This window comes from Oryctolagus cuniculus, chromosome 1, assembly GCF_051225735.1.
Source record: "Oryctolagus cuniculus isolate XC-2025 breed Fujian yellow rabbit chromosome 1, ASM5122573v1, whole genome shotgun sequence".
Taxonomy (NCBI): Eukaryota; Metazoa; Chordata; class Mammalia; order Lagomorpha; family Leporidae; genus Oryctolagus; species Oryctolagus cuniculus.
Genome location: NC_142867.1, coordinates 232,772,966 through 232,836,442, shown reverse-complemented (window position 1 = coordinate 232,836,442; position 63,477 = coordinate 232,772,966). Strand labels below are relative to the sequence as shown.

Sequence of the window (63,477 nt, the reverse complement as noted above, 5' to 3'; positions counted from 1 at the left end):
GCCCTCCTGAACCTGCCCCGGGTTCAGAACCTGACCGGGCCAGGTTGCCGTGGCTGGGGGCACCTGGGGGTCCCCTCCCGAGTTCTGTCCTGGAAGCTGGCCAGCTGGGGTCCCTGGGCTGGGGGCGCCTCTCTGGGACCCTGCAGGAGTGCAGGCCCACTGGGCAGCCAGAGCTGGGGCAGGCGCGGGCCTCCCGGGCCCCATCCCCGACCTGCTGGGCTCAGGGAGACCCCGAGAGGGCGCACTGGGCCACCGCATCCTGTTCTGCTGGCTGAGGGGAGGCGGTTTCCAGGGGGTTCCCGCTGTGTGAGGCGGACCGTCCCCCGGGCTCCAGGTGAGGCGGGAGCCCACCCTTCTCGTCCAGATGGACAGATGATGAGGTGGAGCCTGGCCAGGCCCAACCAGGCCCCCGACGCTCTCCCATGTCGGGGTGCGGAGGGACTGAGGGGCTCCAAGCTCTCGCCCTGGTCTCCTGGACCCTGGGGGCTCTGCGGACTCAGCTCACCTGGGCGAGGCTGGTCAGGCACGGCCTCCGTGTGGGCACATGAGGGCAGAGGGACAGGGCTCCCACGGCGTGCCCTCTGAGCTGAGCTGCCCCCCAGGGGCTCCTCCGGGGCCTGGGCCGGCCCGTGAGCGGCTCATGCAGCCGCCGCCTGAGCAGGTGCCGGGAACCACGCCCCTGATTACCACGGCGGGGGGGGGACTCTGGGTGCGCATCAATGGGGGTCCTGATTCTCCAGTGCAAGGGCAGGGTCAGGGTGTGGGGCAAAGAAGGGGGCTGGGCCAGGAGCAGGCCAGGGACCTGCGGGGGTGAGGCCTGAGGACGTGTGTCCTGTGCGGGGGTGAGGCCTGGCGGACGAGTGTCCTGTGCGGGGGTGAGGCCTGGGGGAGCTCTGGCGGGGAGTGGGCAGGGGGCTGCGTGCAGGGGAGCAGGTCACGCGACAGAGCTGGGAGGAAGACGGAGACTGTGGACGGAACGCCTCCCGCTGTTCACGGCCTGACTCAACCCCACCTGCGGGGGCTCTGCCGCCCGCTCAGCTCAGGTGAGACGCGCCCGGCTCGGGTGGGCTCGGGTGGGCTCAGGTGAGACACGCCTGGCTCAGGTGGGCTCAGGTGAGACGCGCCCGACTCGGGTGGGCTCGGGTGAGACGCGCCCGGCTCGGGTGGGCTCAGGTGGGCTCGGGTGGGCTCGGGTGGGCTCAGGTGAGACACGCCTGGCTTGGGTGGGCTCAGGTGGGCTCAGGTGAGACACGCCTGGCTCGGGTGGGCTCAGGTGGGCTCAGGTGAGACGTGCCCAGCTCGGGTGGGCTCAGGTGGGCTCAGGTGAGACGTGCCCAGCTCGGGTGGGCTCAGGTGGGCTCGGGTGGGCTCGGGTGGGCTCAGGTGAGATGCGCCCGGCTTGGGTGGGCTCGGGTGGGCTCAGGTGAGACACGCCTGGCTCGGGTGGGCTCAGGTGGGCTCGGGTGGGACGCGCACCCGGGAAGGGCAGAAAGGGCCCAGAGGCACAAAGATCAAAGTCCCCAGCCCCAGTGCCCAGGGACAGCTCTGTGTGGGGCCTCCCAGGAGGTTCCCTGGCCACGCACGCTCACACACGCGCACATACGTGTACTCTGCCTGTGTGGGCTCACACGGTACCCACTCTGCTGTGCTGCTATGGGGCGGGGTCTCCGGCACGCACCTGCTGCCAGTGGTTAAGGTACAGGCCGGACTTCCCCTCGTGTTTGCGGGTGGCTTTTCATCCCCGTGAGTCACGGCGCGTGCCTTGGCCCGTCTTCCTGCTGGTGTTTCTGCCTGCTTGTTGATTCCCGATGGTTCTTTATATATCGAGGTATTTTCCCGGGTGCACTGGGTAGTCACGGCGAGCCCCAAACTCCCCCGGGAGCGGCAGGCAGGCACTGACCCGCCAGGAGCCTGTCCCCAAGGCCCCTCCCCACCTCTGCGGGGCAAGTCTGGAGTGGGGTGGCAGGAAGGGGCCGGGCCGCCAGGCAGGGAGAGAGAAAGAGAGCAGTGTGAGGGCTGAGACCAGGGCCCCGGCGACCGAACCGTCATGGGAGCAGATGGAGGAAGCAGGACAGCCGACCGCGGTGGGGGCCACGGAGCCCGCTACAGACCGGAGCCAGGCAGCCAGCGGGCCGCAGGGCCCGGCTCCACCGCGCGGTGGCCACGGGCTGCGACAGGGCAGGGGCCGGCTCCTCCCTCCTGCCCAGAGCCCCAGGAGCTGCGAGGACCCTGGGGTCCCCGGTGCCGAGCGGAGAGACAGGGTGCCCAGCAGGGCTGTGCACCCCCCGGCCGAGCCTCAGCTTCCCTGTCTGGCAAGGGTGGGGCCCGGGGTCGGCCGGCCCTGCGAGCGTCCCCTCGCCCATCCGTGACGCGGGAGCTCTCCCGCTGCCCACGAGGCCGCCAGAGCTGCCCGGGCCCCCAGCTGACAGGTGAGACCAGGGCGCCGGCCCAGCACAGTGCGGTTAACCCCACCTGGAACGCGGCCTCCCGGGAGGGAGACGAGGCCATCCGGGTTAGGGCGGGCAGGGGGCGGCCGGTGCGGGCAGAGGTGGGCGGAGCCGGGGGCTCCAGGAGCGGGCAGGGGCAGGCAAGAGCCCTGACCCCTGGGAGCACGCGGGAGCGCGCGTGGCTACCCGCGCACGGCTTTGTCCTGGGGAACTCAGCACCCCCGAATTCCTCATCCCAGGGGCCCCTGGGCCCTCACGTGCTCTGGGGTCCCCAGCAGACACATGGGGCTCAGACTGGGGGGCCCGGGCCTCTCCCCTGGACCCTGGGCCTCTCCCCTGTGTGCCGGAGCCTGCCCCCCGCCCCAGGTGCCCGTGAGGGGCGGCACCAGCCAGGGTCTTGTTGCGGGGAGGAGCCTGGACCCTCCCTCAAAGAGGGGGCAGGGCACACGTTTCCGACTCCCAAGACAATGCCTGGTTGGGGTGGGGGGGCTGAGGGGTTTTTTTTCCTCCCGACGTCTGCACCGTCCGCATCAGCAGAGCGCCGGACCCGGGGCCTCAGGAGGCTGCCCTATCCCCATTTCTCAGATGAGGAAAATCAAGTCCGCAGCGTCCACCGCGGCAGGAAGGAGCAGCCGGCCCCGGACGGAGGGTGAGGACTCGGCCGGGCGCCCCTGACCGGCCCACTCAGAGGCCCGCGTGCGGCCAGAGGGGGCCGCAGCCACTCCCGGGGGGAGGAGCTGCGGGACGGTCAGCGGCCAGCCCCGCGCGCAGCTTCGACGGCGCCCAGCGGCCGCGCGCGGGATCGCGGGTGGAGCGGGGCCGGGCTGGGGGCGCGCGGGGGCGGGTCCGCGCCGGGACTCAGGGGGCGGGGCCCCCCGCGGGGTGGTGCGCGCGCACACACACGTGCGCGCTTCGGTCCTCCGACCGGCAGGGGGCGCTCGCGCCGCGCGAGCACGGGTCTCTGCGCGGCGCGGGCCGGAAGTGGGAGGCTCACTTCCGGCGCGGGGCCGCGGCTTGGGCGGCGGACGGGGTGGGAGCTGGGGCTGGAGCGGCCGAGCCCGCCGCGGGACCTGCAGCCGCCGCAGCGCGCCCGGGCTCCGCGTCGGCCTCGGCGGGGAGGCGCGGCCGCCGCCATGCCGTTCCTGCACGGGTTCCGCAGGATCATCTTCGAGTACCAGCCTCTGGTGGACGCGATCCTCGGCGCCCTGGGCATCCAGGACCCCGAGCGGCAGGAGCCCCTGGACGGGTAACTCGCCCCTGCGGGCTGGCGGGCGGGGGCTGCGTCGCGCGTGGTCGCTCGCCGCTTGGCGAGGCCGGGGCAGCCGTGTGCCCCGCTGTGCGCGTGGAGAGGCCGAGGCCAGCGCCCCGGGCCGCCCTTTGCGGGGCGCTCCTGGTCGGCGCTGGCAGCGGGTGGGGAGAGCCGGACAGCGCGGCGTCGGCCCGGGCCCCGCCCTGCGGTCTCCCCCGGGAACCAGTCGTGGTCACCGAGTTTGCGTCTTGTCCCGCGCACAGGGCAGGCCCCAGCCTGCTGGTGCCGATGCCGCGGGAGAGGCTGCTTAGGGTCGCGGTGTCCGAGGGAAGCGGTGCAGGCGCGGGGGGATTGTCAGCGGGGCTCAGCCACGGGGGTGCTCGGGGTCTTTGCAGAGACGGGTGAAGCTGCGGCGCGGTGCGGGATGCCCGTCGAGGGAGAGGGCAGGGCGGGCCCAGCCGCCGTGCGCGCGCCGCTCCGGATGGGCGCTCAGGGCGGGGCGGGTGCAGGATAAGCGGGAGCCCTGCCCTTGAGCCCGCGGGGGAGGGGAGCAGCCCTGGAGCGGGGGCGTCGCCAGGGCGGTGCTGGGGCCTGCAGGCTCCGCGTGCGCTCACCTGCCCCAGGGCGAGTCCCGCACTTGGACGGACGTGGGCCTCGCGGGAGGCCGCCCTGGGCAGGTCGCTCTGGCCGGAGCGGCGCCCAGGCGCTGCCCGCTGCGTCCCGCCCTCCATCCCTGGTCACTGCCCTCACCGGGGGCGCTGCACCTCCCAGGCTGTGAGCCGAGTGCATCGTTCCCGGCCCCCTCAGGTGCTTGGTGGCAGCGCAGAGGGGACAGGTGCACGGGGTTCCCTGCAGTGCTGGGAGCCGCCCCTGCCCGGGGCCGCCGCAGCGGGGCGCGGCTGCTGCCTCACAGGGTCCCCCCCGCCCCAGGCCCGGCTACGTGGCCAGCGAGGAGGGCCGGCTGCGCGTCCTCACAGAGCTGCTGGAGCGGAAGACCCACTCCCCGTTCTACCAGGAGGGCGTGAGCAACGCGCTGCTCAAGATGGCCGAGCTGGGGCTGACGCGGGCGGCCGATGTCCTGCTGCGGCACGGGGCCAACCTCAACTTCGAAGGTCAGCCGGGGCCCCTGGGGGCGGCGGGCGGCCATTCCCTGGGGAGCTCGCTGGTGGCCCTGAGCGGCGGGCAGAGCGTGCCGGCTGCTGACTCAGCAGAGCGGCCGGCCCTCAGCTCCCACGCGTGTGCAGACGCGGCAGCTGGCCCTGCGCCCGGAGCCAGCCAGCTCCTCCGAGCCGCGGTGCAGGGGCGGGGGCAGGGCCGGCAGAGGGGTTCTGATGCCCCAGATTTCAGCCCAGCCCGTCTCCCTCCCCCTCTGAGCCCCTGGCGCCCGAGGCTCGGGGGCCCAGGTTGTGCTGCTGCCAGGTCTCCAGGGGCGAGGCCCCAGCTGGCCCTGTTTCAGCAGGAGCTAAAGCCAAGGGGGTCAGGTGCTCTGTCCTGTCCCTCCGGCTCCGTCCTGACCCCCGTGGGGACGGGCAGCGCAGCCCTGGCCATGGCTCCTGCCTGGAGCAGACAGGAGAGCCGGGCCTGGGCGCTGAGCTGCCCCGGGCTGTGCCTGCAGACCCGGTGACCTACTACACGGCGCTGCACATCGCCGTGCTGCGGAACCAGCCCGACATGGTGGAGCTGCTGGTGCGCCACGGGGCCAACATCAATCGCAGGGACCGGGTACGCGCCGGGCCAGCCTGCTTCCCGGGGTGAGGGGCTGGGGGCCCCTGGCAGGCCTCCAGGCCAACCTGCCCCACGCTCTCGGTCCAGATCCATGAGAGCAGCCCCCTGGACCTGGCCAGCGAGGAGCCCGAGCGCCTGCCCTGCCTGCAGCGGCTCCTGGACCTCGGCGCAGACGTCAACGCGGCCGACAAGCACGGTGGGTGCCTCCCGCATGACGGCAGGCGGCCTGGGCCCCGGCCCCATCTGGTCACTGCACGGTGGGTGCACAGGTGGACTCTGCCAACTTCTGGCAGTCGAGGGGCTTTAGACAGGCCACGTGGTCGCCGTGCCCGTGCCAGCCCCACGGGCGCCATCGGGGCGAGCCGTGGCTTCCTGTCGGGACAGACCCAACCCAGGCCTCAGGGAGCATCTTGGGGCCAGAGGACCCCTTCCTCTCCCACCTGTGTGGGGGCAGGAGAGCCGGGAGCCACCCCTCACCCCGTCCCTGGTGCGCTCGGGCCCTGCACCTGTGGGGTGGTCCTGACCGGCTCCCTGGCCGCCCGCACCCCTTCCAGGGAAGACGGCTCTGCTCCACGCGCTGGCCAGCAGCGACGGGGTGCAGATCCACAACACGGAGAACATCCGGCTCTTACTGGAAGGAGGTGAGGCCCCGCCCCGCCCCGCCCGCGGCGCCCCGCCCCCGCCCCCGGGCCGCGCCCCCACCCTCTGTTGTCCGTCCAGGGGCGGACGTGACGGCCACCACCAAGGACGGGGACACGGTGTTCACCTGCATCATCTTCCTGCTGGAGGAGACCGTGTGCGGGGACATCGAGGAGTCGCCCATGATCCGCCGCTTCTGCTTCCAAGTCACGCAGCTGCTGCTGGCCCACGGCGCCGACCCCAGCCGCTGCCCCGCCCACGAGTCCCTCACCTACGTCTGCCTCAAGAGCTTCAAGCTGCACTTCCCCCTGCTGCGCTTCCTGCTGGAGTCGGGGGCTGCCTACAACTGCTCCCTGCACGGCGCCTCCTGCTGGTCCGGCTTCCACATCGTCTTCGAGAGGCTCTGCTCGCACCCGGACTGCCCCGAGGACAAGAGCCACGCGGACCTGCTGCGCAAGGCCGAGACCGTCCTGGACCTCATGGTGACCAACTCCCGCAAGCTCCAGCTGCCCGAGAACTTCGACATCCACCCGGAGGGCAGCCTGGCAGGCAGGGTCCAGGCCCTGCACGGCTCCCTGCGGCAGCTGGAGCGCTGCCCCCCGCCCCTCAAGCACCTGTGCCGCGTGTGCATCCGGCTGCACCTGCAGCCGTGGCCGGTGGACGCCAAGGTGCAGGCCCTGCCCCTCCCGGACCGGCTCAAGTGGTACCTCCTCAGCGAGCACGGCGCGGCCGAAGAGGACGTCTCGGCGTCCCCGACCGCGGAGCAGGGCCCCGGCGGCTTCGGGCCACTCGGGACAGCCGTGGGACGGGCACTCTGACCTGGTCCTTGCCGGCAGGGAGAGGTGTGCCTTCCCTCTCCCTCTGCAGCAGCCGCAGTAGAGACAGGGGTGGGGTGTCCACACCAGGGCACCGCAGGGACACGGTGACCTGTGCTGCGGGAAGGGCCCCGCCCTGCCCTCGCAGATCCCGTCTCCAGGCAGCCCGGTGAGCTGGGAAAGGCGCCCTGGCCACCGCGGGCTCGGGCTGGTGCTGGGCTGACCCTCGTGGCCTCATCTCTGGGCCGAGGTACCCGGCTGTGCTCCCGCGGCAGCTCCACTGGTGCCAGACCTGGTTGGGGACCACGCCGTCTGCTGAGAAGCGCCCACAAGCGCAGCATGGGGAGAGGCTCCCCAAGGGGGCCTGATGGAACAGGCGGGCCCACAAGTGGACGGTCCCATCCCGAGCCGGGTTCCTGCGGGCCACTTCCGAGTCACGTGGGTCACTGAAGTGTGTGAATCCTTCGGGAGTGGGCTGAAGTGACGATGCTTTATTTATATCATAAGATTAAACCAAGTCTCTTGGCCTTAAGGGTTCCTGTATAACATTTCTGGCCTTCCCCACGCAAGTTCAAGGTGAAAAATCCCACAGCAGCCAGTGGGGAGCGAGGGGGTGCTGCGTGTCCCCTAGAACGCCGCTCTACACCAGGGACTCCCAGTGCCGCCACGGCGGAGCCCCCACCACGGCCAGGAGGGAAGCCACACGCAGGCTGCGGAGACCCTGTCTGCAAACAGGACGTGGGACACACTTGCCCGTGAGGCACCCTCTGACGGGGCCACCCAGCCCGGTGCCCCACCCTCGAGGTGACCTCAACAACCAAGTGACAGTCATTCCCCTCTGCCTAAGGCACGACTTTGGTAGGGTCACCCGACTCCCACGCGGGAGCACTGGCCCCCGTGGGCCGCGCTGCCCGGCCCCCCAGCGCCTGTTGGAAGAAGAGCCTGCACCGTGCGGACACACACGCGTGTATTTGGCAGCCCGACGCCCGCCCTGGGCCGGCCCGGCGCCCTCATCTCAGGGCCAGGCTGTAGACGTGGTAGATCTCGTCAGGCAGGTTCTCCTGCCGCTCCTCGGCCAGGAGGCTGAGGCCCGCGCTGCGGATGAGCGCGCGCACCACGGCCAGCGCGCGGCACACGCTGCTGTCCACGTCGTCCAGGATCACGCCCTCCTGGGCCATGTTGTCCTTGATGACGATGATGCCGTTGGGGCGCAGGCCCCGCCTGCAGCGCCGCAGGAACTCGGCCAGGTGCTCGTCCGTCAGGTGTCCTGTGGGGCCGGAGGGCACGGTGAGCCCGGCGCCGGCTCCCACCCGGGGAGGAACCCGGCACAGGAGTCAGCCGGCCGGAAGCAGATCCTGGCCGCGGTCCCGCCAGCCCCAGGCAGCACGCCCGGTCTGAGTGTCAGACCCTCCCTCCCACCCCGTGTCCACGAGGCTTCCTGCGACCGCGGGGCAGGGCTCCAGGGTGGCCGGCTGCTGCCACAGGCGCCTGCCCTGGGGTCGGCAGCCGGGGCACGGCCCAGCTGCTGGGGAGGCGGGGGGCGGCACAGCCAAGCGCCGGGACCACTCAGCCACAGCCTAGCCCTTTCATCTCCATTTCACAAGCCCTTAGAAAACTCATGTTTCTGTCCCAATAGTTAAGCTGTTGGTCACTTAAACATTTCCCAACAACTGGCCTGGCCTGGCCTGGCCTGGCCCAGGTAAAGCCACTGCTTGCCACGCCAGCGTTCCCCAGTCTGAGCGCTGGTTCTAGTCCCGGCTGCTCCACTTCCCATCCAGCTCCCTGCTGGTGCACCTGGCAAAGCAGCAGAGGATGACCCAGTGCTTGGGCCCCTGTGCCCACGTGGGAGACCCGATGGAGCCCCTGGCTCCAGCCTGGCCCAGCCCCGGCCGGTGTGGCCATGTGGGCAGGGAGCCAGCAGACAGCTCTCCTTGCTTCTCTGTCCCTCTGCCTTTCAAATAAATCTTGAATTGTGTTCAACAAGAACTACCCGCAGTGGGCAGCGACAGGCATTCCGCAGGGCCCGGGCAGGGCCACAGGAGCAGGACCCAGCTCCCAAGGCCCGCGGGGAGCCTGAGCGGTGGGCGGGGCCTCACCTATCACCCACTGGATCCAGATGACATCGTAGGAGCCGGGCGCGGGGCTGAAGTCCTGCAGGCCGCAGCAGAAGTAGTTGCGCACCCTCTTGCCCTCCTCGCCCAGGTAGGTCTTGGCTTCAGCCAGGAAGCCCTCCGTCACGTCCACCATGTCCACCACTCGGAAGAGCGGCAGGAGCAGCCGCTTGGTGATCCTCCCGATGCCGGCGCCGCAGTCCAGCGCGTAGGATGTCCCCGTCTTGTTCGGGCCGTCCTGCAGAGCACAGCGGGCAGCCTCCTAGCAAGGGGCCTCCCTCGTGGGCTCGGCAGGGGCCACGGCTCACCTGTGGGGAGGGCGGGGGCTCCCTCCCACACCAGTGGGACAACTCGGTGCACTGGTCTCCTCACTCCTGGGACCCCAGCGAGGGGACAGAGGCTGGGAAGGGGGAGAGGGGAGGGGAGGGAGGGAAGGGGGAGAGGGGAGGGGGGAGGGAGGGCAGGGGGAGAGGGGAGGGGGGAGGGAGGGCAGGGGGAGAGGGGAGGGGAGGGGAGGGAGGGCAGGGCAAGCAGCAGCCTCCGGTGCTCCCCGAAGACCACAGAGGGAGGAGGGGCGGGCAGCACCGTGCAGCAGAGGACGGCCACCGCTCCACCTGGGAACCTGACGGCCAGCACCACAGGCGGCGCTGGCCACGGCCCTGTGGCGGAGGCGCCCAGAGGTGCCGGCGGCCCGCGCGGAGCCAGCACAGCTGCCTACCCTGAGGAACCGCTGCAGGAACTTGCGGGAGCTGGTGATGTCGATGCTGGAGATGTGGCCGTACCCGCCCAGCATGCCGTCCACCGTGGGCGGGACCTGCCTCCAGTACGTCTCGGCCCTGGAGTAGAACTGCTTCTCATCTTCGATCACTTCGCTCGTCATGCTGGCGCCAGCCCCGCCTCAGCGCCCCTCCTGAGGGGGGGGAGGGGTGAGCCGCCCCGCCAGGCGCCCCACACCGGCAGCGCAGGCTCCCTCCCGCGTATCAGAGCGAGGCCCAGTGTCCGGCCTCTGCCGCCATCCTCGGCGTGACCCCGACTCCGTGGCTTCTGGCCCCGGAGAGCAGAGAACCCGGGATTAAGGGAGAGGAGGAGGCCGGCGCCGCGGCTCACTAGGCTAATCCTCCGCCTAGCGGCGCCGGCACACCAGGTTCTAGTCCCGGTCGGGGCGCCGGATTCTGTCCCGGTCGCCCCTCTTCCAGGCCAGCCCTCTGCTGTGGCCAGGGAGTGCAGTGGAGGATGGCCCAGGTGCTTGGGCCCTGCACCCCATGGGAGACCAGGAAAAGCACCTGGCTCCTGGCTCCTGCCATCGGATCAGCGCGGTGCGCCGGCCGCGGCGGCCATTGGAGGGTGAACCAACGGCAAAGGAAGACCTTTCTCTCTGTCTCTCTCTCTCTCACTGTCCACTCTGCCTGTCAAAAAAAAAAAAAAAAAAAAAAGGGAGAGGAGGACGCGGCAGGAAGCTTCGGCCCGGCTGTGGACACTCCTGCTGACCCGGGAAGCCCTTGGCCCTCCCACCCCTCAGTCATGAGCGGGAGGCCAGGCAGAAAAGCAGCCACACCTGGGACCCACACAAGTGAGGTGCGGGAAGGGCGCCCCCTAGCGGTGGCTGGCCAGGCAGAGGGGCTGCAGCTCCCAGAGGACAGGGCGGGCGGAGCGCGCAGCCCAGTGCCAGCTGGAGCCAGCTTCCTAATGCACCCAGGAGACGGTGCGTGGGCCCTGGACCCACGTGGGAGACAGGGTGGAGCTGCTGGCTCAGACCTGGTTGCTAGTGTCATTTGGGGAGTGAACTAGCAGATAGAAGCTTTCTCTCTAACTCTGGCTTTCAAAAAAGAAAGAAAAAAAAAAATAGACCCCCCCCCCCCCCCGAGGACCACTGTGGGTCTAGTTTAGAATTTAGACTTTACCTTTAACGAGCAATGAACTTGGGGCTGGTGCTGTGGCGTTGCGGGTAAAGTCGCCACCTGCGGCACTAGCATCCCATATAGGCACTGGTTCAAGACCCGGCTGCTCCTCTTCTGATCCAGTTCTCTGCTATGGCCTGGGAAAGCAGTGGAAGATGGCCCAAGTCCTTGGGCCCCTGCACCTGTGTGGGAGACCCAGAAGAAGCTCCTGGTTCCCGGCTTCAGATCAGCCCAGTCTTGGCCGTTGTGGCCATTTGGGAAGTGAACCAGCGGATGGAAGACCTCTCTCTCTGTCTCTCCCTCTCTCGAGACAGATCTGTGCTTCTGCAGCCTGCAGGGGTGGACGCTGATGCGTGAGGGAGACCAGCCACGTGGCCAGGCAGGGGGCGACGGCAGGATGGCAGCTGGCCCCACCAGCCCCTCCCACCGGCCAGTGGGAAGACGGCGTCTTTCCCAGGACACTGGCAAGGTCAGGGCACCATTCTGGGTGCGGTGGTGGGCTCACGGGCCCCCTCTGCTTGCAGTCCGCACTAAGGAAGAAAATCGGAACCAACTGGAACCCACGGCAGGAAGACGAGGGTTCCCGGGGTTGGAGAGCCCAAGGACGGAGGGGCCCTTTCTGAACGGTGGGCGGGGGTGGGGGCACGGCAGCGGCAGAGGAGTGTGGCTGAGCCTACGGAGGACAAGACGGGCCAGAGGCTGGGCCCCCGCGCCCGGGTGCACAGCTGGCGGCACACGGAGACGGAGCACCTCAGCGCCTCCCCAGGCGCCGGCGGCCACGACACCCGTCACAGGGACAGGGCAGGCAGCGTGCGAGTGCTGCTGACACTGATGCCCCCCCCCCCCCCCCCCCGTGCAGCCAGCGCGCCCTGAGGCAGGGGGCGCGCCCACCCAGGTCCAGGGGCCTTGTACCCAGAGGGCAGCACCTGCAGCGAGTCCGCCACTCGCCGAGCGGCCGTTAAACGCGGGAGACCATGAGCTCCGCGCAGCTCTGGCCGCTCCCCACACCTAAGAAAATCCCCAGCACCCAGGACGGGGACGCCGAAGGCCCTCCCGACAGCGATTTTTTTGCTTTACCTAAAGCCTCACATGACGGGATGACTAGACGTACAGGAAATCCACTCACGCAGACGCTAGGAGTGCGCCAGGGCGGCCGCTCACACGCCTGCCCCGAGGGCTCGGGCGCAGGGTCTCTAACCCGCGCCCCAAGCCTGTGGGCTGGAGACGACCGCGGGCGGGGCCTGATCAGAGGCGGGCAGGGGCCCACCTGCCAGGGCCCCGCAGGGTGGGAGAGGCCAGGTCTGCCAGCCTCGCTCGGACCCCGGGCGTCACTCTCCCTCGGCTACATGGCTCCGGGAAGGCTGAAATGAGCACAGGGCCGGTGCTATGGCCTAGCGGGCAAAGCCGCCGCCTGCAGCGCCGGCATCCTGTATGGGCGCCGGTTCTGGTCCCGGCTGCTCCACTTCCCATCCAGCTCTCTGCTGTGGCCTGGGAAAGCAGAAGATGGCCCGAGTCCTTGGGCCCCTGCACCCGCGTGGGAGACCCTGAAGAAGCTCCTGGCTCCTGGCTTCGGATCGGCCCAGCTCCCGCCATTGCGGCCATCTGGGGAGTGAACCCGCGGACGGAAGATCTCTCTCTCTCTGTCCCTGTCTCTACCTCTCTCTCTCTCTGTCCCTGTCTCTACCTCTCTCTCTGACTTTCAAATAAATAAATTTTTAAAAAGTGAGCACGAAGAAGCTGAAAGGCCGAGGCCAAATTCCCCGCAGCTGAGATTCCCCGCAAACCGCGAGCGCCGGGCACCGCTAAGACGGCGTGGCCGGGGCGGCCTGGGGCCCCTCGCAGGGCCGGAGCGCCAGGGCAGCCCCCGAAGGGAGCCACGGGCGCCCAGGTCCCTCCCGGGGCTCGGCCCGCCCCCCTGGGTCATCATCCCACGCTCCCCACCCGCCGCCACTCCGCCACGCCCGGCCTGTGCGGACCGAGAGAAAGGGTCACACGGCCGCTGGGCAGCGCGGCCTGGGCTCCCGGACACGGCCGCCTCCCCGAAAGCACGCTGACCTTGGCCCCGGCCGGGCCCGGGGTCAAACACGACAGCAGCCGCGCTGCCCACGCCCACGCCGGGGAGCGGCCCTCCGGAGCCCCACTGCCCGGAGGGGCTCCGCCGCGGCCCCGGCCCCCTCTGCCCCGGCCCTGCCCAGGTCAGCCCCGCCGCCTCCCGGGGACGCGCACGTGGGGCCCGCGCCGGGGTCACGTGACGAGCCGGGCCTCGCCGCCCCGCACCGCACCGCGCTACTCACCCCGGGCGGGGGCTCCCGGGGCGCAGGAGGAGAGGGCGGGGACGAGGACAGGAGGGCGGCGGCGGCGAAGACCCCCTCCCCGACCCCACGGACCCGCCGCAGCTCCGGCACGCCACGACCAGCCGCAACGGCGGGCGGCGCGCGCTGCCTTTGTCCGCCGACGTCACTTCCGGGCGCGGGGCGGGGCCGCAGCTGGCTCCGCCCCGCGGCCGGCTCGCCCCGCCCCGCGGGCTCCGGGTGCGCTTCGGGCCGTGGGAGGCTCGCGCGGTGTGGCCGTCTTTCCGCGCCCGTCTGGACTTGTGAGGACGAGAATTCTGTGGGCTCTCCTTTGAGGAGAAAGGGAGAGAAGCCATTGTCTTCGGTGCAGCCCATCCCCACTGGCACCTTAAAGTGATATGCGATGAGAGAGAGAGAGAGAGAGAGAGAGAGAGAGAGAAGGAAGGAATTCCCTTGGCGGAGCTAAGGGGTTTCCAGCCCAAATAAGCATTTCCAGGGCGTAAAGTTGGCGGTGCGAGGCTGGCCTTGGCGCACCCGCGTCCCCCATCGGAGCTCCTGGGTCTGAGCCCTTGTCCACTCCGGGCTCCCCCTCCGCGCTGATGTGCAGCCCTGGGAGGCAGCAGCTGGTGGCCCAAGTGGCTGGGCCCCTACCGCCCCCGTGGGAGACCCGGATGGGTGGCGTTCAGGGCTCCTGGCTTCAGCCTGGCCCGGCCCTGGCTGTGGGGGAGGCGTTTGGGAATGAGCCAGCGACAGGTCTGTGGGTCCGGGTCTGTCTCTGCCTTTGCAGCAGATAACTGGCATTTTTGTTTAAAGTCGCCCATTTCTGACATTCTGGACCGGTCCCAAGGCAGCGGGCTTGCAGGGCCCTGCTCTGCCGTGAGCGGTGCTGATACCCTCAGGGTGCAGCCTTGACATCACGCCTGGCAAAGCCCAGAACTCGGGAAAGGAAAGCTGTGGTCACGCCACATCCACCTTAGGTGGACACACACCCTGGGGTCACGCCACATCCACCTTAGGTGGACACACACCCTGGGGTCACGGCCGCACAGCCTCCTCTGGCGAAGCACACAGGAGGTGCCTGTAGTGGGAGCCAGGGCGCGGGGGAGCTGACCATCGGCTGACGAACACCCGCGGGGACCTCCCCTCTGGCTGTCCCAGGGCACACGCGGGTCCCAGGATCTGAGCCTCCCTCCCCAGCGTCCTCTTCCCCGTCTCTAGGAAAAGGGCGTAGACCCTGGGCAACTTCTTGGGCTGGCGCCTGCATCCTCCTGGGAAGGGTTCTGCTCCCAGCCCTCCTGCGCCCAAAGGCCCAGCCGTGCCTGGTTACCTGGCGGGGGGCAGGACCCCCCACCACACGCGCGCGCACGCTCAGTGCAGGATGCCTCCAGGCCAGGCAGACCCCTGGCCGCGGAGCCTCTCCCAAGCCTCGCACATAGTAAGCACTCAGTAAATGCAGAACATGAGGGCTGTGGGGCTCCCTAGACAGCACCTGTGACAGCAGCATCCCACTGAGCGCCGGTTCCGGTCCCGGCTGCTCCACTTCTCATCCGTCCCTGCTAACGCATAGGGGAAAGCAGCAGGGGGGGCCCCACATGGCTCCTGGTTTTGGCCTGGCCCAGCCTTGGCCATTGTAGCCATTTGGGAAGTGAACCAGCCAATGAAATCTCTCTCTCTCTCTCTCTCGCTCTCTCACTCTAGCTCTGCCTATCAAATAAAATAAATAAATCTTTAAAAAAAAAAGGAGAGAGACCATCTGATTTGTCTGATTTTCCTCACCCATCTAGAAACCTCACCCTTTAAATGCAAAGTTCTGAGTCCCGAGGAACGCACTGGCGGCCGGCTGGGAAGCAGTTCTAGAACACGGAGCCCAGCTCCTGCGAGGGCCTCATCCCGAAACTTGAACTACGAAGTCATTTTTTTCATTTTCAGATTATGAACTTTTTAAAAATGTTTATTTATTTATTATTTGAGAGGCAGAGTTATAGACAGAGAGGGAGAGACACTCCCCCACAGCCAGGAGCTGGGCCAATCCAAAGCCAGGAGCTTCTTCCAGGTCTCCCAGCCCTTGGTGCAGGGCCCAAGCACTTGGGCCATCTTCCACTGCTTTCCCAGGCCACAGCAGAGAGCTGGATCGGAAGTGGAGCAGCCGGGACTAGAACCAGCGCCCATGTGGGAGGCTAGCGCGCAGGTGGTGGTTTTACCCGCTACGTCACAGTGCTGGCCCCAGATTATGAACTTGGACAATGCCAGTGACATACTTGTCCACCCCACCCTTGCCTCTCTACCCGCTGAGTTCCCCCACGGAGCCCTGGGGCGGGAGAAACCTGTGCATCATGACACAGCCGAGAAGCAGAGCAGGGACTTGGGGTTGGTTCTTGGCCTCCAGGCCCACTGGGCGGAAGTCCTACTTGCATAGCTACCCAGACAGGACCCACCGGAGCTCCCAGATCTGGCCCTGCCCCTGGCTAGACCTCAGGGGCCCTCTGTGACCAAGCCCCGCCCTCCACCCCAGGCTTGGGGGCTCTGTTCCTCAGATGGCTGTGGGTGGGGCGCGGATCACAATGACCCTGCAGAGGTGCAGGGGGCACTGGCGAGGGGCTGGCAGAGAGACCTGGCAGGGGAGATGGGCTCTCCTGGGGCTGGCCCACCTGTTAGGGGGCTCTAAACTCACAAGACCTGCCCTGACCCCAACCAGAAGCCCCGGCAAGGTGAGAGTGACCCCTTGCAGCTGACAACAATCTGGGCTTTTGGGGGTGGGGGCGGTGTGGTGGGGACAAAGCAGCCTCTGAGACTCCCGTGTCAGAGCTGGGGGAGGGGATAGGACTAGGGCAGACAGTTTCAGGATTCCTAGTTCCCAGGGGAGCGCTAGCAGCCGTAGCAAGCCCCCCCCCCCCATCTTCCGCGTGCTGTGCGCGCTCCGATGGCACTGGACTCCCGCCAAGGGGCAGGCGCACGGACCGGGGGACCCGAACACCGGGCCCTGGCTGCGGGGCGGGAGCGCCCAGCCGAGCAAACGCGTAGCCCCGGGCCTTAAGGCTGAGGTTGAGACCAAACTCTACCCCGCGGGGTTTTGAAGTAATGAGAAGGGCGCACGTGGCCCGCGTGCCGGTCCTCTTCTGGGCGATTGATGCGTGCTCCCTCACCTACACGTCACAGCAACCCCAAAAGGTGGGTGCTGCCGCCGTCACCATTTTCAGCTGAGTTGAGAGAGGCTCAGCGACTCCAGCCTGAAGCCACTCGCTGTCGGCGGCGCCGGCAGCGGCGACCCCCTGCTAGCCACACCACCCACGCCACCAGGCTCTGGGCGCGATGGCCCGGGGCTCGGCTCCGCAGCCGCTGCGCCGCGCGCGGCCCCCGCCGCCCCCGCCGGCGTGAGGATGCCCTGAGCCCAGCGCAGCGCGGGCCGCAGCATGTTCCGCCGCCACCCCAACGCGGGGGCGCCGCACGGGTGCCCCGGCGACGGCCGTGTCCGACGGAGAGACCCGCGGCTGCTGCCCACGCTGACCACGTTCGAGCCCTGGGCGAGCCGCGGCGGCGCCAAGAGCTCGCGGGTCCTGGGGGACGGCGCCGCGTGGTGGCAGGACCGGGACTCCGAGCCCGCGGTGCGCGCCCGGAGCCCTGCGCCGCGCCTGCCGGCCGTGGCCGCCGCGACCCCGCGGCCGCAGAAGAGCCGCTCGGTGCTGGAGTCGCTGCTGCTGCTGCCGCCCCTGCGCTCGGCCCGCGCGCCCCGGGCGTCTTCCCCGCGACGTCTCGGGCGCCGCGAGGGCGAGGGCCCCCGCAGGGGCGTGGCCGGGGAGGCCCCAGATTCCCTGGGCTCGCTCCTAGGGGAGCTCCTGCCCAACAGGTTCCGCGAATTCCTGTGCCAGCTGCGGGACAAGTGCGCGGAGCAGCTGGAGCCGCTGAGTGAGGCCCCGCGGGGTCCCCCGGGGTGGGGGGCGCAGTACTTCCCCTTGGCGGGGTTGGTGTCCCGGGGTCCGGCCCTCCCGCACCGCGAACCACCCTCTGAAGGCTGGCCCACCGTCCCCAAGGCCATGTAACTAGGAAGACCCCCGCGAGGACGGTCTGTCCCCCGCGAAGGCCCCCCAGCGTCCCCTCCACCTCCTGCTGGGTCCCAGCACCCTCGACGGCGCGGCACCAAAGGGGCGCGTCCGAGCACTGCCAGGGCTCTGCCCAGTGTCCCGGCTGCCCGTTCCTCCCACGCCTGCGGTGAGTGTGGCCAGCCTGGCGCCCGGGGTCGGGCTGCGCTGGGTGCGCCCAGGCTGGGGGAGCGGGTGGCGCTGACCACTCACGCTGGGTGTGGCTCGTCTGTCCACAAGGGGCCAGCCGTCGTGCCTCCAGGACAGCCTGAGGAAGATCCTGCTGCGGCAGCTCACGGCCCTGGGGCCGCCGAGGGGCGACCGCCCGCCCTTCCCCGGGGTCAGGAGGTGAGTTGGGGCGGCCTTTACTCTGCTCCCCTGTGTGCTCTGTCCCCATGAATTCATCCATGTACCCGTCCGGGTGTCCGGCCGTTTGTCTATCCATGTATCCGTCCGCTGATCACATCCTGCCTCGACTCCTTCAAGGACCATTGGTCACCTCTCACAGGAACGCGTCTAGGAATCAGGTCTGCTGCCAGCGCATTCAGAGCTCAGCCAGGAATCTGTACACGTGTTCATTCTCCCACTCACCCATCCGTCCCTACATGGACATTATCAGTGAACCAGGTCTTCTACACCCTGGTCATGAATTTCTCCACCCATCCCTCCACCCACCCACCCACCCACCCCTCCCTCCATCCACCCACCCCTCCCTCCATCCACCCATCCATCCACCCACTCACCTGTCCCTCCATCCATCCCCCACTCATTCACCCACCCATCCCTCCATCTACCCACTCATCCACTCACCCACCCACCCATTCACCCATCCATCCCTACATGGACATTATCCATGAACTAGGTCGTCTACACCCTGGTCATGAATTTCTCCACCCATCCCTCCACCCATCCACCCACCCCTCCCTCCATCCACCCACCCCTCCCTCCATCCATCCCCCACTCATTCACCACCCATCCCTCCATCCACCCACTCATCCACTCACCCACCCACACATCTATCCATCCACCCACCCATTCACCCATCCATCCCTACATGGACATTATCCATGAACTAGGTCATCTACACCCTGGTTATGAATTTCTCCACCCATCCCCCACTCATCCACCCACCCATTCACCCATCCGCCCATTCACCCTCCCACCTGTCCACCCACCCATCTAATCATCTATCATGAATCGAGGACTCCATCCATCCACTACCCATGTAACCAGTCATTCGATTAATTGCAAATTTCTGCCACTCTGTCCATTCATTAGTGAACCCAGTGATTCACCATCTATGAATCCTTCCGGGACAGCATTCATTCTTAATCTAATCATGAGACAACCCACAAATCTGTACACCCGTCTGGACCTTAGCCAGCCACCCAGCCACTCACGTCCACTCCTCCTGTCCAGACTCCATGTACTCACCCATCAGTCCTAGATCTGTCAGCCCACCCTCCCAGTCTGCCATCCTCGTACCCCTCCCACCATCATTCACTCATTTCTTCTCACTTCTGTTGGGTTTTACTATATGTCAAATATTGAAGCAACTAAAATAGGGTAGAGGTAAGAGAAAGGCCTGGGCTTTGTCTGGAGCTCTAGTGGAGTGGGGAAAGAAAGCAGAAAAAAATTTCTGAATTTTAAACAGGCTCACGCAGGGGTGAAGGGTGAGAGAGAGCTAAGAGCACACTACCAGTGAGTCTAAAGACCAGGGAGAACAAACACACAGCCTACAGACCCTTCCTTCTCAGCCTGTGCCCATGGCAGGCAGTACTAATGGATCACAGATGCCTCCCTACTGAGCTCTGACACAATTCCTCAGGCAGACATCACTGATGGATCAGAGGAGGAGCTAGAAATGAAACATTTTCCAACCAGGGGCTTTCCACCCGTGAGGCCCCCCAGTCACAGATTTCTCCCAGGACACAGTAAATGCCAAGTGTGGGTCTCATTCTCACGTGGGAACAAGAGTGGGGACAGACGCAGCCACAGGCTCTCGCGTCAAGGGTGCACACTGCGGTCCACTGAGGGGCGTGTCCTCTGAGAGACACAGGGGTGCTCTGAGCAGCCCCCGCAGTGAAGAAGCACCCCAGCATCTCAGTCAGCAGGCAGGGCTGGGGCTAGCAGAGAGCAGACAAGCGGCGAAGCCCCGGCTCCCCCCGCCTGCAGCCAGGCGCTGGGCGGACCACCTCCCAGCTGCCTGCTTCCTTGGGGAGGCATCCACAGGGCGAAAGGTGTGTTCGGATCAGAACAGGGCACTTGTGCATTGCACAGCTGGGGTGAGGTGGGGGCCGTAGGAGGCTGACATTCAGGGCCCTGCACACACTGGCAACACTGTAGCAGGGCTGTAGCAGGTGCCTGGTAAGTTACTCCTGGGAGGAGGGCTTTGCGCAGAGCCCATGCAGCTGCAGGCAGTTCTAAGAACTCGCCAGCCAAGGTCAGGGTCACACAGCTCCCAGTTGGAGATGTCCACTCCGGACCACGCGGCCCCTGGGCTGGACGCTGCTGCCGCCCACCTCGTGTCTTCCCAGATCCATTTTACAGCTGAGAGAACGGAGGCTCCGAGTCGGGACTGCTCAGCTCCTGGGCGTGCGTCTTCCCTCTGCTAACTGGCGTGCCGACTTGGCAACCAGGTGGCAAACCTGGGCCCCGCCCTCCAGCGGCCGAGTGACCCTGCAGGGGGTTGTGAAAGCCCTGCCCTCAGTGTTCTCATCTGGGGAATGGGGACGATGGCAGCTTCCCTGGGATCCCTCACCTGGCGGGGCCGGAAGTGGCCGGGACGGGGTGGGAGGCCCTGTCTGGGGATGCGTGAGGCAGGGGCTTTGGGCTCAGGCCCCGGCCTCCCCTGGCCCTCTGGCCTCTCTCAGCAGGCACCACAGTCCACAGCCCCCCAAGCTCAAGGCCGCGCTCGCCCACAGCTCCCAGAGGGACAGCTCGGGGCCGCGCCGGCGCTGCTGCCCGTTCCGGGTGCGATTCGCAGACGAGACGCTGCGGGAGTCTGCCCTGCGCTACTGGGAGCGCACCTGCGCAGGTGAGCAGGCCGGAAGGGGCACCTGGCCTCTAGAACATTCCAGCCCGCAGCGGGCAGGCAGGGGCTGTGGCTCCCGGCCCGCGCAGTGAAGCCCGATGTAGGGACCTGGACTGAACCCGCCGGCCTGGGGGGGCAGGTGACCTTCTGGTCCCACGGGTAGCACCAGGGGGCGGCCGCAGCTGGGGCCTAGGAGATGGTGCTGCCCGGGCCTGGCCACCACTGGGGGACTCTGGCAGCCCGTCCCCTGCCCCCCGCCATGCTGCCTCTGCACCCACAGCGCCCCCACTGTGGCTCCTTGCCCCATGGCCTTCCCGGGGCTGCAGAAGGCACAGAAACCCCTGGAAGCCCCCCGAAGCCCCTCCTGTCACATCCAGAGTGTGGAGGCCAAGCAGGTGCCCGGATAGAGCCAGGAGATAGAATCGTCTCCCCCGCCACCGGCACCCGGCACCGCCCTGTTTAGCACAGAAGCTCTGGACGCAGGCCTGGGGTCCCGGGCAGAAGCTGGGTCTCGGGACACAGATGGCCTGGGGTGGCTTTGGGCCCAGGCCCCAGCAAGTGCTGTGAATGGGAGAGGCCCTAGGAGCAGCCCGGGACCTGCCCGGGTGGCCCTTCCTGCGCCCCTCCCCCATCCAAGGCCCCGCCCCTTCTCAGGACCTAGCAGCCCCCAGGGCTCCAACACGCAGTGTCCTGCAGCCGTGCCTGTATTAATGTTTAGGAAAGATTTATTTATTTACTTGAAAGGCAGTTGAGACAGAGACACAGAGAGCATCGTCTTCCATCCGCTGGTTCACTCTCCAGATGGCCCCAACAGCCAGGGCTAGAGCAAGCCGAAGCCAGGAGCCTGGAGCTCGCCCGGTTCTCCCTCATGGGTGCAGGGGCCCAAGCACTTGGGCTATCCTCTGGTACTTCCCAGGCTATCCCCAGGCGCATTAGCAGGGAGCGGGAGCGGGAGTGGAGCAGCCGGGACTTGAACCGGCGCCCGTGTGGGATGCCTGCTATGTGACTAAATGCCGGTTCTATGTATTTTTTAAAAAAATACTATGACATAGAAGGCGACACGCACACAGATCTTCCAGCTGCTGGTTCACTCCCCAAACGGCTGCAACAGCCAGAGCTGAAGCCAGGCAGGAGCCGGAGCTGCATCCTGGTGGAGCTGCGTCCTGGTGGAGCTGCGTCCTGGTGGTTGGCAGGGGCATGAGCCGCCTCCCCGGCGCATTGGCAGGGAGCTGGGCTGGAAGCGGAGCTCCGGGCGCGGCACAGCGCCAGCCCCTGCACTGTGTCCTGAGCTCGGACCCTGCTGTGGGGGAAGCCCTGCGCCCCGGGGCCTTGCCTGCCGTGGGAGGGACCCGGAAGCCGGAAGGTGCGGTGCCTTGTCGGGTTGTTTAATGGAGAAACCAAGGCAGAGCACAAAGGGGAAGCCAGCGTGCCCTGCTCGGGAGCCCGAGGACGACCCGAGCCCAGGAGAGGCGGCCAGCGAGCGGCACAGGCTCCCATGGGAGACACCGGCGCCAGGGCCCACTGGGGACACGGAGCTCGGAGCCTGCTCCTGAGGCAGCCCCGGGGAGGCCCCACTCCCCCGTCCCCCAGGTTCCCGGGAAAAGGGTCCATCTCCGGCTGCGGCAGAAGCAGGGGCACAGCTTGGGCCAGAACAGCACAAACAGTTGTTGGTGCAAGAGTTAGGAACACCCAGCCTGGGGTTGCCAGGGAGATGGGGCCGGGGGTGGGGCCAGAGGCACCTGTCCCCCCCCCCCCCAGCACACGCACACGGAGCTCACCTGTGCCTCGTCTTCTGCCAGTCCAGCAGAGCTTCGTGGACAGCAAGACGCCCACCTTGCCGGACGTGTCGGAGCAGGTGTCCCAGAGCATCGAGTCATGGCTGGACCACCTGCCCAGAAGCCTGAGCTGCCTGGCCAGGGAGCAGGCCAGGGCCAGCCTCTCCCGCTGGGACTGCCCTGACCCGTGAGGCTTCGGGGGAGGGCGGGGATGGAGGAGCAGGCCAGGCGGGCCCCCTCCTTGCCCCTGCAGGCGTCCCCAGGGGGCCCACCCGGCTCACCAGCTCGGCTCCTGTCTCCCCCAGGCCCGCCCAGGAGCTGCAGGACCATCTCCCGGAGGACGCCCCCGTGAGCCGCAGGCTGCCTTTCCTCACTAGGGTCAGCACCCCGAGGCAGCCAAGGGCCCCCCAGGCCTCTCTGGACACCCACAACATCCAGGGGCAGGTGGACAAAGCGCCCAGCTCCTGCAGTCAGAAGCTGGTGAGGGCGCCCCCTCCAGGCTGTGTGCCGTGTGCTGTGTGTCCCTCGGGGCGGCCCCTCGCTGGCCTGTCCACGGGGGAGGGGGGTGTTGTGTGGGCCGCCGCGGGGCCCACCTGGTGGTCTCTCTCCCCCTAGGAGTCCTTCCTGCCCGGCCTGGTCCTGCAGTCCGTCTTGAGACGGGGCCGCCCCAAGGGCTACCAGCTCCTCCTGCCGTCTGCAGCTGCCGAGCTGGCTCAGAGGTGAACCGGGCCACGAGGAGCGCGCCCCCCCCCCCCCCCCGCCAATAAAGTGCATCGCATCCCTGGTGGCCGGGATCTGCCACCAGGTCTCAGTGCCCGCCTCCCCCGGAGCCTGATTGCCTGCCCGCTAGGGGCTTCAGTCTCGGGGTTCAGGGCCTGTTCCAAGTGGCGGGGACCCCAGCCGCTCAGCTCAGTCACGGGGACCGAGCGGCCGTGCCCTGGGGCGGGCACCTGCCCTGACCCGCGCTGGGCACTGGAAGACTGCCCCGCTCCCACCGGCTCTGCTGACCTGGCAGTGGGGGTGTGGGCCCTGCACGTGCCCACAAGTCCCGGGAGTGCCGGTGGCCGCTCCGCGGCGCGGCCTCCCAGCGTGGGCACCGCCTGGAGTCACCTGAATCCACCCCCCACCCTCCACCCCCGCCCTGCCGCTCCCCGCTGCCCAGGAGCCAGGTCTGCATCGCCCCCTCCTGGCCAGCGCGGGAACAGCAGGGAGTCCTGCTGGGTGGGTGGTCCGGGGTGGGCATGGGGCCGCACAGGGGTCGGCGGGTGCAGGGCGGGCTGTGTATGCGGGAGGCTTTTTCTGAAAAAGCGCGGTGGCTCCAGACGCCAGGCGAGGACACAGCTGGGCGCAGTCGGGGGCAGCCCCGCGGTGTGGGGGCGGGGAACGGGCAAGGCCCACCCACGGCGTCCCTGGGGTGTCCTCTCCTCCCCTGCCTCCCTCTACGACCTGCACGCCCCGCAGCTCCCGGCCCGGGGGTCCCCCAACCCACCCACACTATTTCTCGGTGAGCTGCGGGCTGGACGCGGGGCCCGTTCCCCGCGCGGGGCCGCAGTGCCGCGCCGCGCCCACGCGGGGGCAGTGTTGGCCTGGCTTTGGCGCCGCCCGGCGCGGCCGAAACTTCTCCGCCTGGCGCCCCCTGCTCGGAAACTTTTCCCTGCGCGCGGCGCTCGCGTCCCCGCCTCGTCCCCGGGCCCGCGCGGCGCTGCGGGCGGCCAGCCCGGCCCCGAGGGCGCGCCCGCTGCGCGCCAGCTCCTCTCGTTCTCGCTCCGATGCCTTCACCCCCGAGTCGCGGGGCTCACCCCGCGCCGTCAGCAGCCCGCAGGGATTGCCCCCTCGGCGCGGGGGCGCGCACGGCACGCGCACGACGGACAGACGCGCAGGCACACGCGCCCCCAGCCCCGCACCTGGCCCCTGTACGGCACAGACCGACCCCCGGCACACACACCCGCCCCAGTGGGGTCTCCTAGGGACGTCAGTCCCCACCCAGCGGTCACAGATGCCTCCCCCTCTGGGCCTGCCCCCCCAGACTTGAACTTGGGGAGACCGAGGATGGGGCCCTGCGATCAGACGATGGCTGCCCCCAGCTCTCAGTCTCCACCCCTCCCCCTAACAGGGCAGGTGGGCGCGACAGCTGGCAGGCTCCTGCGCCCCAACCCCGGCCCCACCCGAGGTGCTGGGCGAGGCAGGTGGCCCCCCATGCCACACCCCTCCGCGAGCCGGGTCCGCCCCCTCAATCCCAGCAAGCCCCGCCCCCCAGCCGGGCAGAGCCTTGCCACACCGGCGGCTGGGGGGGGGGGAGCGTGGAGGGGCGGAAACAGGAAAGTCACCGCCCCCCCCAGGGCCTCTGCACCCCGCTAGGCTGCTCCTGTCCTGCTAGGCAGATAAGGAAGAGAGCCAGGGCCCCCCTCCCAGGCCGCGGGGAGCTGGGACCAAGGCTGCGTGTCCGCATGTCCTTGGCCAGCTGAGCCCTCAGGTGCACCACGCGCACGCGCACGGGGCTCCCTCCAAGCCGCTCATCGCGTAGCCATTTGTGGCTGGGCAGCCCAAGGCCGGGGTGGCGAGGGTCTGGTTCAAGGTCACGGGGTGGGCACAGGGGTCGCACACAGCAGGGGGATTCCAGGAAGGGGTCCACCCCCCCCCCGGCTGGAGGCCGCGTGGGAGCCCCCCCCTCCCGCGGCCGGGAGAGTCGGGGCAGGGCTGGAGGGGGCGGGAGTCGGCTGGGGAAGGAATTGGGGGCGGGAGCCCAGGTGCTGGGCGGTGGCAGCCGGGGTGCCCAGGGAGTGCGTTAGTGGGGGACCTCCGGGGAAGCCAGGCCCAGGCGCGGCTCCCGTGGGCTCTGTGGGTCACTCCACAGGCAGCTCACCCAGCACTGATGGGGCCTGAGCGTCTGCGCCCCCGAGTTCTCTGGAGGGAGCCCTAGCCCTGGTGCGCCCCGTTTGGAGGCGTGGCCTCTGCAGGCGAGCCCCCTCCCCCGGGAATGGGGTTCCCTATAGAAGAGGCCAGAGCCCGCCCCACCTGCTCCCACTTCTGAGGACCAGGCAGGACCTGTGACCCCACGGAGCCCTCCCCAGGGCCTGCGCGCGCCCGGGACGGGGAGGCACACACTAGGACTAGGACAAGGCCCACTGTGTGCCGGCCATGGGCTGGGCCCCGCGCTCCAGCCGGAGGTTACAGACACAGTGCTGGGGGCCCTGATGGAGGCCAGGGGCTGGGAGCACAGAGCAGCCCCTCCCCCCCAAACACACGCACACACGCGTGTGCACACACACACACACACGCGTGCGCACACACACACACACTGCAAGGCGGGGGGCGGGCCCTGGACCTGTCGGGGCAGCAGGTGGGGGCGTGGCCCGGGGCCGGAGGCCATGGCTGGTGTTGGATTCTGAGCGTGGGGTGTAGGGGCACAGGGACGAAAGATGGGATGAAAGGTTAGTGTTCCCCTGGCCAAGACAGACAGACAGACACAGAGATGAGACAGACACACAGACAGACAGACAGACACACAGACAGAGACAGAGACAGACAGACACAGAGACAGACACACAGATACAGACACAGAGATGAGACAGACAGAGACGGACACACAGACACCCCCGCCCTTGCTTCTTCCTCTCTGGGCCCTGCTGTTACCCTGCCCCCACCCCCACCCCTAAGCGACACGTGGTCTGCCCCTTCCACGGAGACGTGCATGCCGCCACCTCCAGGCAGCCCGCGAGCCTCCAGGTTCCCCCGTCAACAGCTCCAGGAAAGGGGAAGGCCAGGCACACGCACCCGACCACTGGGGCCGTGGGAGCCAGCTTTGGGGGCTGGGCACATGCAAGCCACAGCAGAGCTTAGAGCCCCCAGCTGGGCCCGGTGTCTCCGGGGCGCGGGAGCTCTCGGGAAGTTAAATCGGGCCTCAGGGGCAGCTCATCTACTGAGCCAGGCGCCAGGGACCGCCTGGCTTATTGCCTGCACCTGGCTGCCGTGGGGTCTTCGGCCACGTCCCCAGCTCCCCGGAGCCGGCAGACTTCGTGGCTGCAGAGCCGAGGGAGCCCCAGGGGAGTGCCCTCCAGGGGCTGTGCCCCAGCACGTGCAGGCTCCGGGGAAGGCAGCTCCCAGGCCGGCTCGGAGCGCCCGCACACACGGCAGCGCCAGGCGAAGCAACCAGAAATCGGTGCGGGTGACAGGAACCCGTGCTTGCGGAGCTGAGTCCAGCAGGATCCGGGGCATCCCGGGCCGGGCTGCTGACCACGCTGCAGCTCCCGCGGCCGCCGCCACCCCGGCCAGGGCACAGAAACGTGGGGTACCTCGGCCAGGGCCATGCAGCTGGGCTCCCGGTGAGCTGGGTGGGGGTGGGGGAGGGGCCGGGCAGCTGTGTGTCCTGGGCTCTGTGCTAGGGAGACGGGCAGGTGCCTTGGTGGGGGGGGAGACCCAGTGGGGGGCGGTTGCATGGGCCCTCCCCATTTAGAAGGCTCTGCGCTGGTCCTGGCCCCGCCAATCCGTCAGGAGCCAGGGGCCCTGGGCCCTGCGAATGGGGGAGCAGCCTGGGCCCAGACGCTAGGCAGCGTAGATGCTGGCAGGAGGACTTGGAGAGACGGGGGTCGGGGGGAACACAGCAGAGAACGGGCCTGGTCTGGACCGACCCCAGAAGCCTGTCGCGGGTCCCGGGGTCCCCAGGTCCCCCAGGGCATCGGGCAGGAGTCAGGACCGGCCGAACTCCCAAAGGCCTTGCAAAACACCCCTAGGTCCAGTGGTGGGCTGGACGACGTGGGCACGTGACGCGGCGTCCCGAGCCGTGAACGAGAGCCCCCTAGCCGGCCCCCTGGCGCTGGGCCTCCCCGAGCTAACCTGCGTGCCAGGAAGGGTGTGCGCACGTGGATTGACACTCGGATCGATTTTATATGAATTCTACATTGTGCCCACTCGGCGGCTCAGGCTCTGCACCTCACAATGGAGCCGGCTCCTCACAGGCTTGTTCAAGGTCAGGGACTGTGCCGACGGAGAAGCCGCAGCCCAAGTGTCACCCGGCAAGTGTGGCTGTTCCGGGAGCCCAGGCGTGGGGCTTGGCCTTGGCACGGCGCGGGCTGGTGGCCCCTCCCCCACAGCCTCCCCTGGCCTGGTTGCCGGGGCTGCGATGGTCCCCACGCGCACAGGGGTGCAGAGGGGCGCAGCCACTGTCCTGAGGGCACCCAGCTGAGCCAAGACCGGAGCCCCCGCAGGTTCAGGCCCCTGGGCCGGCCCTGCCTCTCCCCAGCTCCCAGCCCGCCAGAGCCCCTGGGATGGGGCCGGAGTCCCCGCCAGGCCCGGAGGTGTGGGTGCGAAAGAAGCGTGCAGCCGGGACCCCCACATCCTGGGGGTGCGGGAGACCCAGCCTTGGCGGGGGAGGGGCCTGAGACCCCCCACGTGAAGCCGAGGCCCTCTGTCCAGAGACATCCCTGCCCACAACTCCTGCTGTCAATCCCAGGAGCTTCTAGCAGCTTCTGAGCCCACCCACAGGCTGCCCCTTCCTAAAGGAATCCACCGTCCGCCTTTGGGACTAACGACCAGGGCGCTAAAACGAAGCCCGCTGTTTCAGGCACTGTGCTGTGAGATTTCCCTGGGCAAACTCATTCACTGTGCCTCCGAGGCACAGAGAGGTTGTGTCACTCAGCCAAGGTCACACAGCGGGGAAGCAGCTCAGTCGGCACTGCTAGCCTCACACACACATGTGACACACGCGTGAACACACACAGGCACATGCATGGCGCCAGGCCCCTGGGTGAAGCTGTGGGTTAGACCCACGGACAGCCCCAGCCTACGTGGCCGGGCCTGGGGGTTGGCTGAGGGGGGGCGGGCGGCAGCTCCCACCCCTGCGAGGAACAGGTGAGGCCCACCTGGGCGCCCCTTGGCACAGAGCACGCAGGAGGGAGGGGATGGGGGACACCCTGCCCTGGGCCCCTCCCTCTTCAGCCCCTCCCTCTCCGCCTCCCCTCCCCCCGGCCCTCCCTCCCTTCCCCCCACTCCTTCCTCTTCCTCCCCTTCTCTCCCTTTGCTCCCCCTTCTGACTCCCTCCCTCCCCTTCTCTTCCTCTCTCCCCCTCCCCATTCCTCCCACCCCCAGAAGCCACCGGCCCTCCCGTGGGGAAACTGCCCAGTCACCCACACAGCTCACGTCTGAGCCCTTCCCACCCGTGTCGGGGGCACCGGTGCTATCCGGGAAGCCCTGGCTGCCCACGGAGGAGAGGGGCTTTCGGCTGAGACCCCAGACTGGGCCACGCCCCCACGTAGCCACAGACTGGGCCACGCCCCCAGGTAGCCCACAGACTGGCCACGCCCCCACGTGAGGCCCCTTTTCCTCTCCCCCACTCTGAGCGGGGAGGACAGGGAGCCCCACCGCCCACCCCATCCTGCCCTGGAGTAGGACCCTAACTTCTTCCCGCCAGCCTAGCAGAACCCAGGGGCTCGCCCCTGCAATTTTCCCTTTTGCTCTCCCCCCTTCTCTGTCCTGGCTCAGCGCATCAGGGTGGACTGCTCCCGGCTCCCTCTTGAGCCTGGTCACTGCCAGCACAGCCCGTGGGCTCCTCCAGCCACCTGCCACCTCAGGGCCACGCCCTCTGCCTCCTCCCTCCTTCACTCTCTGGAGCCAACCCCCCCCCCCCATGCCCCGGGGCCTTTGCACATGCCTCCTCCCCGCGTCCCAGCTAACACCAAGCCTCACATGAAGCCGCGGCCCCACGGTCCTCCCTGCCCTGCACTGGACACAGCCAGGGCTGGGCGCCGGCGGCATGGCTCGGGCACAGCTGCACCGCGGCTGCCACACGGGGGCCCTGGCGAATGCCGCGCCTCGGCATCGGCCAAGCTCCCGCAGGACGCGGGGGTGGGTGCCGTGCCGGCACTTCCCACCCCCGTTTCTCCCAGGCTCCCTCCGGGTTCCTGGCAGGGACCACACTCATTTCACGGTGTTTGGCTTCCCTGATTATCTGATTTTCCAGGGAGGAATTTTAAATCTCCGGGCTGGGGTGGCGTCTGCTGGGTACCTGGGCACCCGTCCCATCCCACCAGCCTGGGTGCACCTGCTGCCCCTCGGGGGAGGCCGGGAGCACTGCCCCCTGGTGGCAGATCAGGGGTAGCACAAAGCGGCCCTGCGGGAGCTCAGCCGTGGGGGTGGGGAGCACAGCGCTCTCTGTCCCAGCGTGGGGCGGGGGAGTCAGGAGTGGACAGCCTGGGGTCCCAGGTGCAGATTCTGACCAGGGGGGCGTGGTGTTGGGCACAGCAGGTTAAAGCCGCCCCCATATCCGAGCGCCAGCCTGAGTCCTGGCTACTCCAGTTCCCACCCAGCTCCCTGCTAAGGTGCCTGCAGAAACAGGGGAAGATGGCCCAGAAACCTGGGCCCCCGCGCTCCTGGGGGGGACCCGGATGGAGGAGCGGGCTCCTGGCTTCCGCCTGGCCCAGCCCTGGCTGCTGCAGGCATTTGGGGAGCACAGACACCCGAGGAGCGCACTTCTGCTGCTCTGCCTGGCAAACAAACAAATCTCATTTTAAAGAAAACATCCTGACTCAGCCATTCCCAGGGAACCTGGCCCCGCCCTCGGGCCCTGTCCTGGGTCTCCTGGTGTGGAGCTGGGTCCCTGCCTGGGCCTGGCGCCCAGGGAGCGCCCTAGAGGGAGGGGCCCGGCTCCGCCTCCATCTGGAGGCAGCCGCCCAGGGCCTTCGTGCCCCCATCTGTAAATGGGGGTGTGTCAGCGTGGTGGCCGTGCCCAGCCGGGTCTCCCCCCTGCCGTCACCCAGCTGTCTCGGCACTGCTGGAGACCCCCAGCGTAGCGGTGGGAGGCAGGCCCCCCTGCCCAGGGCCAGGGCCTCTCTCACTGTGGCCTGTGACCCCCGGGCAGGGTGCCCCTTGAGAAGGTGGACTCTGGGGTGCTGGGCGCCCTGGTGTGCATGCGTGAGGCTGTGGGATCCTCCCAGGACCCAGGCCTGCCGGAGGGGCTACTCCACAGGAGTGCAGGGCGCCCCCCGCCCCCGGCCCCGGGGAGGGGGCAGGCAGTCGGGGAAGCTGTGATCTCACAGTCCCTTGGGGACAGCTCCCCCTGGTTGGCTGGGCCCTCCCCATGCTGCGGCATGAAAGGGGTGCAGCTACCCCCCTGCAACTTGCCCGCCCCTTCCGCAACCGGATCCGGCTGGGGACGGCGGGCTTTGAAGTCCGAGCTGAGCCTAGTCTGGCCCCGCGGCCCACAGCTCCGGCTCCGGAGACTCGGAGAGGCGAGGGAACTTGAAAGGGCGAGCTGGGGCCGGTCCAGCCTGCCGGGAGGGGACCAGGGAGGGGGGAGGGGAGAAGGGGGAATGGGTAGGGGCAGGGGGAGAGGGGAAGGAGAGTAGGGGAGAGGGAAGAGAGGAGGTGGGGTGGAGAGGGGAAGGAGAGGGGGGAGGAGGGGTGGGGGAGGGGAGGAGAGAGGGGAGGAGGCAGGGGGAGCGAAGGGGGGCAGGAGGAGGGTGTCCCCATCCCCAGGCACCCAAGGACCCCCCTGCCCTGGGCGCCCTGGCCCCCACCTCTTCCCACTTCTCCTGGGGGGGCTTGGGGAGCGTCTCCCCTGGGAGGCCTCCCTGAGGCTGGCCCCACCCTTCCCCTGCCCAGCCTGGACAGCAGCCTTCAGCAGTGGGGTCCACGGCCTGAGAGGCCCTGGGGACCGGCCAGGCGGAAGGCAGCTGCCCAGGCGGACGGGAGACCCCAGCGCCTGATCCCCTGGCTCGCAGCTGCACCCTGCGACCCCCGCCGCACCTGCCCGGTGCCCCTCCCCCATCCCGGGGCCTCTCCCGCACCAGCTGCAGCCTGGCCCCACGGTGTTAGCTCTGGCTGCACTGAGGCCACCGAGAAGCCCAGGGCCTGGCGTGGTGGGGCTGAGGAGGCCTCGGGCCCTGGGTTCCTGCCTGGGCCCCCCACCCCTGGGCTGAGGGCCCGGTGCCCACGCGTGCAGCTGGGGTCCAGCCCGGCTTCCTGGTGTGTGCAGGAGCCGCGGTGCCGCCTCTCACGCCCCCTCCCCAGCTCTGGCCCGACACCTGGCTGCCCCCTGCCAGGCGCTGCCCTGCCCAGGTCTCTGCAGGTTTCCGGCTGTGCCCTGGGAAGCCTCGGGGCCAAGGTCCCCGCGCTCTGCTCGGCAGGGGGATGGTGGCTGTGACATCCGGGAAACCGAGTGATTTGGAAAACAGCTACGAGATATTCTCACAAACCGCATCTGTGACGGGACCAGAACGAGACCCCGCCACCACCCGGGGGCGCCAGCAGACATCGGTGACCCCTGCTGGGGGCGGAGCCACAGGGTCGTGAGAATGGAGATGGAGTTGGTCCCCCTGCCTGGATTAGGGACCGGGGGCCCTGCTGCAGTAGCTGGGGCGCGGGGAGCCCGGGAGGGGAAGGAGGGGGCGTGCTCCCCGTTCTTGTACCCGAGGGGGGGCCACCCCGTAAGGAAAAGACCCGCGGTCCTGGAAGTGCAAGCAGAGTTCTGAGCAGAGCGGAGCCGGGAGCCGGGAGCTGGGAGCTGGGAGCACGTGCACCTGTCTCTGTCTGGCTCCTCCCCCACCCCCTTTTCTGTCCCGTCAGGGGCCTGCACCCTGGCGACCTCGTCTAGCCCCAGTCCCCTCCCAGGGCTCCGCCTCTTAAGCTTCATGGTGCGAGCTATGATTTCGACGGGACGGGCAGCATTGGCACAGCAGGTTAAGCCACCGCCTGCCACACCAGCCTCCCGGGTGGGTGCTTGTTCGAAAGACAGAGTTAGAGAGAGGCAGAGGCAGAGAGGGAAGTCTTCCATCCGCTGGTTCACTCCCCAGATGGCCACAACAGCCAGAGCTGCGCCAATCCGAAGCCAGGAGCCAGGAGCTTCTTCCAGGTCTCCCAGGTGGGCGCAGGGGCCCAAGCACTTGGGCCATCTTCCACTGCTTTCCCAGGCCGCAGCAGAGAGCTGGATGGGAAGTGGAGCAGCTGGGACTAGAACTGGGGACTAGAACTGGCGCCCGTATGGGATGCCGGCCCTGCAGGCGGCGGCCCCACCCACTCCGCCAGCCCTTCTGCTCCACCTCTGACCCAGCTCCCGATAGGAAGGAGTGGAGGCCAAGCCCAAATGCCTGGGCCCGGCACCCACGTGGGAGCCCGGATGGAATTTCTGGCTCCTGGCCGCAGCCTGCGCAGAGCCAGCTGTTTGATGCATTTGGGGAATGAACCAGCAGATGGGAGGTCTCTGTGTAACTCTGCTTTTCAGATAAAGAAACCTCTTAATTTTTTTTTCTACAGGAGGCCTTGAGGGAGGTTGGGGGAGGAGCTAGTGGCTAAGTGGGAGGAGCCCTAGATGGGCCTGGGAACCCATGAATTAACCAGCTTGCTTGCTGGTTCCTCCAGTCTGGCATGCTGTGTACCAGGCCCCTGTCTCGGGGTGAGCGGAGAAGGGGAGCAGCCATGGGTGTACTGGCTGGAACTGGATTCTGCCGGCAGAGAGGAGGGGCCTGGGCGGTGCCTGCTGGGTTCTGCCCCGCCGTGGGGGTGGACAAGCCCGAACACTACCGCTGAAGGATCCACTGCCCGCTGGCCAGGGCCCGCTGAGCCGCAGGGTGGCCGCTGGCCTCCGTGTTGCCTTCTCTCCAGGACCCAGGCGGGCCCCGGCTCTGTCCGTGAGAGAGGCGGCCCCAGGGCTGCCACTGCGCAGGCTGGGCCCCACGTCCCCGCCCGCTCCCAAGCCTCAGGACCACAGGAGCAGGCGGAGGGCTGGGGTCATCCTCATCCCCACCGTGGGAAGTGCGCTGCCAGCCCCAGGAGGCCGCGGCCCCAGGGGGATCACGGAGGCCCTGGGCACGTGGAGTCGCCGCCGTGCTGGCTTTGCACAGGCCCACGAGCCAGGTGGCCTCGAGAGCCGGAACAGCCAGGGCGGAGATTTCCCACGTGCCCCCACGGCCACTGGGGCTGCCGACCCCTTGGCCTTGGCTCTCCCGGCCTCAGCGGGCGGGGAGACAGCACGCGGGGGACACAAAGTCCACTCTCTGTGCAGCAACCGTGCAGGAGCGGCCGCGGCGCCAGCCCTGCCCCCATTCGAGCCAGCTCGGGTGTCCCAGGGGGAAGAGAGGGGCCCCTGCTTTGGGGGGAGGGCAGGGGAGTCCTTGGCGGGATCTGCCTGTGACCCCTCCCCCATCCCCGGGGAAACTGGACCTCAAAGAAATAAGGGGTGTCTTGAAGAAGCGCAGCTCCTCCAGGGTCTCCGGGCCCAGCGGGGGGCCGACTGTCAGCTGGGCCCGGTCACCCGGGGGGTCACCCGAGGGGTCACCCGGTCACCCTGTGTGGCTTTGGGCAGGTTCCTCTCCCTCTCCCAGCCTCAGCTTCCTCCGGCTGCACTGCAGAGGTCAGGACTCCCCTGCAGGGCTTGAGCGGACGCCGCGGATTCGGTGTTTGGGGGAGCTCAGGGCGGGGCTGGGAACCCGGGTGCGGCGCTGCGGCCCGGCCGTGCAGGTCCATACAGGTGCGTGTGCAGGTGCCGGCAGGCAGGTAGGCAGGGCCGGGAACACGTGTGTGTGCGCACGCAGGCGTGAGTGCCAAACAAGCACCCTGGAACTCACCTTTGACCTGTCCCCGCCCCACCCCCACTGCCCTAGGGGAAGCTGGACTCTTCCGCACACTTCAGGACCCTGCCCAGCCTCAGCCTCATCCTGCTGCTGCCCCCGCCCCCTTGTGCCCTGCGAGGCGACCCTTCTGCTGTCCTCAGATCTCTTCCTTGAGTGGCGGTCACCCTCTGTGGGCATCCAGGCCCTCGTCCATGCTGTGCCTCTGTCTGGGACACTTTTCCCATCTCACTGACGAGCTCTGCTCTGTCTTCCGGTCAGGGAAAGCTGTCGCTTCTTCCAGGCAGCCTTCCCTGACTGCTGCCCCCTACTGGGGTGATTGCCTTTCCCCTTTAAATTTTTTATTTATTTATTTATTTATTTATTTATTTATTTATTTATTTTTTGACAGGCAGAGTGGACAGTGAGAGAGAGAGACAGAGAGAAAGGTCTTCCTTTGCCGTTGGTTCACCCTCCAATGGCCGCCGCGGCCAGCGCGCTGCGGCCGGCGCACCGCGCTGATCCGATGGCAGGAGCCAGGAGCCAGGTGCTTCTCCTGGTCTCCCATGGGGTGCAGGGCCCAAGCACCTGGGCCATCCTCCACTGCACTCCCGGGCCACAGCAGAGAGCTGGCCTGGAAGAGGGGCAACCGGGACAGAATCCGGCGCCCGGACTGGGACTAGAACCCGGTGTGCCAGCGCTGCAGGCGGAGGATTAGCCTAGTGAGCCGCGGCGCCGGCCTCCCCTTTAAATTTTTTAACAATGTGTTTGAGAGGAGGGAGAGAGAGAGAGAGAGAGAGAGAGAGAGAGAGAGAGAGAGATCTACCCACTGGTTCACTTCCCACGTGGCTGCAGTGGCCAGGAAGCAGGAACCCAGTGCTTCCTTGTGGATGGGTCACCTCCTCTGTCACGGCTGCCCCCCCCCCCCCCCCGGGGCCGCAGTAACAGGAGCCGGAGCCTGGGCTCAAAGCCAGGCCCTCAGAACAGACCTGAGCATCTCGCAGGCGGCCGAGCGCCGGCTCCCGCCCCCCGCCCCCGCCCCAGTCTGTGGTCACCGCTGGAGAGCTGGGGCCTGGCCCCTCCTGCCCTGTGCCCACTGCCCAGAGCAGATCCCCACAGTGCCTGGCCCCTCTCTGTCCCCCCCACAGTACCTGGTCCCTTCCCCTCCACAGTGCCTGGCCCCTCTCTGCCCCCCAACAGTGTCTGGCCCCTCTCTGCACACCCCCCCACAGTGCCTGGCCCCACTCTGTACCCCCCCACAGTGCCTGGCCCCTCTCTGCCCCCCCAACAGTGCCTGGCCCCTCTCTGCTCCCCCCCACAGTGCCTGGCCCCTCTCTGTCCCCCCACCGTGCCTGGCCCCTCTCTGCCCCCCCACAGTGCCTGGCCCCTCTCTGCCCCCCCACAGTGCCCGGCCCCTCTCTGTCCGCCCCACAGTACCTGGTCCCTTCCCCTCCACAGTGCCTGGCCCCTCTCTGCCCCCCCAACAGTGTCTGGCCCCTCTCTACACACCCCCCAACAGTGCCTGGCCCCTCTCTGCACACCCCCCCACAGTGCCTGGCCCCTCTCTGTCCCCCCACAGTGCCTGGCCCCTCTCTGTCCCCCCACAGTGCCTGGCCCCTCTCTGCCCCCCCACAGTGCCTGGCCCCTCTCTGCACCCCCCACAGTGTCTGGCCCCTCTCTGCACCCCCCACAGTGCCTGGCCCCTCTCTGCCCCCCACAGTGTCTGGCCCCTCTCTGCACCCCCCACAGTGCCTGGCCCCTCTCTGCCTCCCCCCCAGCGCCTGGCCCCTCTCTGTCCCCCCCACAGTACCTGGTCCCTTCCCCTCCACAGTGCCTGGCCCCTCTCTGCCCCCCACAGTGCCTGGCCCCTCTCTGCCCCCCACAGTGCCTGGCCCCTCTCTGCCCCCACACACAGTGCCCGGCCCCTCTCTGTCCCCCCACAGTGCCTGGCCCCTCTCTGCCCCCCAACAGCGCCTGGCCCCTCTCTGCCCCCACACACAGTGCCTGGCCCCTCTCTGCCTCCCCCCCAGCGCCTGGCCCCTCTTTGCCCCCCCACAGTACCTGGTCCCTTCCCCTCCACAGTGCCTGGTCCCTCTCTGTCCCCCCACAGTGCCTGGCCCCTCTCTGCCCCCCACAGTGTCTGGCCCCTCTCTGCTCCCCAACAGTGTCTGGCCCCTCTCTGCACCCCCCCACAGTGCCTGGCCCCTCTCTGCCCCCCCCACAGTGCCTGGCCCCTCTTTGCCCCCCCACAGGGCCTGGCCCTTCTTTGCCCCCCACAGTGCCTGGCCCCTCTCTGCTCCCCCCCACAGTGCGTGGCCCCTCTCTGCACACCCCCCCACAGTGCCTGGCTCCTCTCTGCCCCCCCCCACAGTGCCTGGCCCCTCTCTGCCCCCCCAACAGTGTCTGGCCCCTCTCTACACACCCCCCAACAGTGCCTGGCCCCTCTCTGCACACCCCCCCACAGTGCCTGGCCCCTCTCTGTCCCCCCACAGTGCCTGGCCCCTCTCTGCTCCCCAACAGTGTCTGGCCCCTCTCTGCCCCCCCACAGTGCCTGGCCCCTCTCTGCACCCCCCACAGTGCCTGGCCCCTCTCTGCCTCCCCCCCAGCGCCTGGCCCCTCTCTGTCCCCCCCACAGTACCTGGTCCCTTCCCCTCCACAGTGCCTGGCCCCTCTCTGCCCCCCACAGTGCCTGGCCCCTCTCTGCCCCCCACAGTGCCTGGCCCCTCTCTGCCCCCCAACAGCGCCTGGCCCCTCTCTGCCCCCACACACAGTGCCTGGCCCCTCTCTGCCTCCCCCCCAGCGCCTGGCCCCTCTTTGCCCCCCCACAGTACCTGGTCCCTTCCCCTCCACAGTGCCTGGCCCCTCTCTGTCCCCCCACAGTGCCTGGCCCCTCTCTGCCCCCCACAGTGTCTGGCCCCTCTCTGCTCCCCAACAGTGTCTGGCCCCTCTCTGCACCCCCCCACAGTGCCTGGCCCCTCTTTGCCCCCCCACAGGGCCTGGCCCTTCTTTGCCCCCCACAGTGCCTGGCCCCTCTCTGCCCCCCCACAGTGCGTGGCCCCTCTCTGCACACCCCCCCACAGTGCCTGGCTCCTCTCTGCCCCCCCACAGTGCCTGGCCCCTCTCTGCCCCCCCACAGTGCCTGGCCCCTCTCTGCTCCCCAACAGTGTCTGGCCCCTCTCTGCACCCCCCCACAGTGCCTGGCCCCTCTCTGTCCCCCCCCAGTGCCTGGCCCCTCTTTGCCCCCCCACAGTGCCTGGCCCCTCTTCCCCCCCCCCCCACAGTGCCTGGCCCCTCTCTGCCCCCCACAGTGCCTGGCCCCTCTCTGCTCCCCCCCACAGTGTCTGGCCCCTCTCTGCCCCCCCACAGTGCCTGGCCCCTCTCTGTCCCCCCCCCACAGTGCCTGGCCCCTCTCTGTCCCCCCCCCACAGTGCCTGGCCCCTCTCTGCACACCCCCCCGACAGTGCCTGGCCCCTTCCCCTCCACAGTGCCTGGCCCCTCTCTGCCCACCCCAGGGCCTGGCCCCTCTCTGCCTCCCCACCAGCGCCTGGCCCCTCTCTGCCCGCCCCCCCCCAGGGCCTGGCCCCAGCAGGTGCTCTGTGAGTGCTGAGTGAATGAACCACCAGAGCACCCGGGCCAGCGCTTCTTCCCGGGCCTCGGTCTGCAGCCCCCAGCTGCCCCAGCTGCCCCAGCTCCCCCAGCTGCCCCAGCTGCCCCAGCCCCCCAGCTCCCCCAGCTGCCCCAGCTCCCCCAGCTGCCCCAGCTCCCCCAGCTCCCCCAGCTGCCCCAGCTCCCCCAGCTGCCCCAGCTGCCCCAGCCCCCCAGCTCCCCCAGCTCCCCCAGCTCCCCCAGCTGCCCCAGCTCCCCCAGCTCCATGTGACTGTGACTGTCCCCGCTCGCTGCAGACCTGGGTGTTGACCATTTCCTGAAGGGTCGTGCCAGCGACGCAGCCCCAGGCCTGCTGCCCGGACACGGCACCCGCCTCTCATTTCCACTGCTGCTGCACTTGGCCTGTTTTCCATCACGCAGCAGCTGGTGCAAGACTCTGCAAAGCACAGATCTGTGCAGATAAGGGCGCGGTGTGGTGTTATAGGGGCCGGCGCTGTGGCGCAGCGGATGAAGCCGCCACCTGCCGCCTGCAGTCCCGGGATCCCCTATGGGCGCAGGTTCGAGTCCCGGCTGCTCCAGTTCTGATCCAGCCCCCTGCTGTGGCCTGGGAAAGCAGCAGAGGACGACCCAAGTGCTTGGGCCCCTGCACCCCCGTGGGAGACCCGGAGGAAGCTCCTGGCTGCAATCTGGCCCAGCCCTGGCTGTTGTGGCCATTTTGGGGTGAACCAGCGGATGGAAGATTTTCTGTCTCCGTCTCCACTCTCTCTCTGTAATTCTGACTTTCAAATAAATAAATATTTATATTTATATATATTTTTTCTTATTATTTGTTTATCTGAAAGGCAGAGAAATGCACAGAGCTCCCAACCCCTGGGTCACTCCCCAGTGCCTGCAGTGGTCAGGGCTGGGCTGGGCCGGAGCCAGCGGCTGGACACTCAACGCCGGTCCCCATCGCTGCAGCCCCCAGCCCCCCGGAGCACATGACCAGGAGGCTGGGGGTCGGACCAGGTCTCTGATGTGGCACGTGGGGATCTTTCTTTTTTTATTTATTTGAAAGGCAGAGTTACAGAGAGGCAGAGAGAGAGAGAGAGAGAGAGAGAGAGAGAGAGGTCTTCCATCTGCTTGTTCTCTATTCAAATGGCCGCAATGGCCAGAGCTGCGCCAATCCAAAGCCAGAAGCCAGAAGCCAGGAGCTTCTTCCTGGTTTCCCATGTGGGTGCAGGGCCCCAAAGACTTGGGCCATCCTCTGCTGCTTTCCCAGGCCACAGCAGAGAGCTGGACTGGAAGTGGAGCAGCCGGGACTTGAACCGGTGCCCACTGGGATGCCGGCACTGCAGGCGCGGCTTTACCCACAGCGCCGGCCCCCGGGGATCTTAGCCATTGAGCTAAACACCTGCTCACAGACAGAAGTCTTGAAAAGGGCCACAGGGCCCTGCACAGCCCAGTCCTTGGGGGCCCCGGCCCCGGCTCACTGGGACCTCTCCCTGCCCCTCCCGCCCCCCCGCCTTTCCTGGGCAGGCCCTTTGCCGTGGGGTCCCTCACCTCCTCCCCAGGCAGCTACCACTCCTCCAGAGCCAGGCTCTGGGGCTCCCCGTCCCCACCCGCGGGAGGGTTTCCCCAGCCTCTCTCCACACTGCGGGCATCACCCCCGCTGGGTGGCCACAGTCTACCACCCTCTCCCGCCTCTGTCGCCGTTAGCAGGTTCTGGTGTGAGAGGAATACTTGCTGTAGCTAACAGCTCAGGGGCATTCCGAGAACTGCGTCGTGCAGACGTCGCGGAGTGCGCCTGCCGCCCAAGATGGCCACCGTGTCACTGGGCGACGTCATCTCCGGGGGGCCGTCCATGTCAGGCGGCGTGTCACTGTCACTGCACGTGCTTCCTGCCCCAGGCCCTGCGCTCCGGCCGGTCTGGCTCTGTGCCCCATTTCTGCTGCCCAAGGAGGAGCCTGGGACGGACCCAGTGCCGCCCCCTCCCCGTGGAGCGGGAGCCTGGAAGGGGCCCTGCTAGCACCCTCCCCCCGGCCCTGCCTCGAGTCCTGGGCATCAGGGCCACTCAGGAGTGAGTGTGGAGCCAGTAGAGGTTCACGCCTGCTCCCGAGAGGACCAGGGTGTGGTGGGGGCGGGGCAGCCCTGCTGCAGGAGCCTGGAGCCTGCCCTCCCGGAAGGGCGAGGACACTTGGGAATAAATCCCTGTTCTGGAGGGAGGCTGGCGCTGAGCCAGGCAGAACCCCAGCCCCCCCACTCTGCTGTGCGGGCGCACAGAGCCCCTCCCCTCTCTGGGCTGTGGTTCCTGGGTGGGGAATGGAGCCGAGTCCCCACCGCGTGCAGCTGCAGGTGGTGGCAGGTGGGGTGTGGACTGCAGGAGGAGGGTTGATGGGGAGGAGAGAGCCTGGAGCGGCTGAGCCAGGGTGCGTGTGCGCCGGTGTGTGCCCACGCGGGTGTGCGCTGTGCGTGTAGCTGACGGGAGCGGAGCCTTCAGAGGAGGCGGGGAGGGGAGGGGATGAGCGGGAGACACGCAGTGCTGCAGAGGCGAGAGCCGGAGGCCCAGAGGCCGGAAGTGGAGGCGCCTCCCACAAGGCTGAATGCAGGGGGGGAGATGCTCCCCAAATCCCCGCGGGGAGCCCCTGGGAGAACCTGGAGCAGAGGGTCTGAAGCCCCCTCGTGGCTCCCTGCACAGGTGGGTCGAGAGCTTGCTCTGGGGGGCCGGCGCTGTGGCGTAGTGGGTAAAGCCGCCGCCTGCAGTGCCAGCATCCCTCATGGGCGCTGGTTCAAGTCCCAGATGCTCCAGTTCTGATCCAGCTCCCTGCTATGGGAAAGCAGTGGAGGATGGCCCAAGTGCGTGGGCCCCTGCACCCACGTGGGAGACCCGGAAGAAGCTCCTGGCTCCTGGGTTCAGATCGGCGCAGCTCCGGCCATTGCTGCCATTCGGGGAATGAACCACCGGATGGAAGATCTCTCTCTCTCTGTCTCTCTGTCTCTCTGCAACTCTGTCTTTCAAATACATAAATAATCTTTAAAAATAAATACATGAAAAGAGCTTGCCCTGTGCTGCCCGAGGCTGCCTTTGGTTCTGTCACACACTGGCCATGGGGCCCAGGAGACGCCCGGGTTTCCTGGCAAATGGGATTAGAGGGGCGCATTCCCTGATGCGGGCTCTGGGGGTCCTTGGGCCACTGGCCCCAACGACCAGCCTTTATGGGCTCACAGTTCTGAAGCGAGCTGAGGATAGCAGCGCTGGCTTCTCTCAGAGGCTGGGGTCTCACGTCCATGTTCCACCCCTCTTCTTGTCAGGACAGGGGCCAGATGGACCAGCGCCCACCCCAGCAACCTCTAATCACACCTTAAATCCTGTCTTGGGGCTTTCAGGCCATGAGAACAAAACAAACAGGGGGCGGCGCTGTGGCACAGTAGTTTCAGACTGCCTGCGGCACCGGCATCCCTTATGAGTGCCGGTTTGAGTCCCAGCTGCTCCACTTCCGATCCAGCTCTCTGCTGTGGCCTGGGAAGGCAGTAGAGGATGGCCCAAGCGCTTGGGCCCCTGCACCCCCGTGGGAGACCTGGAAGAAGCTCCTGGCTCCTGGCTTTGGATTAGCTCAACTCCGGCCATTGCAGCCAATTGGGGAGTGAACCAGCGGATGGAGGACCTCTCTCTATCTCTCTATGTGTATGTAACTCAGCTCTCAAATAAATAAATAAATCTTAAAAAAAATTAAACAGCAGAAGTTCATTGTTCATAGTCCTGGAAGCGGGGCAGAACCCCCCGGGTCCGGTTCACACACAGCGCCCTCACCTGGTGGAAGTGGCTCCCTGGTTTCTTTGGTAAGGGCTCAGATGCCACTCCCCAGGGCAAGCCCCGCCCTGAGCCCCGCCCCTATGTCCCGCCACCCCCGCAGGCCCCTCCGTGGCGCTCCGGGTCCAGGCAGGGACGTGGGGGAGGCACACCAGGCAGAACACAGCAGCCTGTACCCCCACAGAGCCAGGCTTTGAGGTCCTGGGGGGTGGCACTTCCACAGGTGACTTTGAGGGGCACACTTGCCTTCCTAACCCTTGTTTTGGTCTGGTTCTGCAGAGGGCAGGCTGGATATGAAAGTGGAGGTGCCTGTGGCTATGGACTCCCAGGGGCACGAGTGACAGAGCAGGCGTCACCGAGTTCACCGCTCTGCGAGGCTTCGCCCCCGCCTCCCGCCCCGGGGACCATGGGAGCACATCGCCCCTGGGACAGGCCTCGGAGAAGGTGGGCTTCTGGGTGTTAACACCGCCCGCCCCACGTTAGCAGCTGAGCCCGCGTGGCTGCATTGCCCACTGTGGCAGCCTTGAGCCCCAGAGCAGGAAGCCAGGGCCTGGGGTGCACCCAGCCTGTCCGGCCTGCACTGGACCTGGGTCAGCAGGTGCAGCCGGGAGGGAGGTGGGAAGTGGGCCCCTCTCCGCCTGTCCAGCGCTCCCTGCCTGCCCCTTCCCGGCCTCCTGTGGCCGGCCAAGGCTTCCCACAGAGAGGGCACTGAGGCCAGCTGCGGTGAGTGACCCACTCTCCTCTTTGTCCCCTGGCCCAGGGTCCTGGCGCAAGACCCCCCCTGCCACTGTGTGATCCAACGTGGTCACAGCTTGCAGGTCAGTGGGGTGGGACGTGCCCTGTGCCTGCCTGCCGGAGCCCCTGCCCCGGGCAACAGAACCTGTCGCCTGACAAACCCAAGTTGCAGGGACTCCAGGCACAGCTGGAGCCCCGAGGACCAGGGGAAGGGGCCCCCCTGTTTCCACAGCTCGTCCCCGCATCGCAGCACCAGAGGCTGCCCGCTGGCTCTGGGCTCTGGGTGTTGCACTGAGCAGACCACACCAGTGCCCGCTGTGTGCAGCCCGGCTGTAAAATGTGCCCTGTGCCCGAGGCCATGGGGGCAGGACCGCATGTCCCCAGGCTGGGGACATTCCGGGTGCTGTGGTGCTGTGCCCTGTAGGGTGGCCGGAGGGAGGTCTAGACGGATGGGAAGGTACGAGGGATGGTGCAGCTGCCCCTGTGAGACCAGGAGGGCTTGGCGGTCTGGAATGGTGTGCCCGTATGCCCATTCTACAGGTAGGGAAGCTGAGGCAGAGCTGGTGGGTTGGGGATCAGGCTGGTCAGGCTCAGCCAAGGGCGTGGGGCACGGCATCCAGCCGGCCTGAGCGCATCCCACGTCCTGCCTGCTGCTCCGGGGCTTGGGGTGAGTGCTGGTGTTCATCTCACTTCACTGGGAACTGAGGGGCTGAGGGAGACCCCCCGGGGAAGACCCTTGGCCCTGAGGACCACCCTGTCTCAGGCCACAGCCATCACTGGTCAGACAAGGCCGGAGATGGCCAGGGGCAGTCCTGACTCCCTAGTGCAGGGGGAAGAAAAGTGAAGAAATAGGGGGGCCGTGGTGAGGTGGGGGATGGGGAGGAGGGGCCCAGGCCACACCCCTCTCGCACAGTGGGCACTGGGCGGTTACTGGACGTTTGCCGCACACACCAAGCGGCTGCACTGTCCCAGCCCAACCCTGGGGAGGGGGGCCCTTCTGCAGAGTGGGGCTGGGCGCAGGCAGCCTGGGGTGGGGGTGGGTGGGGGAGGGAGACAGGGCGGAGCCCTCAGGCTTGCTCAGCGCTGGAGCACCCCCCCTCCCCAGCAGCCCCTGGGGGAGCTGCCGGCCCTGCCTCTCCCACGCACCCTCCAATGGGCCCCCTGGGACTCCTGGGCCAGAGCTTTGTACCGGGAGATGGAGTGGGCAGACTGGATGCCCGAAGCCCCGCCCCCAGCCCCGCCCCCAGCCCGGGCTCTCAGAGGCATTTGGGGCCCCCCCAGCCCCTTCCCCTCCCATCTCAGCGCTGAGACTCTGCCCCCACAAGCGCCTCCGTGAGCCCCCCCACTCTGGGGTAGGCGGCCACCCGAGTGCCCCCACCTGTCCCCGTGGGACCCCGGGGCCATCCCCCTGGCTCTGCCTCACTGCACCCCCTTCTCCCAGGTGCCTCAGCCCCTACCCTGCTGCTGGCCCTCCCGCCCACTCCCACCCCCTCGCCCCTCCTGGCTTCTCCCTCCTCCCCTGACACTGCCAAGTCGGCAGGTTTCCAGCGACCTTGAACAGCCTGCGGCTCCCAGCTCTGCAGGCAGGGCCTGGGCGGGGCCTCCTGGGCCTGGGGGCTGCCCTGCCGCGGCGCCCCCCGCCCCGTCCCGTTTGCAGCGGTCCCGGCCCGGTCGCCGCAGGGCCTACACCGGCACCCAGTAGGTGCTCAGGGCCCGGCTGCGCCAGGGCAGAGCCATCGACGGGGCACCGCCCCCTGCCGCGCCAGGCCTCTTTGGGGAGACGGGGAAACTGAGGCACGCGGCGGGCGTTGGTGGAGAGCCCACGGGCCCCGGAGCCTGCGCGTTTTACCGCCACGGGGACAGGGGCCCGGTCCGTCCACCCCTACCCCAAGTCGTCGAAGGCTCGGGCCACGCCCCTGCCCGAGGAGGGGCGCAGCGAAGACCCCGGAGTTTCCCGCCTCCCCGGCCCGAGGCGGGGCTCCCCCGCGCCCGCCGGGAGCCGCAGAGCCCGAGAAAAATGAGTTTTCCTGCCGCCCGGTGGCGGCGTCCATTGATCGCGCGCGGGCGGGGCGGCGCGCCGGGCTGGGGGCCGCGCTCACGGCTGCCGGCGCGCAATTATCGGGAAAAAACTGGGGCGGCTGCGGCGGCGAAATTAGTTATCGATCCCTCGGCGGGGCCGCGGGGCCGCGCTCGGCGCTGACGGCTGCAGCCCGGGCCGGGCCCCGCTGCGCTGGGGGCGGGGGGCGGGGGGCTGCGGGCCTTCCCCTCCCTCTCCTCGGCGCGGCCGCCCTGCGCCCCTCGCCCGTCCAGCCGCCGCATCGACCCGCGGGTCCGGGCGCCCCCTGCCGCTGCCCGGCTGCCCGCGCGCGACCTCCCCTCGGCGAGAGCGCAGGGGCGCGGCGGTTTGGGGGGACCCGGTGAGCCACCATTTACGCCCCTGTGAGCCGGGGAGGCTGCCACTAGGTCTCCCAGGTCGGGAGGGGTCCCGAGAAACACCTGCGCTCACCGAGGGTGCCCCCACCCCGCCTCCCGGCCCACGAGCGGTTGAGAATTTATTTTGTATTTGTGCCACTGGAGGAGGTGTTGCGTGCCCATTTTACAGATTGGTCGAGACCAAGCACAGAGAGGGAGGTGCCGTGTCCAGGGCGCGCAGCCAGCGCGGCAGAGCCACGGGACTCGGGAGCCCGGCTCTGCGCTCGGGGTAGGGGTGATGGGGGGCAGGACAGGCCAGAGGTGGGCGCTGGGCACCGCAGGTCGGGGTGGGAATGACGCAACCCTGAGCCTGGGCCCTCTGCTGTCCCTCTCTGCAGGGGATGAGGGAGGGGTGGGCAGGGTGGGAGGGTCTGCCCAGAGCAGGGCCCCTCTGAGCCAGCGCTGGGCTGCAGGGCAGGGACCTGAGTTCTGATCCTAACCCCCCACTCACCAGTGTGGGCCTTGAGCCTGTCCCTCCCCAGGCCTTCTACAAAGAGGGGGTCAGACCTTACGTCCCTCAGGGCACCTTTGGGGCCCCCGGCCTGCCCGCCAGCCACAGCCCGGTGGTTCTCAGCCTCAACACATCTCCACGGAGCACCTGCTGTGTGCCAGAGCTGTCGGGCCCAGCTGAGGACCGGCTGTGCCCCCGCCCGGCCCCTGCTTCCTGGGGGACACGGTGGCTGCCGGGTGCTGGGCCCTGGGAGGCAGCGTGATGGGTTCCTATCGCCCTCACGGGGGACCCGGCTTGAGTTCAGGCTGCCGGGTGCGGTCACAGCCCAGCTAGGGCCCGTTCAGGCATTTGGGGGAGTGAGACAAGGTGGGAGCTCGCTCTCTGTCTTTGCCTCTCAAGTAAATAAATAAATTAGGGCCTGCGCCGCAGCTCACTAGGCTAATCCTCTACCTTGCGGCACTGGCACACCGGGTTCTAGTCCCGGTCGGGGCGCCGGATTCTGTCCTGGTTGCTCCTCTTCCAGTCCAGCTCTCTGCTGTGGCCCGGGAAGGCAGTGGAGGATGGCCCAAGTCCTTGGGCCCTGCACCCCATGGGGGACCAGGAGAAGCTCCTGGCTCCTGGCTTCGGATCAGCGCAATGCACCGGCCGTAACGCGCCTGCCGCGGTGGCCTTTGGAGGGTGAACCAACGGCAAAAAGGAAGACCTTTCTCTCTGTCTCTCTCTCTCTCACTGTCCACTCTGCCTGTCAAAAGATAAAAAAAAAATTAATTAATTAAAAACAAACAAACCAGGGGCTAGTGTAGCGGGGAAAGCCCCGGCCTGCAGTGCAGGCGTCCCATGTGGGTGCCGGTTCCAGTCCCGGCTGCTCCTCTTCCCATCCAGCTCTCTGCTGTGGCCTGGGAAAACAGTAGACGATGGCCCAAGTGCTTGGGCCCCTGCACCCGCGTGGGAGACCCAGAAGAAGCTCCTGGCTCCTGGCTTTGGATCAGCACATCTCTGGCCATTGCGGCCGTTTGGGGAGTGAACCAGCAGATGAAAGACCTCTCTCTCTCTCTCTCTCTCTCCCTCTCTCTCTCTTTCTGCCTCTCCGCCTTTCAAATAAATAAATAAAAATCTTAAAAAGAAAAAAAAAGATGGATTTTGAAAGTCAGAGTCAGAGAGAGAGAGGTCTTCCATCTGCTGGTTCACTCCAAGTGGCTGCAACCGCCGGGGCTGTGCCGGGCTGAAGCCAGGAGCCAGGAGCTTCTTCCGGAGAGTGGCAGGGGCCCCGGCACTTGTGCCTTCCTCCGCTGTTCTTCCCAGGCCATAGCAGGGAGCTGGATCGGAAGAGGAGCAGCCAGGATGCGAAGCAGTGCCCCATGGGATGCCGGCACCGCAGGCGGCAGCTTTACCCACATGCCGCAATGCGGGCCCTGGTGGGGGGGATGTTTTGGCCTGGATTCAGAAGCTGGGTGTGAGCGGGGAAGGGGCCCCCAGGCCCTCCTCTGAGTTCCCAGATGACAGCCTGGGGGGCAGGCGCAGTGAGGCTGCAGGGGAACCACGCCCACCAGGGGTCCTCCCTGGCCTGTTCCTGGGGCCCCCGGCACCACCTGGTCACCCACCAGCCAGGAGAGAAAAGGAAGCCGCAGACAAGCTCAGCGACGCGGCCTCGGCTCCCGGCACTGAGGGCCAGGATTGGAGCCAGACCGGCCCGAGCCCAGGCGGGCTCCGAGCGGCCCTCTCCTTCCTGCCCCTCGGCTGGCCCCTGGGGTCCACCTGCCGTGGATGCACCGGGCGGCCCCTGGGTGGAGGTGGGGAGGGAAATGAACTCCTGGGAGCTCCCTCCCCCGCATGCTCTCTGGCCGCTCCGGCCTGGCCCTGTTCCAGGCTTACTCTTCTCCCTCCACACTACCAGCCCCGAGGGGCTCCCGGCAGCCCCCACCCTCACGGCACGCCGCAGCAATCCTCTCTCTGAGCCCGGGCATCCCACCAGCACACCTCTGCGCCCTGCCCCGAGCATCGGCCATGGACCAGGAGCACGCACATGTGTGACTGTGCGTGTGTGTGGCAGCATGGTGGGGGCTGCCTCCGCTGGGCTTTCATGAGCTTCCGGGCATGTATGAGGACGCGTGTATGCTTGCACATGCATGGTTGTGTGTACAGAAGTCCGTGTCACCGCGGACCTGGGCCTGACTGTGCCTGGGTGGCTGAGTCTCTGTGTACACGCGTGAATGTGTGGGTAGCTCTAGATCCGCACGACTGTGCACACGTGTATACACGCATGTGCATGCTCCCACGTGTGTCCTGCATGTGCCTGTGTATATGTTGTCAGTGCATATTGGTGTGGAGATGAGCATTTCCCGAATGTTTATAAACCCGGAGGATGGGCGTCTCCGGGGAGGCGCCCGCACGGCCGACGGGTGCTCCAGCATGTGGGTGCGCCATCTCCGTGTGCACCTGTGCACCTGTGTGACTCCCCGGCCCCATGTGTTGGGTGCACCACCCCGCAAGCGCACACACGTTTATGCGGGTGCTGTGTCTGCCTTTGCCTCCAGGCACATTATTTTTTCAATTCATTAAATTAAATTGAGGCTGGCGCCGTGGCGTAGCGGGTAAAGCAGCTGCCTGCTGTGCCGGCATCCCATATGGGCACTGGTTCTAGTCCCGGCTGCTCCTCTTCCGATCTACTTTCTGCTGTGGTCTGGGAAAGCAGTAGAAGATGGCCCAAGTGCTAGGGCCCCTGCACCAGCGCGGGAGACCTGAAGAAGCTCCTGGCTCCTGGCTCCGGATCGGCTCAGCTCTGGCCATTGCAGCCATCCGGGGAGTGAATCAGCAGATGGAAGACCTCGTTCTCTCTCTCCCCTCCCTCTCTGTAAATCTGCCTTTCAAATAAACAATTTTCTCCCCAAAAATTAATTTAATCAAATTAATTTCACTAAAATTTATTTTTATTTATTTGAAAGGCAGAGAGACAGAGACAGAGATTTCTCACTGGCTGGTTCCCTCCCCAAATGCCCACAACAGCCAGGGCCGGGCCAGGCTGAAGCCAGGAGCCCAGACTCCATCCAGGTCTCCCACGTGGGTGTCGGGGACCCACCTGCCCGGGCGCCCGAGCTGCCTCCCACGGTGTGCTTGGGAGCAGAGCCGCGAGGGAACCAGCACCGGGATTTGGGAGCCCTGGTTGTGGGCGGCCGCAGGAAGAGGCCGCCACCCCGGGTCTCAGCTCAGATACAGATGACACAGAGACCAGGTGTCCGGCAGGGGACGCCGAGTGGGCAGCTGGACCCCCAGCTGCCTCCCACCCCAAGCTGAGGTTCAAGGAGGTGCCCCCTCCCTGTCCCCCTTTGCCTCTGTGCGGGGGGGGGGGGCGGGGGGCGGGGCAGGAGACAGCAGGTGGCCTCCACAGTAGGCGGAGGTGTGCCCTGGCCCCTGGCCAAGGGAGGCGCTCTGGGCCTCGGAGCTCACGGGCTGCTATGTGCGCCTCCCACCTGCGCCCCGGGCCTCGCCCGACTTTCTCTCCTCCTCACAGCCCTGACTCCAAGGCCTGGGCTGGGCCCGGGCCAGGGCCCCCCCCCCCCCAGCAGCTGGAGCTGTGGGGAAAGGCAGGGTACGGGGAAGGCAGCCGTCTCCAGCTGCCCCTGGGGGGCAGTGATGAAGCCTGGGGGGTGGAGAGCCCTCTCTCCCCGCCCCCCGCCTGCTTTCTTTCTCGCTCCCCCCCCACCGCCCCTGGCATGCGCCCACACACAATGCAGCCTGTGAAACCGCTCCCTGCCCCTCTATCCCTGGCCCCCAATTCTGTCCCCTCTGCCCTCCTGCCAGCCCCGTGCCTGGGCCCCCTCCTGACACCGGCCACATCCCCTGGAGTGTCCCCCTCTTCCTGCTCTGAGGGCCCCTCCGGCCCACTGCGCCAGCCTCTGCAGCATGCCTGGCCCCGCCCCCTGCCCTGTGCTCCTCCTGAACCCACCTGCGAGGGTCAAGTCCAGTCCTTCCCGCGTCCACGCTGCCTGCTGCCCACCCACCCCCGTGCCCCTGGGAGGAACCGTGAGCTGTCCCCTCCTCCAGACCTCTCTGTCCCTGTAGCTCCCGCCTTCCCCAGGGATCCTCCTGTCTGCCCCCCCCCATATCCTGTGACAGTCCCACCAACGGCCAGCCTCGCAGGACTGGGCCCCAGGCAGGGGCATTGTCAGTTTATACCCAGTCCCACACCGGCCTCTCTGCCTGGACGCTCTGACCCCGGGGAGTCCCCGCAGCTCAGGCCACCCAGGTGGCTCCTTGGTCTGCCTCTTGTGGGTTTTGTGTGTGTGTTTAGTGTTTTTGATTTTCAATTTGAGAGAGAGAGAGAGAGAGAGAGAGAGAGAGAGAGAGAATCTTTCATTTGATGGCTCATTACCCCAAATGCCCACAGGAGCCAGAGCTGGCGCCAGGAGCTCCATCCGGGTCTCCCGCGTGGGCGGCGGGGGTGTAGGGACTTGACACCCCCTGCTGCCCCCCGGGGTGCGTTAGCAGGAAGCTGCGTCAGAAGCCGAGCAGCTGGAACCCAGCTGGGCCTCGGACTTGGGATGCAGGCGTCTGTCTCAGCCGCCGCTTCACCTGCCGCAGGCAACACCCAGCCCACTCCACTTCCTGTGTAACCCACAGGGGGTCCTCGGCCAGCCCCCGCCCCGCCCCTGCTCTCCCAGGCCCTGCCCACCATGCCCGTCTCCTCCTGGGCTTCTGCGCCCGCTTCTGCTGCCTTCTGGCTGCCAGACCCACCTCACCTGCTGTCCTGGGTCCCCCAGCCCACACAGGCGCTGCCCACCCCAGTCTCTCGCCCGGTGTCCCTGCTGTCCCCGGTCCCCCAGCCCACACAGGCGCTGCCCACCCCAGTCTCTCGCCCGGTGCCCCTGCTGTCCCGGGTCCTCCAGCACACACAGGCGCTGCCCACCCCAGTCTCTCGCCCGGTGCCCCTGGTCCACTCTCGGGGGAAGGGCAGCCCAGCCATGGTCCTCGGCCAGGCACCAGGACGCCTCATTGCGGCCGCCTCCTCCTGGCTCAGCCTCTGGAGCAGTCGCTCACCCAGGGCTCGTGCTCGGGGTTTGCTGAGCTTCTCGGGCGCAGTCACCAAGTTTGGAAAATCGCAGCCGTTCTCTCTTCCGGGATCGCTTCTGTCCCCTGTGGGTCCCGGCTGCACAGGTCGGGCCGCCTGGAGCCACCTGCCCGCGAGTTCTCTGTCATGGGGCGGTTTTCACTTCCAGATCTCTCGGCCTCGTCCATCAACCCCGGCGCTTTCCGCTCCGGACACTGAATTGGGGTCTTTGGCACCTCGGCCCACCCTGTTCAGCTTTTCGGAGTAGCGGGGCACAGTCATGGCAGTGCGCGTGTCCACTGCGATCCGTGTCAGTGACCCGTCATCTGCTGCCTCCGTGTCCCCCCCCCCCCCCCGCGTGCCTGGTCACTTCCCATCGGAGGTCCAGCGTTGTGAACTGTGAATGTTTTATGTCCATAAATCTTGGGCCATGTTCCGGAAGCAGTTAGGCGACTTAGGAACCAATTAACCCTTTAGTGTGCAGGGGAGTCCTTGCTTTGTATTTTATCTGAAGGGTCCAGAGGCCGGGTTGTGGCACAGCGGGTGAAGCAGCCGCCTGGGACGCCGGCATCCCATATGAGCACTGGTTCAAGTCCCGGCTGCTCCACTTCCGATCCAGCTCCCTGCTAATGCTCCTGGGACAGCACTGGACGATGGCCCAAGTGCTTGGGCCCCTGCACCCACGTGGGAGGCCCTGATGGAGTTCCAAGCTCCTGGTTTCGGCCTGGCCCAGAACCGGCTGTTGTGGCCATTTGAGGGACACATGGAAGAGCTCTCTCTGTCTCTCCCCCTCTCTGCAACTCTGCCTTTCAAATAAATAAAGATGTTAGATAAACAAATATTTGGTGGGTCCAGAGCCATGCCCAGTGTAGGCTAATTACTATTTTTTTTTTAAAGCACTTATCTGAGAGACAGAAACGCAGACAGAGAGCTCCCGCCCACGGTTTCGCTCCCTAAGCGACCTGACGGCCAGGGCTGGGCCAGGGCTGGGCCAGGCCCGAGCCAGGAGCTGGGGGCAGGGACCCGACCCCTGAGCCGTCTGCATGAGCAGGAAGCCGGATTGCAGAGCGGAGGCCCTCGGAGGTGAGAGGCCGGCGTCCCAGCTTACTCACTGCCCACTGGGAGACAGACCCCCGTGCGCTCCCCCAGGCCTCACCCATGTCGAGCTTTGGCCCTGCTGAGCCCCGGGTGAGCACCAAGGCTGTTTCCTTGCATCCTGTCGGCGCTTCCTTCTCCGGTTCCCGTGCTTTTCCCTGACTGCTTCAGGTGGGTGCAGGAGCCCAGGCCCACACGACTCCGGCGCGGCCGGAAGTGGAAAGCCATCGGATCGGCCAGTTTTCCCCAGCCCCCTGGCCACGCTGCGAGGTCCCTGCTGAGCGGCAGCCTTGGTCCCTGCAGCGGCAGCGGCAGCAGCAGTGGCCGGCGGGCTCCGGCCTTTTGCTCCCTGTCGCCTGAGGGCCGGCTGCCCACCGCAGCTCCCTGGGCGCCATCCAGCCGAGCCAACGGGACTGCAAGCCGCGCTCCCGCCTGGCCCTGCGCACGCTCTTCCGGCCGCCTCTCTGCCGCTTTTCTGCTCAGCTAGGCTGGGGGGGGGGGGGCAGCGGCTGCTCCAGGCAGGGGGCACGCCCCTCCCCGTGCGCACCTGCCCCCATCCTGCACCGCCCAGGATGTGGCAGCCTTGTGCCTCCCAGACAGGGCCTGGGTCCCCCTGCCCTTGGAGAGGCCCCGGCCCATCCCACCCTGTGCTTTCCGGCTGTCACTGCTGCGAAGCCCTGCCGCGTGCGTGACAAGGTGACCTCCGGGGTCCCAGCTGGCCCTGTGTCCATGGCCCGAGTCACAGTCGGGCGGAACCCATCCTCCCTGTGTGGCTGGCAGGGAGTCCTAGGCCCAGAGCGGGGCGGGGGTGGGGGCTGGATCCGGTCTCTCTTTGGTGGCAGCGGCCAGCAGGCAAGTTCTAGCTCTGCCCTCTGGGCTTTGGCAAGGAGAACCATGGGGGAGGGGCAGGAGCCATGGGGGGTGATGGCTTGGCCACTGGGCACTGCAGGGTGGGGACAGGACTTCCCCAGGATCCAGAAGCCACTAATAATGGAAGGGGGGCTCAAGGTCAGCCCGAGGTCAGACTCTGACCTTAATTATTCATGAAGCAGGCAGGTCCAGGCATCGAGGTAACGACCAGCACAAGGCTGGACAGGTCTCCCCGGGGGTGGCCCCGAGCCACAGCTGCAGGGTCGCCCGTGCCGTCCCTGTGTGGCCCCCGCAGCCCCTCACACGCTCACTCCCTCCTTCACTTGTCACCCACGCCCACCGTCAGCCGGGCCCTGGGGACCAGGACATGCGGACAGTCCAGGGTCTCAGTGCCCCAGGAAGACCCCGGGCCAGTGTGGGTGAAGTCTGCGAAACTATGTGGAGAGGGGAGGCCTCCGGGGGGACCCCGGCCCAGGTCAGCTCGGGGAACTTCCTGGCCGACCTGTCCCGGCACCTGGAAGGGGTGACCTGGCCTTGGGGTGACCTTGTGTCTAGGGCAGGGGTGCAGATGGGAGCTGGGGGGTGGGGGCGTCAGGGAGGACAGATGCCGGCCAGCAAGGCCAGGACCACCACGGCAGGGGGGAGGGGGCGGGGACTGTAGTCTCCTGGGACAGTGGTGGCAGCAGCCTGGGGCTGGGGCTGTCCAGGGGACGCTGCAGGGGCTCAGCTGTTAGGGTGCGTGTGTGCGTTGCCATGTGGGGGTGATCGTGTGAGTGTGTGTCGCCGTGAGTCACTGCTGTGTGTGGGGCCGCACTGAGGCCCTGATCCCCCTGTGTGAGGTCTCCTGCCCCCCCCAAAACCTGAAGGCAGAAAGCTGCGTCCCCCTCTCCCCGGCTCCCCTGCTCTGAGCCCCCCACCCCGCCTCCGGGTGATCTGCTCCCTCTGCAGCCTCTCGTGCACTCAAGAAGTGGGGGTGCTGTGGGTCAAAGGCGGCTATGATCCATGAAGTCAAAACACAAGCCACAAGGCTGGTGCTGTGGCACAGCAGGTAAAGCCGCCATCTGCAGTGCCGGCATCCTGTACGGATGCTGGTTCGAGTCCCGGCTGCTCCACTTCCCATCCAGCTCTCTGCTATGATCTGGGAAAGCAGCAGAAGATGACCCAAGTCCTTGGGCCCCTGCACCCACATGGGAGACCCGGAAGAAGCTCCTGGCTTCAGATCAGCTGAGCTCTGGCTGCTGTGGCCATGTGGGGAGTGAACCAGCAGTCGGAAGCCCTCTCTCTCTCTCTGCCTCTGCCTCTCTGTGACTCAGCCAGTGGGGGCTGGTCGCCGGATGGTGCCAGCGGGCCTGGGTGGGGTTGGCAGGGGGAGCGAGTGGGAGGCAGCCATCGGGGGCAGCCTCAGGCCGGGGGAGACTTCTGCTGCCCTTCAACAGCGGGTCCCTAAGCTGTGGGGGACAGTGGGGGCTGGGCCCAGGGCGGAAGCCGGGAGGGCAGCCTGGGTCGGCCTGTGGCTGAGCCCGCGCCAGGGGTGCGGGAAGCAGGATTTCAAAGCCCTGTCACCGGCACCCCCCTGCACTGGCTCCAGGCCACATTCCAGAGCGGGAGGGGGGTCTGCCCTGGAGAAACCCGCCTGGCGGGGCTCGAGTTACACAGCCCAGCTGCTGGACCGGCTCCGCTCCGGGCCACCCCTCCCTGCCCTGGGCCCTGCCAGGCTCTCGGGCAGCCGGCTGGAGTTCCGTGTTCTGGAAGGGGGTGGGGCTGACCCGGCGGGCCTGGCGGGGCTTCCGGGGTTGGTCTGCAGTGAGGGGAGCCTTCCCTGGGCACTTATGCTGGCTGGAGACCTCCCTGAGGGCCACCTGCGTCCCCAGGAGCAGGACACGGGCTGTTCCCTCCAGAACCTTCCCTGTGCCCCTTCCTGGTCACGACCCACCCAGACGAACCCCGGTCCTGACCGCCCAGCCACAGGCCATCCTGCCCCTTTACCCAGACCGAGAGCGGGCACAGCTTTGGGAGCTGGCGGGGGCGGGGGGGCTTCTGGCCTCAGCCTTGTTCCAGCCTCTCGGCCTCCTGTTTATAAACACAGGGGTAGCAGGAGAGGGAGGGGCGCACACCGCTGCTGTAGGCAATGGGGAGCCATGGAGGGTTCCAGGAGGAGTGACAAGGAGGTAGGAGTGGCTGGGCTGGGAGCCCCTGGCTGCTCCTGGTCCAGGGTTCCAGGAGGGGAGTGACAAGGAGGTGGGAGTGGCTGGGCTGGGAGCCCCTGGCTGCTCCTGGTCCTTTTGCCGTCAGCCTCCTGGGAAGCCGTGGCGCTATCTGCAAGGGCGCTTTGCGCCTAGGAGCAGAGTCGGGGAGGCCGGCAAGCCCTCGGAGCTGGGCAGGTGCTGAGACACAGCCGGCTGGGGTGACGCAGTGGGGAGCAGCAGGGCCCGCTTGGGACTCGGGGTACAGGCCGCTCAGGCAAACATGTGGACATCGTGCCTTACACCCAGGGCACCGCGGGGTCAGGAACCCGGCTCCTGCGTTCCCAGGGGCCCCTGCGCTTGAGCCACGGAGGGCGCCGTGGCCGCGCCGCTGGCTGGAGGCTGAGCCAAGCTGAGAAGCCGGTGTCCCGCACGCTGCTGTCGCCAAACACCCCTCTCGTCCGGCCCAAAGCCAGGCTGCTGGGGCCTCTCAGCCCACTGGCGTCCCAGACAGGCAGGGCACCCTGGATTTCGGGGGGGGTCTCTGCCTGAATTCCTGTGGGCACGGGGGGGCCCTTGGCCCATTCCAGTGCCGAGTGAGCTTCCTGTGTGTCCAGGCAGGATGTCCGGTGGTGAGGACAGAGGCCCATACCCCAGGGAAGCGACGATGGCCATGTGGGAGTGTGGAGGACACTGGAGGCGGAGCGGGGTCTCAGGGCCCCAGGACAGACGCACCAAGGGGCTGGGAGGACACTGGAGGCAGGGAGGGGCCTCAGGGGCCCCCAGGCCACGGACAGACTCAGGAGCACAGCTGAGTTCCACATGGCTGGGCCCTCAGGGCCCCAAAGAGGCTGCCACGGACCGAAATCATCCCACTGGCCTATCTCCCCCATGCGCCAACCCAGAGCTCCCCACACATCAGAGGATGGGGGGGAGACATGGTTTACCATGCGGAGGCTTGGGCCGGTGTTGTGGTGTAACGGCTTAAGCCATGGCCTACAATGAAGGCGTCCCATATGGGCACCGGTTCAAGCCCCAGCTGCTCCACTTCCGGTGCAGCTGCATGCTAACGAGCCCAAGTGCTTGGGCCCCTGCACCCGAGTGGGAGACTGGAGGAAGCTCCTGGCTCCTGGCGTTGGACCAGCCCGGCTCCGGCCGTTGCAGCTACACGGGGAGTGAACCAGCGGATGGGAGACCTCCCTCCCTCTCTCTCTGCCTTTCAAATAAATAAAATAAACCTTTGAAAAAATAGTACAACGCAGAGGCTCGGACACAGCCCAGGGGCTCGGCGTGACCTCTGGGTGGGCCCCGGCGGCCTGCGCGCTGCCCCTGGTTCGGTCCCTGCAGCGGCTGAGCCAGACGTGCTGGCTTAGAGCGATGGAAACCCAGGCTCTGGCTGAAGCCGCCCAGGGCTGCGGGCGGAGGGCGCGGGCAGACCCGCTGGTGGGCGCCTCGCCCCACCTCCGCCCCCTCCTCTCCCAGCTCGCTCCCATCTGCCTCCCCTTTTTACTGCTTTATTTAAAAGGCAACAGAGAGCAGGGGGACGTCTGGCTTACTGCTAAAGCGGCCGCGACAGCCAGCAGCCGGGCACCCCTCTGGTCCCCCGCGGGCGCAGGGGCCTGGCACCGGCGCCCTCGCCCGCGTCTTCCCAGGCGCGTTGGCAGGAGCAGGGAGAGGCAGGGCCGCGGGGGCCGGAACCGGGCTCCGGTGGGGGGCAGCCCCGACCCCAGCCCCGCTTTTCTCTCCCGGGGCTTGGCGAGGACACCGAGGACCCTCTCCCACCTAAGAGCCCGGCTTCAGCTGCCATACAAGAAAGCAGCCGGGGGTCCCGGACCCGGAGCTGCGGGTGTCCAGGGGCCACGCGCCCCCCACGTGACTCCACTGGCCTGGGCTTGTTCGTTCGACTGCTGGCTCAGTGGGGCACTGCCCAGCATCCCGTGAACAAATTCACAGATGACGCTCTCCACGCGAGCGGACACGGAGAGGGGGCACTCGGCCGCTCCCACTCTGCGCCCGCTGAGGGAGAGTTCGGGTTCCGGCCCCCGACCCCAAATCTGTCAATCAAGAACAAGTCCCCTCCCTCTTGATGCGTGTGGTGCCTCCGGACATCCATCTCCATCCCGGCCCCACCCCCGCGGGTGGAGCAGGCACCGGATTGGGCGATATCCAGCTCCAGGGGGCGGGCTTTGTGGCTAAGCCAAGTCCTCAAAGGCTGGTTGGCTCACGAGCCCTGGTCTAAGCCAATCGGCGCACAGCATCTCGTGGTGACGTTGTAGCCCCTCCGGGCTGGAGCGGCCTCGCTCCCTCGCTCTCCCGCGGGGCTCCAGCAAGGACGCGGCCTCTCCGCTGCCCCCCAGGACCCGGCCAGCAGAGCCTGAGGCGCGGCTGCGCCCTGGCGTCAGTCAGGTCCGGTGTCCCTGCCGGACTTCCGCTCCTTGCGGCCGGAAGCGTCCTCACGCGTCTCCGTGGCCCCTTTCTCGAGGGGCCGCTCCCTGGAGCCATCTGAGTGTCTGGAAGGGGCGGTCGCCCGTGGCCTCGTCCCTCGCCGGAGCCCCGAGGGAGGCACGGCGCATGCGCACGTGCCCGGTGCATGCTGGGAGCCCAGCCGCGGGTGCGGGGCCTTCGCGCAGGCGCGTGGCACGTGGTCCCTCCGCACCGCAGCCCAGCGTGCACCCGCACCGCGGCCCGGGGATTCGGCGGGGGCTGAGTCCGTTCCCGCTGAGGGTGGGGCCGGCCGAGCCAGACCTCCTGCGTGAGAGCCTGGCCAGGCACGCGTGTTCGCGAGGGGCGTGGGCAGGCAGTGCAGCCGTTTTAGCCACCACGGGGGTCCAGCCAGGTGACCCCTGTGTCCACCCCGGGGCGACCCCTCTTCTGTGGCAGCCCCGGAGGTCCCCTGATGCTCCGGGCACGCGTGTTCGCGAGGGGTGTGGACAGGCAGTGCAGCCGTTTTAGCCACCACGGGGGTCCAGCCAGGCGACCCCTGTGTCCGCCCCGGGACGACCCCTCTTCCTTGGCGGCCCCGGAGCTCCCCTGATGCTGCGAGGGCGGCAGCCGTCCCCTGCGGGCGCTCTCCGCGCTAGGACAGGGATGGGGTGGAGAGGCCGCCGGGCAGCCCAGGGCGCTTCCCACGGCGTCTCCGGGCAGGAAGGCGCGGCGTCTTCCGAGCCTCAGATTCCTGACCCGTAAAATGGGCCCAGGGCAGGGATTTGTGTGAGCGTGGCCGAGCCTCTTCCTCGCTGTCTGCCCCCTCCCCAGCTTCTGGCCTCAGCGCCAGTGCCCCCTGGTAGGGTTTGTGTCCCTCCAGGATTCGTGTTGAAACTCGGTCCCCTCGGCCGGTGCTGTGGCGTAGCGGGTGAAGCTGCCTGCAGGGCCCGCATCCCATGTGGGCGCAGGTTCCAGTCCCGGCTGCTCCACTTCCCATCCAGCTCTCTGCTGTGGCCTGGGAAAGCAGTGGAGGGAGGTCCAAGTGCTTGGGCCCCTGCACCCGCGTGGGACACCGGAAGAAGCTCCTGGCTCCTGGCTTCGGATGGGCGCAGCTCTGGCCATTGCGGCCATCTGGGGAGTGAACCAGCTGATGGAAGACCTCCCTCCCCCCCCTTTCCCTCCCTCTCTCCCTCTCCCTTCCCTCTCTCTTTCTCTCTCCCTCTCCCTTCCCCCTCTCTCTCCCCTCCGTTCCCCTCTCTCTCCCTCTCCCTCTCTCTCCCTCTCCCTTCCCTCTCTCCCTCTCCCCCTCCCTCTCTCTCCCCCTACCTCTCTCCCTCCCCCTCTCTCCCTTTCCCTCCCTCCCCCCTCTCTCCCTCTCTCCCCCTCCCCCTCTCCCTCTTTCTCTCTCCCTCTCCCTCCCCCCCCTCCCCCTCCCCCTTTCCCTCTCTCTCTTTGAAACTTTCAAGGCCCTCAGGGTCCGTGCCGGGGGAGGTGAATTCACCCTTCTTACAAAAGGGCTGGGGGTGGGGCTCCCCCATGTGACAGTGCCCCCCCACGTGAGGACCCAGCGGAGGGCAGGGGGCAGCTGTGCCTTCCAGGTCTGGGCTCCTGGCCTGTTGGGGGGGCAGCAGGAGGGGACGAGGACACCTCCCGGGGCCCAAGTGGCCCTGCCCCTCCTGCCCCCCGCGGCTCTCACCCCTCTGCTCCAGACCCCGAGCTCCCTGAGGGCGGCCAGGGGCTCAGTAAGTACCCTCTGCGGTGACGGCCACGCAGTGCTTAGCACAGTCCTCGCCGCGTAGAGCAAAACCCAAACAAGTCCTTGCCTGCAGAGCAAACCCGGACCTCGGCGCCGAGCCCCTCTGGGTCGCTCCTTCCTTGGTGAGAACGGCGAGGAGGGGGGAGGCCGGGGAGGGGCCCGCACTAGCAAGGAAAGTTCTGGAATCAGGTGGCTGGGGGCAGCCCAGGAGGTGTGGGAGCGGCCCCTCCCCAGGCTCTTCCGGGCCCTGGAGCCCTGTGCACCTGACACCCGGTAGGTTCCAGCAACAAACGGGGTGTGGAAATTAATTTCTTAAATTATTTGGGGGGGGGGGGGTGAGAGCGAGCGCGCGCCAGGATTAGGCCAGGCTGTAGCCGGGAGCTCGGAGCTGCATCCGGGTCTCTGGGCTGCTCGCAGGTGTCTAGGGACGCGGGCATCCCAAGGGAGACAACCCCTGCGCCCCACAACGCCTGCCCCCGGGACGGGGGTTTGGAACCTTTGCACCCCTCCCCAGACAGCGGTCCCCCGAGTGTCACATACAACCTCATAGACCCCCCAAGGTGACCCCAAAACGCCAGCTTCAAGTCGGACTGCGGGCGACACTGCGGTGGAAGACGGGAGGGGGCGCGGTCCCTGCGGGCCGCCTTCCAGCTCCGAGCGCCACCGCCTTCCTGGCAAGGGCCGCGCGGCTTCCCGGCGGAGGCGGCCCGCCGAAAGGTTGCATTTGCACAAAGCGCGGCGCGCAGCCGGCGGGGCCGCGGGCGGAGGAGGGAAGGGGCCGAGCCTGCGGCGGCGGCGGCTGCCCGAGGGGCTGGAAAAGTCCCCGCGGGCTGCGCGGCCAAATACCAGCCCGCCCGCCTCCCGCGGGAGCCGCCGCCGCCGCCCGGCTTCACGGCTCGGCTTTTCTGCCCCAGAAAGCAGGGCCGCCCCCTCTCCCCCGGCCCCGCCGGCCCGCAGCCTGAGCCCCTCTCCCGCAGGAGGGCCCCGCCGGCCCGCCGCCACGTCCAAGGACGCCCCGGCCGCCCGAGCTCTGGGCGGGGTCCGCGCGGGGCACCGGCCGGCCTCTCAGCTCCGGCGTCCGCTGGGGGGCCGGCACCGGTGGCGGGGTGTCCACTGCGCGGCTCCCACACCTGCGGCCGCCTGGCGCAGCCTTCCGCTTCCACAGCGGGGCTGGCCGGTGCCTGGGTGTGAGGCCCAGCACCCGGCCTCGGTTCCCCATCCCTGCCCCACCCATTCCTCCTCTCTCCCTCCCTCTCTCCTCCCTCTCTCTCCTCTCTGCCCTCTCTCCCCTCTCCCTCTCTCTCTCCCCTCTCTCTCCCCTCTCTCTCTCTCCCTCTCTCTCTCCCTTTCCCTCTCCCTCTCTCCTTCTCTCCCTCTCTCTGCCCTCTCTCCCCTCTCCCTCTTTCCTTCTCTCCCTCGCTCCTCTCTCTCTTTCTCCTCTCTCTCTCCCTCTCTCTTTCCCTCCCTCTCTCCCTCTCTTCCTCTCCTCCTCTCCCTCTCCTCTCTCTCTCTCTGCCCTCTCTTTTCCTCCCTCTCCCTCTCTCCCTCCCTCTCTCCTCTCTCTCTTTCTCTCCTCTCTCTCTCTCTCTCTCTCTCTCTTCCTCTCTCCCTCCCCCTCTCTGGATGAACTGGCTATGTCTGAGCACACGGTATTTATTCTCTGCCTACTGGAGACCAACCACGTCCCAGGCTCTGCACTGGGCCCTGGAGACTGCCTGGGCCGAACCCCAAACAGCCCCCGCTCTGGGGGGGGGGGCTCTGCAGGCAGAGCAGAGGCTGCTGGGTAAGGAGGTTTAGAGCCACCTCCCATGGTCCAGCAGATAGAGGGTTAAATTCTGCTTTCCTGAGCCGCCCACTTGGGACACAGGCATCCCACATGGAGGGGGAGAGAGAGAGAGAGAGAGAGCTCGCACACGAGCCAGCTGGAGCCCCCCAGCTCCCCCAGTTCCAATCCAGTTCCCTGCTGATGCGCCTGGATGATGGCCCAAGTCCTTGGGCCCCTGCACCCACGTGGGAGAACTGGATGCAGTTCCTGGCTCCTGCCTTTGGCCTGGCTCAACCCTGGAAGATTCTCTCTCTCTCTCTCTCTCTCTCTCTCTGTAACTCTGCCTTTTGCATAAATAAAACAAGACCGTGCTCCGGCTTCCGTGAGCCTGTTTGCCCAGCTGTGGAGCAGGGCTGGAGAGCAGGAGTGAGCTCTGGGGCTCGGCCCGGAGCTCGGCAGGCCGGCAGCGGTGTGCTCCGTGGGAAGCTTATTACTCTGCAGAGAGCCCACGAAAAGCTGGAGCCGGTGCCGCCTGGAGACAGCCTCGGGGGAGGCGCCGGAGCGCCCGGTGCCCAGGCTGGGCTCAGCGCAGCAGGTGCACACGCATCCGCAGGGCATGACGTTCCCAAGGTCACATATGCTGCCACCAGTTGTGGCTAACAGGGGAAACTTGGCTCAGGAGACAGACGCCTGCAAGGCACTGCCCTCTGTGTGTGAGCCAGCGAAGAAGCAGGCGGCACAGGGGCTGCTTCCCAGGAGAACCGGCCCTGCCGAGCCCGCGGGGCCCCTCGGGAGACGAGTGAGACCCCTGGAGCTGCGGGGCGTCTCAGAAACAGGTCAGCGGCGAGCAGGGAGGGGACGCAGGGCGAGGAGCAGCCACGCTAGTGCGTCACTTCCTGGGTCTCGGTTCTGAGCCTGTGGCCGGCAGCTGACCACCGCGCGCAACCCGGCACGGACCGCGCCGTGAGCTGGCAGGTGCTGTCTCCTAGCAGTGGTGGGCAGAGACCCCCACAGCGGCTGCTGCCACACTGCCGTGCGCCCACTTTATAGAGGAGCCACTAAGGCCTCGCCGGGGACCCTCTCCGCGGTGGGCTCTGGACACCTTCCAGAAGGGGAAGCGGCGGCCGCCCGGTGGGGTGATGGCCTCCAGCCCAGGCAGGTCCGTGGAGCATTTGCGAGGGGCTGGCACGTGGGCTGGGGCCGGCAGCAGCCTGGTCAGGCTCTGGGCCTGCGTTCAGAAGCCGCCGAGCGGATGCTCTGACTCCTGCAGGAATTCCTGGGGTTGGGACGAGAGCCAGTGCTGCCTACGAGGCCAAGGTCACCGCCACCTTTACGCTTTCTCCCGGGTGCCCCCAGCCCCAGGGCTGCCCTGCCATCCCTGGTGCTGTCGAGGGGACGGTGGGGGCCAGGGGAGGAGAATGGGGGCTTCTGTGTGGTTCCAGCTCGTGGGGGTGTCCCTGGACAGCCAGGAGAGAAGCTTCCTGCACCCCTCCTCGCCTCCTCCCCTCCACAACGGCACAGAGGCACCGGCTGTTTCCACTCCGAGAATGGGGCATCGCTCTCTCTCTCTCCAAGCCTTTTGGTCCCAAGGCAGGGGCGCTAACACGGGGAGGCCGGGCCTTGCCCCTGCTCCTCCAGCCAAGGTTGGCAGGCCCCATGGTGCCAGGCAGCCCACCCTGGGTTCGGGTGAGGTGTGGCGTGGACAGGAGCCCCATGGCTGCCCACAGAGCTCCCGTCTGAAGGCCTGGTTCTCCACTTCTCCATCCGAGATCCAAGGGTTCTGGGCCCGGGGCAGGCTTATTCCCACGGCCATGGATCTTTCAGGCCATGAGGTCTCTATTTTTTATTTATTTTTGAAATTTCTTCAAAAGATTTATTTATTTATTTGAAAGGCAGAGTTAGGGAGAGAGAATCTTCCACCTGCTGGTTCACTCCCAGAATGGCTGCAATGGCCAGGGCTGGGCCAGGCTGAAGCCAGGAGCTTCCTCCAGGTCTCTCATGCAGGTGCAGGGGCCCAAGCACTTGGTCCATCCTCGTCTGTTCTCCCAGGCGCATTAGCAGGGAGCTGGATTGCAAGTGGAGCAGCCGGGACTCGAACCAGTGACCGGCAGCAATGCCAACGTTCTAATCTCCTGGATCTCTCACACGTGGGGTCTCAGATGCCTCCAGATGCCAGAGCTCACAGACAGCAGCACCCGTCTCTTCCAGCGGCCAGTCTCCCAAGCGGCTCAAATGCTCCAGGAACGTGAATTAATTAAGGCCAAATTAAATATTTTGCATTAGCTGAAAATATATTTGCTGCCCTACACTGCGCTAACTTGGATTCTGGATGGCGGCCTGACACCTGCCATTGTCACAGCTGAGATGGGTGACCCGAGGCTGTGAGAAGGTCGGGCTGGGAGGCACAGTGGGCAGGACCTGGGCTGGGGCACCTGCGTGCCCCACTGGAGAGCCTGGGTTCAAATCCAGACGCCTCGTGATTCCAGCTCCCTGCTCGGTGCAGCAGTCACGGCTTGAGGACTCGGGCTCCTGCCACCCACGGGGGAGGCCCGGATGGAGTTCCTGCCACTCAGCTTCTGCCCGGCCCAGCCCTGGTTGTTGTGGGCATTTGGGGAGTGAACCTGTGGATGGGAGCTTTCTGTCTGCATCCCCAGTAACTAGCTGGCTAACTAACTAGCTAACTGAATAGCTAACGGCAGTTGGGTTCCGTCCGTTGAGACGCACAGGGCGCTGGGGAGGAGTCCAGGGTCTCGGGGCTCGTCCAGTCTCAGTTCTGCTGCGTCTGAGCCGGGAGCTCACCCCATGGACCACATGTGCCAGCCCTTCCGAAGGGTCTGGGGAAGAGCCTGCCCTGGTCACTCACTCCGGGGGGGGGGGGGGCGGGGCCGTCTCATTTGAGGAGCGTGGGGTCCCAGGGGTCCTTCAACCTCTGACACCCAGGAGTGCGCGGTGCCTCTTGTCCAGTGTCCAGAGTCCTCCCTGCTCTGCCTTCCGCTGGAGCACGTTCCCCCGGGGAGCAAGCACGCCTCGGCCGGGGCGCACGTGTGAGCCAACAGTGACAGGGACGGGCAGGCAGGGCACCGGGACAGGCGACCCCGGGTCCCCGGATCCCCGCCTCCCGGAGCATCTCTATCTCACTCCTCCCCACCAGGCCGCGGTTTCCCTGGGGCGCTGGAGAGTGGTGGCGGGGCCCTGGGGGACTGGCTCGGGGACCCCCTGCTGACACCGGACTCCTGGTCCCATCTTCGAGTCCCTGCTGCTCCACTTCAGATCCAACTGCCTGCTAATATGCCCAGGAAAACAGCGGAAGATGGCCCAAGTGCTTGGTTCGAGTCCCGGCTGCTCCATGTCCCATCCAGCTCTCTGCTGTGGCCTGGGAAAGCAGTGGAGGACGGCCTAGTCCTTGGGCCCCCGCACCCACATGGGAGATCCAGAGGAGGCTCTGGGCTCCTGGCTTTGGATCAGCCCAGCTCCAGCCATTGTGGCCATCTGGGGAGTGACCCAGCAGATGGAAGACCTCTCTCTCTCTGTCCCTCCCTCTGTCTGTTAACTCTATCTTTCAAATAAATAAACAAAATCTTAAAACAACCACCTGTTTTGCAACCCATGCATGGGCGTTTCATAACAACGCGCACTTTCCATGAACTTTCTGAAGCTGCTGCCGCTTCTCCGCTGGGCCCCCGATGCTT

At 67.3% G+C, this 63,477-nt stretch overlaps 3 protein-coding genes and 2 long non-coding RNA genes across 10 annotated transcripts in view; 3 read left to right on the top strand and 2 right to left on the bottom strand.

Moving 5' to 3' along the window:
• Positions 1-3,438: 3,438 nt before the first annotated feature.
• On the top strand, positions 3,439-7,407 carry ASB6 (ankyrin repeat and SOCS box containing 6). 2 transcript variants are annotated; one of them, XM_070057902.2, is made up of 6 exons: positions 3,439-3,693; positions 4,627-4,808; positions 5,312-5,418; positions 5,509-5,617; positions 5,976-6,062; positions 6,142-7,407. In XM_070057902.2, exons 1-6 carry the CDS (start codon positions 3,581-3,583, stop codon positions 6,876-6,878), a joined length of 1,335 nt encoding a protein of 444 aa, XP_069914003.1. In that variant the 5' UTR covers positions 3,439-3,580; the 3' UTR covers positions 6,879-7,407. The 2 variants fall into 2 exon arrangements, with proteins under 2 accessions (XP_069914003.1, XP_069914010.1); XM_070057909.2 differs by having other exon boundaries at positions 3,548-3,693; positions 4,712-4,808.
• A 418-nt stretch (positions 7,408-7,825) lies between these two features.
• Positions 7,826-13,346, bottom strand: NTMT1 (N-terminal Xaa-Pro-Lys N-methyltransferase 1). Of its 5 annotated transcripts, none has more exons than XM_089321208.1 (5): positions 13,179-13,346; positions 10,888-11,066; positions 9,705-9,896; positions 8,972-9,224; positions 7,826-8,142 (listed from the first exon to the last, which is right to left on the bottom strand). In XM_089321208.1, exons 3-5 carry the CDS (start codon positions 9,864-9,866, stop codon positions 7,886-7,888), a joined length of 672 nt encoding a protein of 223 aa, XP_089177334.1. In that variant the 5' UTR covers positions 9,867-9,896; positions 10,888-11,066; positions 13,179-13,346; the 3' UTR covers positions 7,826-7,885. The 5 variants fall into 5 exon arrangements, with proteins under 5 accessions (XP_089177334.1, XP_069914018.1, XP_069914040.1 ...); XM_070057917.2 differs by having other exon boundaries at positions 10,888-11,021; XM_070057939.2 differs by having other exon boundaries at positions 10,888-11,021; positions 13,272-13,346.
• A 3,041-nt stretch (positions 13,347-16,387) lies between these two features.
• On the top strand, positions 16,388-22,823 carry C1H9orf50 (chromosome 1 C9orf50 homolog). The gene is made up of 7 exons (XM_089321197.1): positions 16,388-17,078; positions 17,204-17,381; positions 17,492-17,599; positions 20,125-20,288; positions 22,085-22,247; positions 22,366-22,540; positions 22,676-22,823. Exons 1-7 carry the CDS (start codon positions 16,586-16,588, stop codon positions 22,781-22,783), a joined length of 1,389 nt encoding a protein of 462 aa, XP_089177323.1. The 5' UTR covers positions 16,388-16,585; the 3' UTR covers positions 22,784-22,823.
• LOC149128904 (uncharacterized) lies at positions 20,993-23,185 on the bottom strand. Its single transcript, XR_016225899.1, has 3 exons — positions 23,069-23,185; positions 22,064-22,173; positions 20,993-21,464 (listed from the first exon to the last, which is right to left on the bottom strand). It is a non-coding gene; the product is annotated as an uncharacterized LOC149128904 (long non-coding RNA).
• Positions 23,186-60,399: 37,214 nt separating this feature from the next.
• Positions 60,400-63,477, top strand: part of LOC149128903 (uncharacterized) — a 19,349-nt gene continuing 16,271 nt past the window's right edge. Inside the window, exon 1 of the long non-coding RNA XR_016225892.1 lies at positions 60,400-60,624. This is a non-coding gene — a long non-coding RNA (uncharacterized LOC149128903). The remainder of the gene's footprint in view (positions 60,625-63,477) is intronic.

What these genes read in the sequence shown, in the direction of transcription:
- ASB6 (XM_070057902.2), top strand. Translation starts at nt 3,581, where the DNA reads ATGCCGTTCCTGCACGGGTTCCGCAGGATCATCTTCGAGTACCAGCCT. An exon ending in CAACGCGGCCGACAAGCACG is followed by an intron (nt 5,618 to 5,975) that starts GTGGGTGCCTCC and finishes CACCCCTTCCAG; the next exon opens with GGAAGACGGCTCTGCTCCAC. An exon ending in CCGGCTCTTACTGGAAGGAG is followed by an intron (nt 6,063 to 6,141) that starts GTGAGGCCCCGC and finishes TTGTCCGTCCAG; the next exon opens with GGGCGGACGTGACGGCCACC.
- NTMT1 (XM_089321208.1), bottom strand. Translation starts at nt 9,866, where the DNA reads ATGACGAGCGAAGTGATCGAAGATGAGAAGCAGTTCTACTCCAGGGCC. An exon ending in TCCTGCAGCGGTTCCTCAGG is followed by an intron (nt 9,225 to 9,704) that starts GTAGGCAGCTGT and finishes TGTGCTCTGCAG; the next exon opens with GACGGCCCGAACAAGACGGG. An exon ending in CTGGATCCAGTGGGTGATAG is followed by an intron (nt 8,143 to 8,971) that starts GTGAGGCCCCGC and finishes CCGGCCCCACAG; the next exon opens with GACACCTGACGGACGAGCAC.
- C1H9orf50 (XM_089321197.1), top strand. Translation starts at nt 16,586, where the DNA reads ATGTTCCGCCGCCACCCCAACGCGGGGGCGCCGCACGGGTGCCCCGGC. An exon ending in GGAGCAGCTGGAGCCGCTGA is followed by an intron (nt 17,079 to 17,203) that starts GTGAGGCCCCGC and finishes ACCGTCCCCAAG; the next exon opens with GCCATGTAACTAGGAAGACC. An exon ending in CCGTTCCTCCCACGCCTGCG is followed by an intron (nt 17,382 to 17,491) that starts GTGAGTGTGGCC and finishes TCTGTCCACAAG; the next exon opens with GGGCCAGCCGTCGTGCCTCC.